Raw genomic sequence first — 72,089 nt, forward strand, 5'->3', positions numbered from 1 at the left:
TTTGCAGTTGAAATACATGTAGGTATCCTGTCGTCGTCTTCCCAAGACGGATGGTTTCCAGATAATAACTTCAGTATAAGTAAAAAGGAAGCCATTAAATTATTAACATAATCTTTATAATCATAAAAGGAAGCTTGGGATTGTTTTGGGGCGGTTATATATATTAGTCCCTAAGGTTTATGAATAAGGACCATCGCTTTATGAAATCTTTGAAAATTGGAGTTATCTTTCTCTGTCCAGAATAGAAGTTGAATCGACTTAAAATAATGCTATATATACAATATACAATGCAAAATTCACTTTACTACCAACTGATAAATTGAAGCAGTCTTTAATAGCCATTCAGTGATTACAAGCACTTTGATTATCATTCTAGCTAGGGTTATCCCCTTTCACAAATGGAAAAATTTCTCAAGTTTGTCTCAACTAAATTTAGTGAAATGTGTATACAATGCTTATTACCGGTACCTCTAAACTCGGTTTAAGTTCAATTTTTAGCAGCTTCACTTTTACAGTTCTTGATTTATGTACCTTTATAACGTTATATGCTAGCGGAGGCATCATCACCATGACTGTATGACATTTACACTTTAATACTTTATGATGTATTAAAATGAGTAGTTGAATAATTACTGTTGCAAACTCCATTAAAAATTTGATTTGAGATCATTTTTATACAACCGCAAAAAAAAACATTGGTATCACGTTGGCATCATCGTCTTCATCCAAAGACATTCGGTTTTCGCACTCTAACTTCAGTAAAAGTAAAATAGAAATATATGAAATTTAGACACAAGATTTATGACCATGAAAGGAAGGGTGGGATTGATTTGGGGTATTTTGGTCTCAACAGTTTAGGAATAAGGGGCCAAATTAGCATTGTTCTTGGTTTTTGCTCTATAACTTAAGTATTGGTAAACAAAAGGTCTATGGCCACATAAGGAGGGTTGGGATAGATTTTGGTAATTTTAATTCCAACAGTGTAGGATTTAGGGGCCAAAAACAGGCCCCAAATAAGCATTTTTCTTGGTTTTTGAACAATAACTTTAGTATAAGTTAATAGAAATCTATAAAGGTTTATGACCACAAAAGGAAGGTTTGGATTAATTTTGGAGTTTTGGTCCTAAGGAATAAGGGGCCAAAATTAAACTTTGTTTGATTTCATCAAAAAAATGAATTATGGTATTGTGCTTCTTTGATATGCCAAATCTAACCATGTCCAAATTCTTAATTTTAGGTCCTGTTTTCTAATTGGTCTACATTAAAGTCCAAAGGGTCCAAAATTAAAATAAGCTTGATTTTAATAAAAATTGAATTCTTGGGGTTCTTTGATATGGTGAGTCTTAACATGTACTTAGATTTTTGATTATGGGCCCAGTTTTCAAGTTGGTCCAAATCGGGGTCAAAAATTATTATACTAAGTATTGTGCAATAGCAAGAAATTTTCAATTGCGCAGTATTCTGCAATAGCAAGAAATCTTCAATTGCACAGTATTGTTCAATAGCAAGAAATGTTCAATTGCACAGTATTGCACACTAGCAAGAAATCTCCAATTGCACAGTATTGTGCAATATCAAGAAATTTTTAATTGCACAGTATTGCACAATAGCAAGAAATATCTAATTGCACAATATTGCGCAATAGCAAAAAATTTTCAATTGCACAGTATTGCCAATAGCCAGAAATATTCAATTGCACAGGATTGTCCCGTTTTCAAATTGGTCTACATTAAGATCCAAAGGGCCAAAAATTGAACTTTGTTTCATTTCAACAAAAATTGAATTCTTAGGATTCATACGCATTGATCTCAGCAATTTCTTCACTGTCGTTCCCTCAATAACTGCATTAAACAGTTTCTAATCATTATTCATTCAAAACCATTTTATTATACCAATGCCTCACACACAACATATTATAGTATACTGTTGTCTATCAGTCCATCATCCACACTTCAGACAATAACTAGAAAACACTTCCCCCTACTCTCAAGAAACTTTGTTGAAATGTTTATATCTATTGACATTAGCTCCACATCGATTTTATAAATTTTAGAATTTTCATTTCCATGTTATGAAGAGAGATTTTATCCTTAAAAAAGAGAGAATTTTCCATTTTTGAACAATAACACAAAAATGCATCCATCACCTTTAATTAAACTTTGGGGAATTGTTTACACTATTGACCTAAGGTCCCTTTTGATTGTAATAAATTTCAGATTATACATTTCTGTGTTATGCCTTCAACAATGACAAAAGCTCATACAGCACAGTCAGCTATAAAAGACCTTAAAATGACAAATATAAAACAAATGAAATGAGAAAAAATGACAAATATAAAACAAATGAAATGAGAAAACAAATAGACTAATAATTGTACAAAACAAAATAGTTCAACCTCTAAGCAAGCTTTAAAGGAATCAAGACATATCATGCGCTTAGAGTGCAGCTATTTATTAACAAACTCCATATTCAAACACTCAAACAACTAATTCATAGAGAGGGGTGGAAGTTGAAGCCCCCTTTTTTATCAGTCAATGCATTCGAATGAAGACATGTACACATCAACTCAATTTGTTAATACACATTTCCAGTCTAGCTTTCAATACATTTGTCGGTACCACGATTTCCCGAGAACTACGAGAACAACATAATATCCCGAAAACAAGATTATATATCCCGAGAACAAGATTTTTAATTGTGTTATAGGTGTTTTTATTGTGTTTTTACTACTTTTTACGATAATAAAGAATACTAATAAGACATAATACTCGTTTTTATTCAATAACCAGATGCTTCGCAGGGCGTAGCTTTATATAACTTAATATAATAATTTTAGATCCTGATTTGGACCAACTTGAAAACTGGGCCCATAATCAAAAATCTAAGTACATGTTTAGATTCAGCATATCAAAGAGGCCCAAGAATTTATTTTTTGTTAAAATCAAACTTAGTTTAATTTTGGACTCTTTGGACCTTAATGTAGGCCAATTTGAAAACGGGACCAAAAATGAAGAATCTACATACACAGTTAGATTTGGCATATCAAAGAACCCCATTTATTCAATTTTTGATGAAATCAAAAAAGTTTAATTTTGGACCCCGATTTGGGCCAACTTGAAAACTGGGCCAATAATAAAAAATCTAAGTTCATTTTTAGATTCAGCATATCAAAGAACCCCAAGGATTCAATTTTTGTAAAAATCAAACTAAGTTTAATTTTGGACCCTTTGGACCTTAATGTAGACCAATTTGAAAACGGGACCAAAAGTTAAGAATCTACATACACAGTTAGATTCGGCATATCAAAGAACCCCAATTATTCAATTTTGATGAAATCAAACAAAGTTTAATTTTGGACCCTTTGGGCCCCTATTTCCTAAACTGTTGGGACCGAAACTCCCAAAATCAATACCAACTTTCCTTTTATGGTCATTAACCTTGTGTTTAAATTTCATAGATTTCTATTTACTTATACTAACGTTATGGTGCGAAAACCATGAAAAATGCTTATTTGGGTCCCTTTTTGGCCCCTAATTCCTAAACTGTTGGGACCTAAACTCCCAAAATCAATACCAACCTTCCTTTTGTGGTCATAAACATTGTGTTTAAATTTCATTGATTTCTATTTACTTAAACTAAAGTTATTGTGCGAAAACCCAGAATAATGCTTATTTGGGCCCTTTTTTGGCCCCTAATTCCTAAAATGTTGGGACCAAAACTCCCAAAATCAATACCAACCTTCCTTTTATGGTCATAAACCTTGTGTTAAAATTTCATAGATTTCTATTCACTTTTACTAAAGTTAGAGTGCGAAAACTAAAAGTATTCGGACGACGACGACAACGACGACGACGACGCAGACGACGACGCCGTGATAGCAATATACGACGAATTTTTTTTCAAAATTTGCGGTCGTATAAAATTGCAATTTCAAGTCAAAAATTCGATTTCTATGTCTTGTATGCAAAATCCTTGTTGAACACAATATGGCGGACATTCTAAAGGTAGACAACTTTAGAAAATCAAAGTATTAGAAGATCTTAGAAGAACTGACAGAAAAGAAAAGTATCAAATGTACTGAAGGAATAGATTTTATTAAAAAAAATGTTAAACATTCATATAAAAACTGATTGTTGTTAATTAATTATATGTCTCTATTGTTAATAAATTTTATTTATATCGTTATTGTTATTGTTAATAAAATGAAATAAATTATGATTCGTCAAAGTTTTTACTAAAATAACATGTTTTCAAAATCTTAGTAATTATATTGTTTTCTTATGATATAATTAAATGCTGTAATTCCTGTACAATTTTCTCCAAATATCTCCTTTTAAACTAAAGCTTGGTGTGGTTTTAATACAAAATACAAAAATTTCAATTTTCTCAAATTTTGTTCAAAGAAATATGAAGACAACGGCTTGGTATTATTTTAGTAACATTTTGCATATAAAAAGTGATTTACGATTTTGGTGCTTATTCTTCCAAAATGTCAGAGGAAATGAAATATCCGTTTATAAAATGTACTGAATGTACTGATGATTGTGTCATTGATGCATCTACCTTACAAAATATAACGTCCGCCATATTGTTTTCAACAAGGAATTTGCATATAAGTAACAAGACATAAAAATCTATTTTCTGAAGATTGCGTGTACTTTTATTAATTATGAACGCCATAAACCTTAATTATTGTATGCTGTTACACTTATTTAAGCAAAAAAACACATATAACACCATAAAAAATCTTGTTCTCGGGATATATAATCTTGTTTTCGGGATATTATGTTGTTCTCGTAGTTCTCGGGAAATCGTGGTACCCTACATTTGTAACGACCTTTAACCCCACTGACAATTTGCGTTTGTGTCCATACTTGTATAGTTTATAAGATGTCTCATATAATTTTCTTCAGATGATATCTTATAAATTAAATAAGTTATATTATATACTGTATGAGATATCTTATGAACTATTTAAGATATCTTATAAACTATGTGATATATCTTATAAAGTATATAAGATATCTTATATATTAAAATATTTATAAGATATATTACAATCTAATTAAAATATTGATCTCTGATTACGTCGTTATCACTGTGCTTAAACGGCCGTGGGTAACTTACCCACAGCCCAAGATGGAGCCGCCTGGCATCGGTTAGGAAGTTTGCTCCTATATAATGACAATACCATGAATACAAAAGAAATGTTCAGTAATTAAAAAGTTATATAAATCTTTTAGGGAAACTCTGCAATGTAAAACGTGGTTTGTTACTATAAAATAAACGATTACAGCACGATTTTCCAAAACACTTATGATGTCCGTAACTTCAAAACAACTTGTCCGTAAATTTTTTCCTTATACAAATAGGGATGTCCGTAACTTTAGCATGATGTCAGTAGCTTTCAACGAATTTTTATTCGTCGATGTAATTATAAAAAAAAAAAAGATAAATAACAGAAATACTGAACTCATAGGAAAATTCAAACGGGAAGTCCTTTATGCCCGCGTCACACTATCCCGATTTTTACGCCGATGGCAAAACGATTATGGAAATTTTCAAAATCGGGACTGATCGTATCCATATCGGGCTATTAGTAGTTCCCATCTTTAACCATCGTAGAACATTCGGCCACTTTTTCTAGCCTTCGGGGACAACTTCGGGAAGGGTTCTAAATTTTTTAACATGTTAAAAAATCCCCGAAGGTGCGTCCGATGTTGAGGGTTCGTATTGAGTTCGTATCACCATCCTCACCATCGTAATGTCACCGGAAATGCATCTTTGAACATCGTATTGCATTCGTGTTTCCATCGTTTCCATCGGGCAGTTTTGACCTTACGATGTATACACGAATGAATCACGAAGCTACCCGAAGGTCTTACGATGGCAACACGACTACGTGAAGACCTCGTAATCCCGTCGTGTTGTCATCGAATAAAAGTACGAAGGCGACAAGATGGAACTACGACGGCAATAAATCCAGCTAAATGTAGGTTAATATTCGCGCTTAAAGGCATTTAAAGTGCCTTGCGCGATATGCACTGGTCAGTCTAATACGACAGTTAAGAAAGACGTTCACAAAACATGGAGCTCATATCATATGATTTTATGAGATCATGAAAGGCGACAGCGTTGTTTCTATTAATTCAAATGGAACAAGAAGAGCAGCTATTACAGGCTCAGGGCTTACTTTTACAAGTCAAATATTATTTTTTGTCAATTTTTCATATCAAATAACATAATGAAAATCACAAACGTACACCAATACTGCAGTTACACGTATATAGGGAAACCAACTTTTTCTTCATTATTCAGATTTTTTTATGTATCGTCTGAGTTGTTGTCACACGAATGTTTACTCCATAACAATTTTGTTTTTCTATATGTCATATTTTGCTGCATTTGTTGTTTTCTCCTCATCCTTTCTTTTGTCATCCCCTCGTATGTAACATATTGGGGACAAATATGGACACTATATTTGTATATGACACAGCGACAGAAACGGGTAAATTGAATATGCATATTTAAAGGCCGTACATTGACTTATAATGGTTTACTTTTTTTTAAATTGTTATTGGCACTCACACCACATCTTCCTATATCTATTGATACATAAACTATTTTTTTTAGAAATCAACCAAAGCATTCAGTAACTGGAAATAACTTTAATATTGTCTTTAGAACCAGCAGGTAAAAAATTGAGCAACCAATTTCCTGTGTTTTATGCTATTTCAAGGAGAAAAAACAAGTCCATCTGCATGACCTTGACCTTTGGCCTTGAACGTAAAAAATTTCAAAGAAGGAACAATATACCAAATGTGGTTAAAATCTGTTGAAGCATATTGGTTTTAGAATGTCCACAAGGGTGATATTGCCTTGTATTACAACTGCCACTGTGAAACCTTGACCTTTGAACTTTAAAGTCAATAGCGCTTGAGATATTCTTAACGAGTAACTCCATACCAAGTTTTGAGTATTTTGGTTCTAGAGTGTCCAAATTAATCTTATCTACACGCAACTTACATGTAGTACGCGAGCGGATAATAAACTAAGTTTTTGTAAGAATTAGACAAAAAGATCGATTTCCCGCCATGCATGGCAGACTTGTACAGAAACGATATGTTGTCGAAATTCTGTTCGTATCATAAAAAGTTCAAAACAGGTAGAACGCATTTTAGACATCGTATGGCCATCGCGCCATCATCGTTATCCATCGTTTGGCCTTCGTAATCCATCGTGTAGCCTTCGTGATCCATCGTGTAGGCTTCGGCTGAGATATGAAGCTTAAATACCCGTCTTCGGTTAACCTTCGCATGTCCATCTTTTGCTATCGTATATAATTTCGGCACCATCGTATAGACTTCGTTATTCATCGTACTTGCTTCGGTCACTTTTTTGTATTTTAACGAGATTGGGACCAACTTCGTACGAACTTACAATTTTCGCATTCGCGTGTCCATCGTATATAAAAATCGGGACAGTGTGACACGGGCATTATGGAATGGCAAAGCCAAAAGCTCAATTTAACACACCAAACGAATGGAAAACAACAGTCATATTCCTGCCTTGGTACAGGCATTAAAAAGTAATATTACAAAAATACTGAACTCTGAAGAAAATTCAAAAAGGAAAGTCCCTTATCAAATGGAAAAATCCAAAGCTCAACCGAATGGATAACAACTGTCGTTTTCCTGACATGGTACAGACATTTTCTTATGTAGAAAATTAAACGGCAAAATTAACGTATCTTACCGGCATTCTACTGGCTTTATAGATTGTTAACTGCTTAAGTTTTAGATGACGAGTCATGACATGCAGGTTATAACTCTCACCATTTCCAACTGTAGAAATTACATTAATTGTGAACATATGAACATCACCTTAGGAGAACAAGTTCCGAGGTCGATCCTTAGCAGAAATACATAGATGAATCAGTCTAAACCTCTAACGAAGATATGTGATTTGATACCCGATCTTATTGAATCCCTGAGGTCAATGAAACTTTTAGAAGATTTTAAATCTACTTTTGTCGTTACATGTATGATAAACTGACACCTGTTCAACACTATAGCCTTTCATCTACGCCTAGATATTTGCATTTTTCTTCTTCTCACAATCAACAACACACCACACTAGATATAGTGAAGAGACCATACTTTTCAGTTTGGCTAACAATTCAGAAATTATTTAAAGGAAAGGATATCATTGTTTTCCAAGGCATCATCAGTGAACAAGAATGTTAGATAATTTTTGCCATACCGTAAGATCCCGTTTTATCCCGGGAATAATTTTTAAAAATTAAATGGAAATTCGTGACACTCTGGCTTGCTTTTTTCTCTTGTTTAGTTTGAAGCATATCGTTATTGTATAAATCTATGTAATAGTTAAGGAGTTTGATAGTGTTAATTGTCCTTTAAGTGTTGAAATTGTTAATCTTACAATTTTGAAAAAAAGTTACCCACATCCGAAAATAAAGTTACGGACAGTCTGATTATTTTTGACTTATAAGTTACGGACATCTTATAAATTATGCATTTTTTAAAAGTTGGCCTTGCGCTACAGTGAAGTCAAAATTAACAAATTTGTAGTGATGGTAAGTGGTTTCTTTATTCAAAACTCCTATCAATATTTACATTGATAATGAAAAACGTTGCAAAAAGTAGATTTCGTATCAATTATAATCTCAACGAGTTTATAGTCCGCCATCTTGGGCTGTGGGTAACTCAAGTTACCCACGGCCGTTTAAGCACAGTGGTTATACTACATATGAGTATAACGTAATCAGAGATCAATATTTTAATTAGATTGGATATCTTATAAACTTTAGGAGATATCTTATAAAATATATAAGATATTTCATAATCTATATAAGATATCTTATAAAGTATATAAGATTTCTTATCTGGAGCTTAGTATGGCGTTCATTATCACTGATGTCTAGTGTATATTTGTTTAGGGTCCAGCTGTAGGACGCCTCCTGGTGCGGGAATTTTTCGTTGCATTGAAGACCTGTTGTTGACCTTCTGCTGTTATCTGCTCTATGGTCGGGTTGTTGTCTCTTTGGCACATTCCCCATTTCCATTCTGAATTTTAAGATATCTTATAAAGTTTATCACCTGAGACCTATTATGATCTATTATGTCTTGTCGAAGAGTACCCAGATAGCGACCTTGTTCAATTCTTAGTCTGTTAGAGAAATTACGCAATCGAGTGAAATTTCTCCTCTGCCAAGATGATTGTTAAAAAGTAAGATATCTTTCAAGACCAAAATGAGTCTTAAAAGTGCTATAGTTTCTCCACTGTAATTTACAGTGCTAATACAAAAACGTTTTAATTAAAATTTGGAATCTAAAGTTGATTGCAAAGGCTAGACTGTCAACCCCATTAATTTTTTTTTGCAAATAGTTTAATTCAAATTATGAAATAAAAGCTTTGTATCTTTCAGTAATGGAAAGGATGCAACCAAATTTCCAATCCGATGCCACTATCTGATCATAGATTTTGTGATATCAAAATGTAAAGGAAATCTCCCAAATTCTGAAAGAGTGGCAAAGTTTGTTGCTCTTTTTCCCACACCTAGTAATAATTTACAAAATGTCATATGTAATCTGTCTGAAAAGGATTAGGATAGGCTTGATCAACTGTAGAAGTTTGAGAATCGTTTTTTTTATGGTATTAAAAAAGCCCCAAATTTCCGAACTGTACAAAAGAATGGGTTTAATTGTATGATCAAATACGTGGAGGCTGTTTTTGTATTCTATATTTGGATTCAGTGACAAGAAGTCCTTTCGTAGCTTGTAGTATGCTTCCAATGCCTTATTGTTCAATGCCTTATTGTTCAATGCCTTATTGTCCAATGCCTTATTGTTCAATGCCTTATTGTCCAATGCCTTATTGTCCAATGCCTTATTGTCCAATGCCTTATTGTTCACTTCCTTCTGAGCAAACGAAAAAGATCCTGATGCCCTAAATGTTATACCTAAATATAAATTACAATGTTGAACACAATCTATCAACATGTTATTAAAATAAAAATTATGTTTTATATGCCTGTCTGCCTTGTTAAATACCATTACCTTAGTTGTTATTAGAATAATTTTCAAACACCAATCTTTACAATAAGTATTTAGTTGATCAAGTCTACACTGAAGCCCCTTTTCCGAGGAAGATAAAATGTCAATGACAATATCGTCAGCATATAATAGACAATGCACTGGCTTTGAGTTAACCAAGACTGGATCAGGTGACTTTTCTAGATAATCAGGGAGGTCATTTATGAAATTTTAAACAAATTTGGACTCAATTATCTCCCCGGCTGTTTCACTCCCACCTTAGTTGGAAAAAGGTCTGTCACTGTATTCTTTAATCGAATACACGATTTACTCTGAGAATACAATATACTCTTAATTATGTTAGAAAAATTTGTACCCAGCCCGATGTTTGATAACTTGAGTTTTATACCTGGGTGAATGTCGGTGTCAAAGGCTTCTGGAAATCAACAAAACAGGCAAACACTCTACCTTCTTCAGTATGACAGTACTAATCAACATTGGTCTTAACTTATGAACATATGGTCAGATGGTGGTGCTTTTTTGTGAAACCAATTTGGCTCTCTTTAATGATCTGATATTTATCTAAAAATTTGCAAAGACGGGTTTCAAGAATTTTATTAAAAAGCTTCCCTAAAGCATCAGTTATAGTTATTCCTCTATGCTTTTATGATAGACATTGAATCACAGTTAAAGCTATTAGAAAATAATATAGACTTCAAAGCTGAAACAGATGCTCCAATATCTTGTTCAGAAGTAAATAAGGTAATCAGAGGACTAAAACTTCAAAAGTCTGCTGGACCAGATAGAATTATAACTGAAATAAGTAAAACCTCAAATCAAGTAATAATTAAGTCAATTGTTAAAATATTTAATTTAATTCTAAAAACGGGTATATACCCAAAATCATGGAAGGACTCATATATAATTGCACTTCATAAGAAGGGAGACAAATCTGATCCCAATAATTACAGAGGTATATCTTTAATCAGTAATCTTCCTAAAATATTCAATGCTGTACTCAATAATAGATTAATCACAGTTGTGGATAAACAGCTGAATAACTGCTGACAGTATTTTCATATTAAAATCTTTAATTAATAAATATATACACAAAAATAACAAAAAAATATATGCATGCTTCATTGACTTAAGAAAGGCATTTGACTCTGTATGGAGGACAGCCCTTCTGTATAAATTATGCAAAATGGGAGTAGGAAAGTCTTTTTACAGAGTAATAAAACAACAATATTTAAATACAAAATCCTCTTTAAAACATAAAGATCACATTTCTGACTATTTTGACATTACTAGAGGTGTGAAACAAGGGGATTCATTAAGTCCTACTTTGTTCAATATTTTTATAAATGATATCACTAAAGGTTTGGAAGATGACAACTCAAGTCCATTGGAGCTTATAAATAGTAAACTAGGCTCCCTCCTGTTTGCTGATGATCTGCTTTTACTATCAGAATCTAAGGAGGGTCTCCAAAATAGTCTAAATAAAGTTTCCATGTTTTGTGAAAACTGGCAGCTTTCTCTAAACATAAATAAAACAAAAAGTATGGTCTTTTCAACAACAAAGCAAAAGCCTGAAACATCTATACTTGTATATAAAAACAAAAAAATAGAGAATGTTTCAGAATATCCTTACTTGGGTCTGCTGATTAAATCAAATGGTAATCTCAGTCATAGTACAGCTGAATTAACAAAAAAGGCAAAAAAGGTTTTGTTCTCTATTAAAACATATACTAATTCTATTGGCAGCCTTCCTATCAGAGTGTCAAATAACTTATTTGACACCTTAGTGAGACCTATATTGACTTATAATTCTGAAATAACATATTTGGACTCATATATAACATATTTCAAAGCTAAAAAAAGAGCTTTGGTTTCTGGAAAAATTGTGGACCCATTTAATTTTATTGACAAGACTCCAATAGAAAACTTGCATCTTGGTTATTGCAAGTTTACCCTTGGCACTAACAAGAGTGCCTCAAATTTTGGTACAAGGAACGAATTGGGAAGACTGCCTATTGAATGTCATATAAAAACCCAAACTATTATGTATTTAGCAAGGCTTTTCACCTCAAATTTGAATCCCTTATTACATGAATCTTTTCAACTAACCAAAACTTTGGATTCTAGTGGCACCTATTCATGGTTCACTTTTGCAAAAGATATTCTTTCTGAATCTAACATTGATATAGATAGACTAAAAACCTGTGATAATTTAAAACAATTAAAAAATATTAAAAGCTATATTAAACCCCAAATAAACTCATACTACAACAACCTGTTGATAAATAAGTTGACATCTATTGATGATAAAAGTAAATTAAATTTTTATAAAGCACTTGAGCCAAATCTATTGATCAAACCTTACCTCTCTAACCCAAACTTTGAATTTAGAAAATTAATTACAAAACTTAGAATCAGTGACCATTCATTATTAATTGAAAAAGGGAGGCATTTTAAAATTCCTCGCGAAGAGAGACTTTGCAAAAAATGTAAAGTACTAGATGATGAGAAACATTTCCTAATAAATTGTTCTCATAATTCAAATATTAGATTAACATATTTTGATTGCATTAATAGAGAAAGTAATTTATTTGCTAATCTCACTGACAATGACAAAGTTATATATATACTTAACCCATCAACACCAACACAAGTGAATAAACTAGGATCCTTTATAAAAAAGTCAATGGAACTGAGGACAGGGGACCCTTTAATATTTACCTGAATTTGTGTATATATATTGAGTTACTTAGTTATTGTCTTTATTTGTTTTTGATGTTGTTATATGTCACAAACTGTAAAGTTTATATGGCAATAAAACTTTGAATTGAAAAAAAAAAAATAATTATTAGGATCAGATACATCATTTCCTTTATAAATTGGGAATATGTAACCAGTAGTCCATTCAGTTTCCGATCCATTTTTTCTGTCCAGTCCAATCATATTCAGAAACTTATTACACTTGGAGCATAGCCTAGGGAGAGTTGTGCGGCAACATAACCAAGTTCAAATACAATTTAATTATTCTTCTTTGTTAATTACTTTCTAACAAACTATCTTCATTATTTTCTACCCGATTTTCATAAGCTGCTTGTACTATTTATTTTCCGGTTAAATTATATCCCTTTTCAAAATGAATTTTATTTTTCTATTTTGCAAGCAACTCATCTTTAAACGAATGAGTTTCTTAATGAAATTGAACTAAATGTGACACAAAATGTCGTTTTTTTCCACACATTATCCTGCATTTCTATAATTTGGATTGATACTTTAAAAAACAATCATCGTTAACATACGATACAGTTTAATCCCGTATTTACATTTTGATAAAAATTTCCATATAGACAATTTTTTACCTGATTAAATCAAATATGAAATAAAAACGTTATTGAGGTTTCTTGGAGCAGAAGAAACAACACTTCTATCTTGTAAAAGACAAGACGGGAACGAGCCTTACAAATAAAACAAGACATTTCATCGATTTCTTTTAAAATGAGCTTCCGTTTATATAAGTTTGTCATGTTTTGAGGTGGGAGACAAGAGAAATGGGTAGGAGAAAGGAGAAGAGGGGCGGGGGGAGGAAAAAAGGGGGCGGGAAAAAGAGGAAAAGGGGCGGGAGAAGGGAGAAACGTACCCCCTGTCCGCCCCCTCAGGTATAGGGGGAGGGTTGAAATCTAAAAAAAAACATGTTTTACCCACTGCATTTTTGCGCCTGTCCTAAGTCAGGAACCTCTAGCCTTTGTTAGTCTTGTATGATTTTTTTTTTTTTAATATTTCGGAATCAGTACAGTAAAGTATGACGTTCATTATCACTGAACTAGTATACATTTTTGTTTAGTTGCCAGCTGAGGTACGCCACCGGGTGCAGGATTTCTGGCTGTCAGATTGAAGTCCCGTTGGCCTTCGGCTGTTATTTGCTCTTTGGTCGGGTTGGTGTCTCTTTGATACTTTCCGCCCACTTCGATTCTCAATTATATTTTGAGTTTGGGAGGGGGCAAAAAAATTAACAAGCCAAACCATAAACGTGAAAAGCAAAATAATACAAAAACAATAAACAAAAATACTGTTGTAAATAAATTATGTAGGAGATTATCAGAGGCTAAATATAATACCAAAATTCATAGGGACTTTAGAATTTTTGGCCGAAAACAGGAAACAAATGCCGTCATAATGTTAGATGGGAGTGGAGTTGGGAAATAAATGTAAATGATCATTAAAAAAAAAGTTTAATGACAAAATTAATTATCAGCACCGTTCAACCATCTTGACTGATTTCCATAAGTGGGGTCAACATGGGACATAATTTATTAAATACCTTGTGACTGTTCCAACATAAGTCATTGCAAGGTGCGGGGGGGGGGGGGGGGGGGGACACGACGTATACAAAAAAATCATACACATGAGAAACAATAGAGAAACAAAACGTTAAAATTTCTACGCTTATTTATCGTTTCACTGACACGCATCGTAACGCATATCTTAATCAGAATTATATTTACTTCTTTTCATATAACAAATTTGTTTTTCGTTCTTTCGATGTGTTATATGAATAAATAATATTACAATTAATTATATACTCGCGCGGAAAGGAAAATTGCCCTTAGCAACGAGACGCCAAATCAGCTGATTTAAATTCTATCCCATAATTCCATTGCCTAGCTTTGTTATGTACGACTTGATCGTGTTACGACTGAGCAGCCACGATCATGACGAATTTGGGAACTGATTCAACACAATGAATTGATAAACAATCACCTCTGTATCAAAGCTATGGCGAGTGCTTCAAGTTCTTCAAAAGGGGAATTTCATGTTGGGGGGAAATACCGTTTAGTGAGAAAAATAGGAAGTGGATCATTTGGAGACATTTACCTTGCTATAAATATCGCAAATGGAGAGGTACGTATGGCGTTTCTTTGTTTGATAATAACAATGACATTTATTCGTGTTTATATATGAATACGAATTAAATTATTTATTCAACTATTTCAGGAAGTTGCAGTTAAACTGGAATCTCAAAAGGCCAGACACCCACAGTTAATTTATGAAAGTAAATTATACAAAATCTTACAAGGCGGGGTCGGAATACCCCATATACGGTGAGTGTACCCCAAATACATTTATTGATAACAGTTGTTGCTGATGTCTTGGCTGATGATCTTATATACATTTAGCCAACAATAACATTGGTTGTCATAAATGAAATAAAATTTCGAACATGTCATTAAATAGATACATTGTCACAAATAAATGTACATTGTTGTTATTTGCAATTAACCTGTTTTACGTTATCCTCATTGACTTGAACAGACAAAGACCCCTTCACACTAGCATTTTTTTTATCGATCTAAATAAAACCAGTTAGCATAATTAAGAAATAATTCATGGGGGCTTGAATATATCGTTATTTTACCACGGGTTGGCCCTTTATGACAAATATTTTACCCTGAGCGATAGCGAGGGGTAAAATATCGGCATACAATGTAAAGGGACAACCCGTGGTAAAATCTAGATATATTCAAGCCCCCATCAATTATTTCGATTCTAATAGGACAAATATGGCAATTTTTTGGGATCGAAGCGCTCTAGGTGGAGGCCATTATTTGCCGTTCCCATAAATTAACGCACTTTTAGATTGGCGTAAAAGAACGGAGAAACAAAATAAGTGACATGCTCAAACTATTCACAAAACTTATTAAGATAGATTTGGATGAATTTTAATGTGACTTAGTTATATGTCTTCTATGTATATAAAAAAAATGGGCTTAAACCGCATTTTAGGATCGTTTGTTTACGTTTCCTTGTTGTGATGATTTTCGGTATCAAAAGCGTGTATTTTCCCGTAAAATGCTTAAATTATAACGTCATAATGCTTTCACGTCGGGTACTTCATTCATAAAACAACATATGACGTGGGAGTACGATCGGAACAGCCAATGCAATATATTCATATTTTACCACAGGTGTGTACTCAAAGCGTTTGAAGGACGTCATGTTAGAATTCACATTATCTTTAATCATAACGATCTCCTCTATCGGTCTAATCTGAACCACTGCCTTCACACTACAATTAAAAACGCAATCGATCTAACCTTTTTGCCCGTAAAACTGTAAACACTGTGTATGAATAGAAATGATTTATCAAATTCATGTGTTGATACACCGGATACACACACTTGGGGAAAAAAATTGAATAAAGTTATTATTTCTCTTGAAATAAAAGTTAAAATTTTGATACTGGTGTTATTACAGTTTTCCGTTTTAATTTTGAAAAAAATTAACCGTAGCAACGAAGTTACAACACGACGCCGGAAATATTGCGGTTCCTACAAAGAAAAAGAAGACACAGATTTCGCAAATCTATGCTACGGCGAAGACAACATCTTTTCAGTTTGTTTTAAAGGTCCTTTAACAGAAAAATATGGGTTAAACAACGAACCTCTGAGATAGTTTTGCCGCTACACATGCGCATACGTTATTTTCGATTCAATCGTACTAATTTAAACCGATCTATGCGTTCACATCTAAAGTAAGATCGGTTTACTTTAGATCGATTCAAACTAAACTACCTCTTTTGGTGTTTTAGTTTAGACCGATTGAAGATCCATTAAATGCGTTCACATTAGCCCTTACACCGATCTAAAGAGAACCGGTCTAGTTTAAACCGATAAAAATGTCCTAGTGTGAACAAGGTCTTAGTTGTCCAGTTAACGAATTTACTAATTGATTAAATGAATCAAGATTCTTAGTGATTATAAAGAATGGAAAATAATTTGGGTAATTTGTAGCAAATTAATTATTAGGTGTTGTTTCAATTAACATGCAGGAATCTGATGTACAGTAGTTGTCGTTTAATTTGTTTATGTAATATATACGTGTTTCTCGTTTCTCGTTTTGTTTATATAGATTAGACCGTTGGTTTTCCCGTTTGAATGGTTTTACACTAGTAATTTTGGGGCCCTTTATAGCTTGTTGTTCGGTGTGAGCCAAGGCTCCGTGTTGAAGGCCGTACTTTAACCTATAATGGTTTAATTTTTAAATTGTTATTTGGATGGAGAGTTGTCTCATTGGCACTCACACCACATCTTCCTATATCTATGGTGTCAAAAGTTTATGACGCTCTATATATCTGGACACCTGTATACTAAACTTAAATGATATTATTAGTTTTATGGTTGACACTGACCCCCTACAGACCATAGAGGATAAGTAAAATCCATAGGGGGTGAGGCTGAAGGTTTAATCCCCTATGGATTTTATTCAACTTCGGTGGTCTGTAGGGGGTCAGTTTTGAACCATAAATAACAAAGGAGTAGGGGCATTAAGGCCTAGTTTTGGCCGAAGAACATAAAATGTTTGATAACCATTTCATATTGGCATATAATGTTTAGAAATGCATTGGGTCAAGAAAATAAATGAAAAACATAAAAATTTGTATCAGATGACGTCACAATTACATCATAATATGTATAATAGGCTATTATTTGAACTTGGATTTATTTTTAATTTTGGAATTTGCTTGTTTTCTTGTTATTGAAAATTGCATGTTTATTCTGTATTGAAATGTTCTGTGCTGCGCACAACAATTTCTATTACAAAGAAAACAGTTTATTTTCAATAGAATGTACTGTGCCGCGCACAACACTATCTAACCAAAATACATTTTATGGAAAGTGTTATTAACCGCTCAAAAGGTTATAATACCAAATAAACATGGAATTTATTTTAAAATTTAAACACATGAAATTATGCAAATTCCATAATTAAAAATAATTCCAAGTTTAAATAATAACCTGTTGTATGTACTGTTTTCACAAAAACCATGAAAAAATACAGAATTTATGCAGTTTTCTATCTTTATTTCCGTTGTGGAAACATCCTACGCAGCCTAGAAACAACAGAATAGTTCAACAGAAGCTTTATTATAACTTTTGGCATAATCTCACCAAATATAAAATTGTTTCCTGGGTGCGTACATGTACATACTTTTAAATCTAAAATATACTTAAAATTTGCATGATTTGATGAAAAAACAAGAAAATTACAAAATTTAACAAATTTGAAAATTAAGTCATGACTTGTTGCCATGGTACAAATGTAACTTGTTCAATGTCAAATTTGTTTTGTTTTTCTTAGAACCTTATACCGTAGTCAAGTTTTCAGTTATTTAAGAGTATGTATGATAACTTTTAAATTTGCAGTGATTTTTGGGCCAAAAAAGGGCCTTATTACTCCTTTATCACACACAGGATTTTTTTGGCATTGATTTGTAGAAAAATAATATTCAAAGATGACAATATTAATAGATAATGTCACCATTAACAATAGAAGTGACATCATGAACCCCCTATGAAATTTACTAACCCCCTACAGCTGTAACAGGTCCGTAGGGGTCACCACATGACTGCATTAAACCAATCACAACATGATATTTGACACACAGTGCAATAAACATGTACATTGTACATGTTGTATATAGGATAGGTTTTATGTCTACAAGGCTGTAACTAGAAATTTATTTAAGTGAGATTTTATAAAGATTGAACCGAATAAATGTTGATAATCAATGTTTTTTAGCTTATTTTGACAAAATTGAACCTGTACGTACTTACCTCCCAAAGTTGTTTTATGTTCTCTTTCTTTAGTTTGCCTCTACCAAATGTTATGAAACTATTACATAATACAGATCGAATTTGAAATTGGGTGGCATCACTTTTACCATTCTTTCGTTGTGTCCCTTTATAACTTCATATTATATTTGTTATGCATCAGAGACCTATCATTTGTCAAATATTTAATCATGTTAATTATAATCCAAATTAGGAACAGTCACATGATTATACATGTATCTAGCTTGAATATGTGTCCATTTTTGCCCCAACTGTTCAGGATTGGACCTCTGTGGTCGTACCAACGGCAAGCTGCACTTAGGGAAGCAGTTTATTTTCACACTATGACCAGTTTTAAGGCAGAGGTGAATCCAGCCATTTTTCAAAAGGGGGGGGGGGGGGGGGGGGGTTAAGCATATGTCCAGATACAAATGCATTGTTGGTCCAAAAATAGGGGAAGGGGGTTTCAGAACATGTGTATCTACATGTACTTTTGTTCACTGGAAATTGAATAATTTCAGATGGTGGGGACAAGAGAGAGAATACAATGTTCTTGTTATGGACTTGTTAGGACCAAGTATAGAAGATCTCTTTAATTTCTGCTCAAGAAAATTTACCATGAAAACAGTATTAATGCTTGCTGATCAGGTAATTATGCAAATTTTAGATATAAAATTTTAACTGGTATGTTTATTTCATGTCTGGCCTTTTTTGGAAACAAATATTTTTTGCGAGAAGACCAAGTTTTGGCATGATTTTATTTACCTGGCAAAAGACACTAAATTGATAGTTTACAAATGCCTGCTTTAAAGTAATCAATAGTTAAGTGTACTACATTTAGTTGAAACTGTATTATGATTTGAGTTTTATTAAATTTTTCATTTGAAATTCTGTAGAACAAAAATTAAATTGGAGTGGCTGTACCACAAAATGCAGATCAATATTGATTTTAGGTTGTGTTACTTAAAATGTTTAAATGTTTTAAGAGTTATGCCCCTTGTAAATGGAAAAGTTGCTGAATTTTTGTTATTGTTCTCTAATTTAAGTTTGCCTCAACGAAATGTTATGAAACTTATACACAATATTATTTACCGCAACACTCAGATCAAGCACACAATTGGGTAGTGTCACTTTTACTGTTCTTCAGTTTTGTCCCTTTATAACTTTATATGATAATGCTATGCAGGTGCTGGGGCATCATCTGTGTCCATTCATGATTCATGTGAATGGACACATTTCACAATTACTTTTTCTCTCCTAAACAAATGAAAAGATAATGATGACTTTTGAATGAAAGTCTCAACTTACACTACAAAACACATTACAAAATACATAAGGTAAGGTAAGAAAAACAGCCAGACAGATGGCTTTATATAAAAAGGAAAATTCATTCATCTAAATTTTTACAGTTCTTAGTAGCCTGCTTGCCCCCCTCCCCCAAAATCTGCCTCTGAAGACAAAACAGGGCATACACTGTAACTTTCAGTAGCAGTGATAAAAAAATCATTTAACTGGCTCCTTGTACATGTATATATAATGCATACTACACTCGACTGGTCAGAAAATCCATCAATATTGTACCCACATGATTTTGTTTTTCATATTTTAGATGATAAACAGAATAGAATATGTTCATAATAAAAACTTCATACACCGTGATATAAAGCCAGATAATTTTCTGATGGGTATTGGGCGTCACTGCAATAAGGTGAGTTGTGTACAGAAAAAGTGATGTTGATGATCTATTTCAAATTAAAATAGAAATGAAGGACATCAATTTTAACCGTTTTTTTTTAATGGGGTGACAAGTCAATGAAGGATGATTTTTCATTTCCTATTGTTAATAATCCGTTTTTAGATGGTGACGTTCCCTTGTCACCATCTTACGGTGTTTATATATTTCAACTTGTATGATTCGCTCGTGTATGTAACAATGTTTTAGATTTTAATGAGAGAAATTTATATATTACTGAAAAATTATTACACCAGGGTTTTCGATATCACAAACTAGTCAAAATATTTACTAAATTTTATCATCTGTATAAAGACATCATTCGTAAATATAGCTCAACATGCAGACTTCTTATACGTTCAGGTATTTCACATTCAATATTTTATAGAATATTCTCTATTAAGCACAAAGGTGTCAGTATTCACCTCAGAAACTTACAAAACCTTTGAATAGACTTATTAAGAAGGGATATAATTACGATACTGAGGTCAAGTCATTAAAGATTGCATATTTTGGCGTTAATATTGAGTCACTGATAAGGTTTTTTGCGTCGGAACTAAACACATTTATTCTAAAAACAGTTGTTGGCATGACACGGGTTATGTCTTATATATGTTATGATGGTATGATACTAAACCCCTAACAGGAAGGATTGTGCCTGATGTTCATATGATGAAATCATAATCTTTCAGTAAATTTAATTGAAGTCTGGAGCTGGCATGTCAGTTAACTGCTAGTAGTCTATTGTTATTTATGTATTATTGTCATTTTGTTTATTTTCTTTGGTTACATCTTCTGACATCAGACTCGGACTTCTCTTGAACTGAATTTTAATTTGAGTATTGTTATGCGTTTACTTTTCTACATTGGTTAGAGGTATAGGGGGAGGGTTGAGATCTCATAAACATGTTTAACCCCGCCGCATTTTTGCGTCTGTCCCAAGTCAGGAGCCTTTGGCCTTTGTTAGTCTTGTATTATTTTGATTTTAGTTTCTTGTGTACAATTTGGAAATTAGTATGGCGTTCATTATCACTGAACTAGTATATATTTGTTTAGGGGCCAGCTGAAGGACGCCTCCGGGTGCGGGAATTTCTCGCTACATTGAAGACCTGTTGGTGACCTGCTTTTGTTTTTTTATTTGGTCGGGTTATTGTCTCTTTGACACATTCCCATTTCCATTCTCAATTTTATTGTTTCACCAAGATTTGATTGATCAGTATCATTAGAATATACAAATATAATTTTTGATGAAAAAGGGTGGGACAATAGTCCCAGAAAAAGGTTACAATGCTGTACAAATAGAACTCAGGAATTCTGTTCTAACAAATAGTGTACCCTAAATGTGTTTGGAAAGATATGCAAATTGATGTTCCTATTTATCAATGTGTATGCCCCCGTCGTAGGGGAGGTGGCATTTAGTTTTCCTCTTGTCTGTCTGTGCTTCTGTTTGTAAGTCTGTACATACATCCGAAAGTTGGTTTCTATTTAGTTTGCCTCAACCAAATGTTATAAATCTTATAAATAATGCTTATTACCACCAAGCACAGATCAAGTTTGAATTTTGGTGGCTTCACTATAATTGTTCTAGAGTTATGTCCCTTTACATTTAGAAAAAATGCTGAATTTTTTGTTTCTGTTCTCTACATTTATTTTACCTCAATAAAATTTAATGAAACTACAACACAATGCTTAAAATATTAATGCAGATATATATTGGTAAAAAAGGTAACTGTTTTTATGAAGTAAAGTTTAATTCTTTCAATTAATTTTAGGTTTTCTTAGTGGATTATGGTTTAGCCAAAAAGTACCGAGATAGTCGAACAAGACAACACATTCCCTACAGAGAGGACAAAAATTTAACAGGCACAGCAAGATATGCTAGTATAAACGCTCATTTAGGTATAGAACAAAGTCGACGTGACGATATGGAATCACTGGGGTATGTCCTGATGTACTTCAACCGAGGATCTCTCCCCTGGCAAGGTCTGAAGGTAAATAAGGTATAAAATCAACTCTAATACTGTCCTCAATTTCTATTCAGTGGTTAAGTTCATGATAAAAGCAATCAATAATTGAATTATTCTTTTTGTTCAAGATAACATTAATATGATCTTGACAGTGTTAAAAAGTACAATAAAAAAAAATACAGAACTCTTGAGGAAAATTCAAAACAAAAAATAGCAACTGAAGAGAAATTGAGGATGATAAATGGTATGTATATTAATTTACATGATAAGCTTATTTGAATAAGGAGATGTGGCATGACTTTCAAATAATTCAAAACTTGACTTTGTATAATTGAAAAAAATGCTATATTCATGTCACAATTAGCTATGCTAAGGTGGATCATCAGGAAATGTCTGCAAGTAAAATAAAACAATGAGTTTCTCATTCACATTGTGTATTTTAAACAACAACAAAATTAAATAACAAAATATACAGTTATATACGGTAGCATTTTGTGTGAGAGCCAATCAATTATGTTTTATACATGTATGTACTGTAGTTGAATCAAGCTTGAGTTGCACATAATGATTGTTTCGCGATGTTAACAAGTAATTCACAGACCTGTTATTTAAAATATTCACAGGGTGTTCATGTAATATAAATGATAAAAAATGCTGTCAAGAACAAAACTTTGTTTTCATAAATATTGAATACTTAACTGAACAGTACGTCAGTTGGTCTATGGAGAAAATATTAGCCTAATATGACTGACAAAGTATGCATATATAATCAGTCCTTCTGACTTCATACATTTTGTCAGAGAGTCAGCTGAATTAAGACTGTATATAATGAAAATTAATTAATTTCCTTTGGTGAAAATGCAGTGCATATACAATAGAAATGTATAGAATCACAGTAAAAATAACAGTCAAGTATCAATATTCTACAGTAAACACGTATCGCATAACGAAAAAGCTATAGTGGAATTTAATTCAATATCAACAAAAGTAATACAACATTATTGATAATGTTAAAAAGTACATTTTTCTGCAAATGAAATTTAACTGCTGCTTTTAAATCTCTTGCACACTCTGTTTGTGACCTACTCTTTATATTTATCTATTTTTGTATCAACATTCCACCTGGATGCTGTAGGTGTGACAGTCAGAAACCCATTTGCATCTCTTACCTATATCATGAACTAATAAAAACAGTCCATATTATATATTGTTTCGTATTTTATTAAAAAATCTTGATTTTTTTTGTACATGTAATTTGTTTATTTTTGAAATAAAGACAGAAAATAAACAAGCAGGATTACACACATGTTCTGTCTTAAAGATATCATGAATTTGTCATCTGTTTATTTGTCATTCTACATCAGTAGTTCATTCATGTAGCTGATACAATAGACCACTTTCGAGTTCATCCGTCACCGGAAAAAACTCGTCAATTATACGCGCCTTTATCATCGTCATTTGTGCGTTTAGGGGCATCGTCACTTCCTTCCAATGTTGAGCGAGTGGTTGGAAAACTATAATTCTATATTGTACGAATTATTCGGCAAATTGAATTCTCAAAATTGACAATCAACACTGCTGTCATTAGGGAAATGTCAGTAAGTACCTACAGAGCAACCATTATTTCTAGTTTATCCTGCACAAAGACGATCACTAAGACGCTTGATGAACGTAAATAGTGCAGGGATACAGGCGAGCCCCTCTATCTGGTAAATGACGTCATAAAGGCGTGTATAATTGACGAGTTTTTGCCGGTGACGGATGAACTCGAAAGTGGTCTATTGAAATGGTATTTCAGGATTCACACATTACATACACTGCCACTGGCTTTATTGAGTTTATCATATCTAGTTACCTAGTTTGAGTTTTTTCCCTTTGCCCAGAAAATACATTGTATATATTTCTATCTCATTAAACGAAAAGACCTCATTTTGTGTGTCGCTTCTCTTCCTTCCCCAATAAATTAATCATCATGCCTCTGTGTCCTATATAGGTACCATGTATAGTCGCATTTGTCATCCATTATTATGATTATTCAGTTTGTGTTATTTCTGAAGAAAAACGCGTCCAGATATTTTTCCGTCATTAGACGAAATTATAAGTCGGACTAAACTTCCGTTTTTCGTTTTTCTGTACTTTGAACATACAAGGGCTATGAATAAAGTGTATTTGCTATCTGCTATCATTTCCATTTTACTATCCACGGCGGTCACTGAGTTAAATAAATAGAAAAGGTCTATATAATATGTCAATGACCGCCATGGATCGATTCGGAAACTGAGAATTGATATTAAAAAGCAAATACACTTTACTTTTATAGTAATGAATGTTTTTAATCATATTATACTAAACTTATGTTATAGTGGTGGATCCAGGGGGGGGGGGGGGGGGGTTCCGAGGGTTGAGGGCTCTTTACTATTGAAGGCGGTCACTGATATATATATAAATGATATATCAATGAATTTGAACCTTTATAGTGATTATTGTATACAATTATGTTCATAGTATACAGGAAAAACAGAAGGAACATAAAAATCGGTATTTGGAAAAAAGGAGTACAAAACAAATGTTCCCAGTCCCAGAATACCTTTGACTGGTGATACCTCTCCTGAAATTCTCCAGTTATACATTTTTTACAGTTTACATACGCTCTATTTTCCCTGCGATTTCGTGGTTGTGTTCTAGTTAAATTAAATTGTAATAAAATATAATTCAAAATATTTCAAATGCTGAATCTATACCTGTATTTACTTTAAATATAACTTTTTAGGCCCAGTTTTCAAGTTGGTCCAAATCATGGTCAAAATTAAACATTGTTTGATTTACATAAATTGAATTTATGTGGTTCCTTGAAATGCTGAATTTATCGAATCTAGTTACCTAGTTTGAGTTTTTCATATCTAGATATTGGATTGTGGGCTCCTTTATCAAATTGGTCCACATTGTGGTCTTAATTTAAACTTTTGTTTGATTTCATCAAAAATTTTAATTCTTGGAGTTCTTTGATATGCTGATTCTGAAAATGTGATTTTGGATATTAGACTATAAAAGGTAAATGTCCAATTTCAAATGTTTTAGTTCCTTGACAACATTCATTTTGTGTCACAAACGGGTGCTGTGTCAAATATTCAATTACAATCCAAATTCAGAGCAGTCATATGAATAAGCTTACTATGTAAATATAGTGTCCATACTTGCTCAACTGTTCAGGGTTTGACCTCTGAAGGAAAATTGGAAAATCCACTTTACTGTCACTCTGACAGCCTCTTGTTGGTTATTATCTTGATAAAGATAAACAGTAAATGGCAATAATGTTCAGTAAAGTGAAATCTACAAATAAGACTACATGACCAAAATGGTCAATTGACCCCTTAAGGAGTTATTGCTCTTTATAGTCAATTTCTAACATTTTTTTGTAAATTTTTGTTATCTTTTACAAAAATCTTCTCCTTTTAAACAACTAAGACAAATTTAACCAAACTTAGCCACAATCATCAATAGTGTATCAAATACTAAAAATGTGTATGATGACTTCCAACCAACATGGCTGACGTGGTTAAAAATAGAAGATGCAGTTTTTGTCTAATATCTCTGAAATAAAAAGCAAAAGTATAATTAAAATTGAGAATGGAAATGGGGAATGTGTCAAAGAGACAACAACCCGACCAAATAAAAAAACAACAGCAGAAGGTCACGAACAGGTTTTCAATGTAGTGAGAAATTCCCGCACCTGGAGGCGTCCTTCATATAATGTATGCATTATTTCATGCATCGATTGTAAAAATATCTAGTGAGTTACATGTTGTAGAATATGATGGTTTTATTGTTTTCTAGGCAGCCACAAAGAAACAGAAATATGAAAAAATCAGTGAGAAGAAAATGTCAACACCAGTTGAAGTGCTATGTAAGGTTAGTGACATTTGAAATTCCATAGCAATGGAGGTGTTATACGAATCAGACTTGAGTTGATTCCAAATTTCTATGTAATCACAAAAGAAACAAACACCTTGGACCCCTTTCTAAAATTTGAGAAAGAAAAACCTGATTTATGTTTTAAAGGTCCTTTAACACAGCAAATTTTAGTGTTGCATTCAGAGTATGCACATAAGGCCTAGATTAAAATATTGTTTGTTTGCCCTTTTCCGACCCTATGTTTTGAAACAGGGAAGGTAGGTAGGTAAAATATTTTATTTTTTTCACCAAAAAAATAATTTGGCTCAGTATATTATTTGTCATGGGTAGGCAGGTAGGTATAATATTTAATTTTATAGATACAAAATCTGCATAATGTCATTCTTGTCCGTTTTGTTCTAGCAAATAAGTTTTCTGGGACTATTAGTTTTGAAAAAAAAATATCACGTAGAATGTGAAGATAATGTATATGCACTACTATTTTGTTTTCAAATATCAAAATATAGAGCTGTGCCACATATCTTCAACGTTTATATGCCTGGAACTTTGAAGAGTTTGAACTTGCACTTATATTCTGTACCACGTACGTAGATCTACCTTGTTCGCTTTACTAAAGGTTTTCTGTAAGAGATAGCTTTGTACTGGTAAGATATGTCCGGACAGACATACATTACAAGTAAAAAAAGTCCCTAGAGTTAAAAATTCCGTGTTTGCCTTTCTTTCCACTTAAAATGCTACAAGACTTAAAACTCAATTGTCACGTATTTTACATCGCATTTATAAATGATCTGTATGGAAAACTTGGCGATTTTACTGCCAGATATTCTACACTTTACAGTGTTTTGTCATCTTTGGTTCATTTCAGATATAAATAATAAAGCGGCATCGTTAACATAATCATCCTGATCTGCGGAACACAAAAGGCCATCCCTACAAAGAATTCAACGTCCGTTTACAAATTAGTTTGTACACACGTTGATAATTTTGTATCAAACGAACTTTTTTGTAAATGAACCCTGCTCTTTAAGTTCAAATGAAGTATAAAGGTACAGAGTAACGTACGTAATATCATGATTTCAGGAAGCATTCAACATTGATTTCAAACAAGTGCTTTGAAACTTCAAATGCAAGTGTTCATGTCAAACACTCAGGGGATACCAAACGGACTTGACCTTATACGTTAAAGATAAAACCAGAGGATTCCGGTAAAAAAGTTTTGAGCGGGAAATACAAATTTAAGATTTTTGGTAGGAACGAAAAAATTAAATAAAATAAAATCTTGCTGGTAAATACAAATAAAAGATTTTCAGGCGGAACGAATTGATAGGGTGGGTCGGTAAAGGGCAAGCAAACAATATTTTAATTTAAGCCTCATACATGTTATATAGTCAAACCTCATTGTGTGGAAGTGGAGGGACCTGACAAAAGTATTTGACACATCCGAGGTAGAATGTATTATAATAAATTTGGATTGAATGAAATACAGTATGATATAAGTGTAAACAAGAAATTTGATCAGTATGATCAGTCTGCCTTTTTGTCAAGCCTGCAAGGGATAGTGATCCAGCACTGCAGCGGCATTAACTAACTTTTTAAAAGCTTTATTTTTTTTAAGGTGGAAAACCTGGATGCTTCATACTTTGTATATAGATGCCTGATGTTATGAAGTTTCCATCTGTCACATGTCCATTGTCCTTGACCTTATTTTCATGGTCCAGTGACTACTTAAAAAAAAGTTATTAGTAATATTAATTTCTTTCTTATAAGTAATAGGATACCTATATTTGATAGGTTCGTACCTTGCAAGGTCCTCATGCCTGTCAGACAGTTTCATGGTGTCATTTGACCTTGACCTCATTTTCATGGTTCAGTGGTTATAGTTAAAGTTTTGTCTTTTGGTCTGTTTTTATACGACTGCAAAAAAAATTGTTCTCATATTGGTATCACATTGTCTGAAGACACTTAGTTTCTGGGCAATAGCAATGGATCTCAATGAAATTTTAACACACGGTTTGAAACCGCCAACAGTTTAGGAATAAGGGGCCCAAAAGATGTCAAAATAAGTATTTGTCTAGTTTCCAGACAATAACGTGTGTGTAAGTGTATGGATCTTTTTGAAATTGTACCACAAGGTTCCATACCAAAAAAGAAAGTTTGGGATTGATTTTTGGGGTTATGACCCAAACTGATTGGGAATTAAGGGTCAAAAAGGAGCCAAAAACAATACATTCTACTACTTTGTTTAATCTGGTCCCTTTTTAAATTGGTCCACATGAGGTCCAAAGGGTCCAAAATTAAACGTTGATGTCTGATTTATATCTATTAAGATAACCTCCCTTTAGTTTTTTTTTTATAAATATCTGATATAAAATTGTTAAGTTATTGTTTGTTTATAGTCTTGAAAACAGATTTACTAAGTGTTATGGAACAGCGCAGTGTATTGCACAACAGCAAGAAATCTTTAATTGAATATAAATTCAATTCATGTAACCAATTTCAAGTTCTTTCACTGCATTTATTCAGAAACCTACATGTATAATAAGTCAAATATTTAATTACAATCCAAATTCAGACCTGTATGATATCAAGCTTGAATATTGTGTCCATTTTTGCCCCAACTGTTCAGGGTTGGACCTCTGTGGGCATATCCAGCTGCGCTCAGTAATGCAATTTATTATTTTTATTCCCTTTATTTTTACTATCAATTTTACATAAAATTGTGCCAAATTTGTGGTACAAAAAGATAATTATTCACTACACAGCATATTTTAAATTGCAAAAAGGAAAAATAAATGCATAACTGACTTCCTATAACAATGAACCTTGTCCAATATAATAAAATTTTTTGCATTCTTGATATTACAATTTTAACATTTTAAATTGAATAAGTAGAAATATGTAAGATTGATTTCATTTGTTCTCACAAACTAAAGATATCTATATTTTATTTATAGGGTTTCCCAGCAGAATTTGCCATGTATTTGAATTATTGTCGAGGTTTGAGATTTGAAGAAGCCCCAGATTATATGTATTTAAGACAGTTATTTCGTATTTTGTTCCGGACACTAAATTATCAGTATGACTATGTGTTTGATTGGACTATGCTCAAACAAAAAGCAGCTGCTGCTGGGACTGGGATTGCAGCCACATCACAGAATGCCACTGCAGGTAAAGGTAAAAATCAACATTTCATTCTGCATGCATTAAGTGTTAATCACATGAACTGATTTGTTAAATATCATAATATTTCTATGCTGTAGGGCTTCACATATGATATAAATACTTGTCTATAACCCTGTTTACATCAGCATTTAATTAAACAATTTAATTTGAATCGATCTCAATAAAACTAGTTAGCGTTCACATTATTTCTAATCAAAGCGATTTCATATCAGTCTAATCTGAACTCTTGAGTTCACACTACAATTAAAAACGCAATCAATCTGATTTTTTTGTCCGTAAAAATGTAAACATTGCATATAAATAGAACCAATTTATCAAATTCATGTGTTGATGCACTGATACGCTCACATGAAAAAAACAATTGGATAAAGCTATTGCTTCTCTCGAATCACAATCACAGTTAATATTTTGATAATGTTGGTATTGCAGTTTTCTTTAATTTTGAAATAGCAAGTAAGTTACAACATGATGAAATACTGTTGTTCCTCAGAAAAGAAAAAAAAATCAGCATAAAAAAGAAGACCACAGATTTATGCTACTTCATACTTTATTTAAATAGAATTGCAAATAGAAATGGGGAATGTGTCAAAGAGACAACAACCAGACCATAGTGCAGACAAGAGCGGAAGTCCACCAATGTTTCATCAATGCATCGAGAAATTCCTGCACCCAAAGGAGTCCTTCAGCTTGCCACTAAAAAATTTCAAGTCTTTCAAAATTAGAGTTATATTTCTTTGTAAAGAATGGTAGTTGAATCAACTACAACCAATGCTTTATAAAATGCAATATTCAATTTTACTTCCTACTGATATATTAAAGCCATCTTTACAATTCAGTGCTTACAAGCATTATGTAAAAAATTAGATCTCAATCAAAATTCAGACAGTATCAAGCTTGAATATTTTGTCCAAACATGCACTGTGCTAAGTGAAGTTTTTTATTGTTCTTAATTTAGAATTTTAATTTGTTTCAGGGAGATGAAGAAATGGTTTGTGATAAAATGGGATCAAGATGCCAAAATGTGCTACCACACAATCACAGTGTGACACTGCCATTTTATATATCAATCAATACACCAAAAATGTTTTATGAAATCAACATTTAGATAACAGATCTCTTGTCAAGAGGAGTATTCTTTTGTTATCAAAAACTCCACCTTTTATTTTTACTATGTGTTCCAATCTTTTGTCATTGTCCTAGTAAGTGTGAAGGATGTGTATTGGTAAAGCTTAATTTTTAGTGATTAATATTTGTTTGTGTGAATGCAGAGATTTTGATCACAAAGTATTAATGTGTATTTTGTATTCATTCATTTGTATAGAGATTGTGATTTGTAAAATGTGTAGTTGTTCTTTACATACATGTACATGCACACGTATAGTCACTTGTTAACAATCTGGACAGTGTTTTGTTTGTAGGAATGAAATTGACAATTGTTTTTTTCATCTCATCAGGAATTGAAATTAGTAGGTAATTCTTAGGGTAAACAGATTTATTTTTATCTAAATCATCTAGTAATGTTCTCAGAATTTAACTTTTTATATTTAGCTTAATCAGTAGAACTTTTTTGTCCTCATATTTACATGTATACGACCACAAAAAAATCTGATGTCATATATTGGTATGACTTCGTTGTCCTCTAAAGACAGTTGGTTTTAGAACAATAACTTTAGTATAAGTAAATAGAAATCTATGAAATTCAAACACAAGGTTTATGACCACAAAAAAAGGTTGGGATTGATTTTGGGAGTTTTGGTCCCAACAGTTTAGGAATAAGGGATCAAAAGGGTCCAAAATTAAACTTTGTTTGATTTCATAAAATTTGAATTATTAGGGTTCTTTGAGACCCCAAATCTAACTTTTTAGTATTGTGATTCTCACATTTTTAGCTCATCTGGCCCGAAGGGCCAAGTGAGCTTTTCTCATCACTTGGCGTCCGTCGTCGTAGTCGTCGTCGTCGTTAACTTTTACAAAAATCTTCTCAAAAACTACTGGGCCAAATTAAATCAAACTTGGACACAATCATCATTGGGGTATCTAATTTAAAAAATGTGTGGCATGACCCGCCAAACCAACCAAGATGGCCGCCATGGCTAAAAATAGAACATAGGGGTAAAATGCAGTTTTTGGCTTATAACTCAAAAACCAAACCTTTTAGAGCGAATATGATGGAGTAAAATTGTTTATCAGGTCAAGAGCAAATCTGACATGGGGGTTAAATTGTTAATCAGGTCAAGATCTATCTGCCCTGAAATTTTCAGATGAATCGGACAAAACGTTGTTGGGTTGCTGCTCCTGAATTGGTAATTTTAGGGACATTTTGTCCGTTTTCGCTTATTATCTTGAATATTATTGTAGATAGAGATAAACTGTAAACAGCAATAATGTTCAGCAAAGTAAGATCTACAAATAAGTCAACATAACCAAAATGGTCAGTTGACTCCTTTAGGAGTTATTGCCCTTTATAGTCAATTTTTAACCATTTTTCGTTAATCTTAGTAATCTTTTACAAAAATCTTCTCCTCTACAACTCCCAGGCCAAATTAATCCATACAATCATCATAGGGGTATCTAGTTTAAAAAATGTGTGGCGTGACCCGTCAAACCAACCAAGATGGACGCCATGGCTAAAAATAGAACATAAGGGTAAAATGCAGTTTTTGGCTTATAACTCATAAACCAAACGTTTTAGAGCGAATATGATGGAGTAAAATTGTTTATCAGGTCAAGATCTATTTGCCCTGAAATTTTCAGATGAATTGGACGACCCGTTGTTGGGTTGCCGCCCCTGAATTGGTAATTTTAGGGAAATTTTGCTGTTTTTGGTTATTATCTTGAATATTATTATAGATAGAGATAAACTATAAATACCAATAATGTTCAGCAAAGTAAGATCTACAAATAAGTCAACATAACCAAAATGGTCAGTTGACCCCTTTAAGAGTTATTGCCCTTTATATTGATATTTTTACCATTTTTCGTTTATCTTAGTAATCTTTTACAAAAATCTCCTCTGAAACTACCAGGCCAAATTAATCCAAACTTGACCACAATCATCTTTGGGGTATTTAGTTTAAAAAATGTGTGGCGTGACCCGGTCAACCAACCAAGATGGCTGCCATGGCTAAAAATAGAACATAGGGGTAAAATGCAGTTTTGGGCTTATAACTCAAAAACCAAAGCATTTTGAGCAAATCACACAAGGTTTAACTGTATATCAGATCAATTTCTATCTTCCCTAAATTTTTCAGATGAAACAGAGAACCCGTTGTTGGGTTGCTGCCCCTGAATTGGTAATTGTAGGGAAATTTTGATGTTTTTGGTTATTATCTTGAATATTATTATAGATAGAGATAAACTGTAAACAGCAATAATGTTCAGTAAAGTAAGATCTACAAATAAGTCAACATAACCAAAATGGTCAGTTGACCCCTTTAGGAGTTATTGCCCTTTATAGTAAACTTTTAACAATTTTCATGAAATTTGTAAATTTTAACTAATATTTTCCACTGAAACTACTGGGCCAAGTTCAATATAGATAGAAATAATTGTAAGCAGCAAGAATGTTCAGTAAAATAAGATATACAAACACTTCACCATCACAAAAACACAATTTTGTCATGAATCCATCTGTGTCCTTTGTTTGATATTCACATAGACCAAGATGAGCGACACTCTTTAGAGTCTCTAGTTTTAAAAGTGAAAGATTACGTTTTGAATATTTTCTTTGTAAAATTGTGAAATTGGGCACTTACCAGTATCAGAACGGAGAGAATTGTTATCATTTATCAGTTTGGGAAACTTAGTTTTGTAAAGAAATGATATTGTGTGTGTTTATTTTTTTTATGCAGATGAGTGGGATTTCCTATATGTGATTAAGAACAAAAGAGTTTACACAAGGTTTCTTTGTTTATTATGATTATCAATTATCACCCACTAATAAAATGATGAAAAACTGTATCAAATAAATAAGGAATAAACTAATTTGTTGAAAACAGTAGCATATTTAATAATCATCTCGGATTAGTTATTTTTCACACATAATCTTCTGAAACATTTGATTGCACAAATTAATGTTAATGTGTTCAAAAATTAAAAAAATTATAAGGACATTCAGTACATTAAAAACAAGTCTTCAAAATGACTTGAAAGTTTAAAAAAATACTAGAGTAAATCTTAAAGCTGTGAAGTTGATCAAAAAGTGAAATAGTCAGCATTAATAATTTTAACTTTATATTAGGTTAGCCAACAGTAATTTGAAACTTTCCGAATAGTACTATATGAATGATTGATGATGCCGTTTAATCCTGTCTTTATGATCACACATTCCTAAAAATTAGTATAAAGCTTCGTTAACTGTATCATGCATTTACACATTTGTTTATTGATGAAGTTACTGTTTACCTTATACTTATAGCAAGGGCATCTTGTTCAATTTGTCCTTTCATACTTTTTTCACAAATAATTGACTTGTTTGCTTGAGTTTTCCCACAAAGAGATGCAGACAATATTGCTTGTAATTGTGATTTTGTTGGATTGCAAGTTCAAATTTGAAATTATCTCATCAGTACTCTGCTTTTATTTTTTTATTCAGCCTGATTGATTATGAGTTTATTTGTTGTATATAGTTTGACATGATAATACATTCATTTATTGTTGCTTCACTTATGCATATTTTATAGCACATTACACAACAGTGGTTCTTTTTTCATGTTCATGCATAAAAGTCAGTTTGTCAACGTCAAGGAATGTAATGTCAGTTACTTCTTGAATTATATGGAAACTTTTTAAATAATCTTATATTTGGTCAAAATTGTTTCTGGACCTGATAATTAACAACATCATTCATGCGGAGCTTCTGGTTTTAAAAGCAGCCTTTTTTGTCAAATAATTCTCCTGATCATTTTGACAATGAGATGGGGAGATTGCAACTTTTCTCAACCATTTTTATCAAAATTGATAATATTAAATTGGACATTTTTGAGTTATTTCTTTTGTGGAGTTAGTTATTAAGGAGATACATGATATCCTTTTCAAAAATGATTTTTTTTAAAGTATCTGAACAAAAGGTGGTAATGTTAACATAAGTTATTAATGTATAAGAAAATTATTAGTCCAGAAATCCAGAAATATTATGGCCTGTGTTTGTACATGCTAGTCACATTTTAAAGATTTTAGAAGCATGATTTCTTGCATTAAATGTTTGGTTTGTTTTATAAGAAATTGCACTTTGAGTTACAGGCTGTTATGTTGAAAATGTATAGATATTGAGAATATATTATGAGCAATGTATCATATTTGTGACATGAGAATTCAGTCAGTTTTTATATGACTGCAAAAACAATTTGTGTTCGTATATTGGTATTACGTTGTCGTTGTAATTTTCTAAGACATTTGGTTTACAGATAATAACTTCAGTAAAGGTAAATAGAAATCTATGAAATTTAAACACAAGTTTAATAACCACAAAAATAAGGTTGGGATTGATTTTGGAGGTTATAGTTTTAACAATTTGCAAATTTCTAGCAGATTCACCAGCGGAAAAATAATATTCACTGCGCAACTGTGTGCTTGTAAATGTATAATTTTGATAAAAAATTGTTTTGATTTACAATTGGTTTTGGTAAATAATTTCCATTACATACATTCCTCTCGAAATATGGAATAAAACAATAATTGTCTTTTGTTTTGTCAAATATGCGGTTTTGTTGACTTTTGAAAAACTGATATTCCCTTCAGCCGTTGGCTTCAGGGAATATCAGTTTTAAAAAAGTCAATAAAACCACACATATACCTCATCAAAAGACAGTAATTATATATTCTCCTTTGACTACAGATATTCTGTGTCAGAAACCTTGTATGTGTCAAATATTTAATTAAAATCCAAATTCAGACCTGTATCAAGTGTGAATATTTACCAAACTGTTCAGTGTTGACCCTCTGCAGTCGTATCAAGCTGCACTCAGTGAAGCAATTATTAAGTTTCTTATATATGTGATTTAATATGACTGCCATGACAGTTTTTATTCACATTTTTGTAAATTGAATAAATCAGGCTTTGTATTTTATAAAATCTAATGTTGTCTTAAAGGGAACAAAAAGACTTTTACCATTTATTTAAAAAAAAATCACTAATTTATTATATCCTCTGTTTTGTTTGCCATTTTATGAACTGTAAAGTTCAGAATAAAATGATTTTTAATGATTGATTTTTAATTGTCTTTATAATGCCATATTGACCTGCATCTTATTCTCTATTGGTAGTAAGCTACAGGGTTGAAAATTAACAGTAATCTTTCACTGAGAAACTGCAATTATTAAACTAGAAATAAATGTCTGTACATCCTAAATTTGATTTCTGTTCTCAAACTTGATTGCAGCAACCACATGGTATGAAACTTATATAAAATGCTTATTACTACAAAATACAGATCAAGATTTAATGATGCAGGGCATCATGTATGTTCCATGCACTTAATCCCAATTAATTTATAAATAGGATATATAGTAGATACAAACATTGAATAGTAGGGGGCCCTTGATAGGATCTAGAAACCCCGTTATGAATGTTAGCCCAGCTGATATTTTGTTTTAATTTGTCAAATAAGATTTAAGAAATGAAATAGAATAGACAACCATATGTTGGTAGTGTATAAAGGTCCATTAGAACAGCAGCTACATCCTAGTTGTTATCTAATGCTGCCTGCCAATCTTCTAGCATAAGTAGCTGGGATGAAAAATATTTCAAAAAAATCACCTAAGTTGAATTTCAAAGAACTTTTTATAAACTTCAGAAAAAAATGGTGGAACTCTGACAAGCCTATAATTGGCTTTGTTAATTGCAAGTTGGTTGGTTTTTATTTTTTGCAGGGGTGTTACTTATAGTCCGGCGGCTACAAGCATATTTCAGAAGAATTGTGCACATCCTGTTACAAGCATGAAACTTGGCATAAACCTCCCTCAACTATAACTCTTTTAATTCAGATAGGGAGGCATTTAAAAAAATATCTCACTTCCGGTAAAAGAAAAAATGGCGGACATCATCTCCTACTTCGACTTAAAGTATGTTTATAAGCGTACTACTAAACATAACTGCATCAAATTTGGCACAAACCTTTCATTTGTGTCTGTTTTTGGTATCATATTAAGCACACCTTTATAAAAATTCCATACTTCCGGTAAAATAAAAAATGGCAGACAAAAAAAAAATTGGTGAATTTTGGAAAAATTTTCTATATTGTTTTGTAAAAAAGAGTTTGCAGTAAGTATACGATAGTTCGTTTCATTCCCCGACATCAAATTCACCCGATTTTTGTAGAATGATATGAATTATAGATTCATTATAGTCGACAAGTGATTGATCAGACAGACTATAAATATAAGCACTTAATTGTGTTGTTTGTTTATAAATCCTAGTTGTGAATGTGTTCATAGTTAAACTTTTATTATTATAATAAAATATTGTTTACACTAGAGATGTCCAACAAATCATTTAAGCTCATTGATACATTTGATTAACAAGTACCAACATCTTCTAAAATAGGGGGACATGACCAAAATGTGGACTGGTTTAAATGCATATTTTGATAGTCTCGACACACTCCATGTCCTGCCTCCGCAAAGCAGAATGACACGAGTGCTGGATGTAAAACATTATCCGAAAACCTTGAACTATTTAATGAGATTAACTCCTTGCCATCTTGGTTGGTTAGACTTAAATAAACTAAATGATGAGAGTGGTATTCAGAACACACTGATAAAGAGCAATGCTAAATGGCATAAAAAGTGTCGTCTAAAATTCAATACTACGGAACTCAAAAGGGCTCAAAAGAGACAACATAGATTTATATCTGATGATGGGCAAGCATCATTATTAGAGGTCGGTCATTTACAAACGTATCAACCGTATCCTATACGTTGACGTATCCGCATCCGCAGATATATCGAAAAATATTATGTGATCCCGAGCTTATTAATAAGACCATGCTTCATTAAAAAATAAAACAATCAAACATACACTTTCAATATTTATGAAAGTGGTGTTTTATAAAAAAAAAAAAGGGGGGGGGGGGGGGGTTCTATCAACTACTTTTACATGCCGTTAAAAAGGAGCCAATGTAGGGCAGGTACACGAATATCGTACACAATCCTTAATAACCTAGTTAAAAAAAACATTTCAAGATCTTACAATGAATAAACACAAAAAAATCAATTGTACTACTTAAATACATGAAGAGGGAACTTGAATATTGATCAATATTGTTCATTTGCTATGTTTTCATAAGAGGTGATAGCAATACGAGTTGTCATATGTCATATAAATACATGTACATTTGATAAAACAGTACTGAGTATCACTCTATTTGTCAAATAACAATTTGGTTCAACGTGAGCACAAGTTCATACACCGTGAAACGTGCAGGGTTGACTTGTTATTCCAAAATACCATTTAAGTCTAGTTTAATACTTAAAATATATATTTTCCAAAAGTATTCCTATTTGTTAATCCTAATTCATGATTTTAAATTAATGTTTTTCAGGACAGTAATAGCAATTGAATCAAATGAAGAAAATGAGACTTAAAATCATAGAAACTTAAAGGGGCACTAGCTGTCAAATTCATTGTAACCGATTTGACTCAAATTCTCATATTTGGTTTATAACAATGTAAAACATTTATCCAAACTATCAAAAGTCTAAAATAAACAGTTTACAGAGCATGGGGTAGATAATATATAGGTTCGTTTCGTGTGTATTTTAGTCCAGACGCCATCTAATTAACTATCGATTTGACCTCAGATGACCATATAAGCGATGTAAACAAAAATAAAGATACGAATAGATTAAAACAACACGTGCAATTGCATTTTTATAGGTCTGTTTGATTTTATTTTATAGATTAAAAATAGATGTTTCTAATTGTTTTTAACCATATAAGAATGATTTTATGTGCATCGAATTAGTAATCAAATGATTTACCGTAGTTTCACTTTCATTGTTGACATTCTTTTTTATTTAAATAACCAGTACACGTACAATGCATGCGTTGTCAATCTCTAGCTAGGGGTTAACTTGAAGTTCACATGAATACCGGTTAGAATGATGATGACGTTTTCACTTGCAAGCGAATCAGTCAAAAATTATGTTTAATCGCTTATTTCAACAAAATTAAAGGAAATTGATTGCTAAAAGCAAATTATTATTTCATTATTCCAATTTGATTAATGATTGATCTAAAAAAAATCATACTTTATTTTTTTATATATATCGTAGCTAGTGCCCCTTTAAAGAAAAGTGACAGTTGTAATAAAGCTTTGTATTAAAACTAGTATATTTTTGTTCAGGGACCAGCTGTAAAAAGGACGCCTTCGGGTGCAGAAATGTCTTGCTACATTGAAGACCTGTTGGTGACCTTCTGCTGTTGTTTTTTCTATGGTTGGGTTGTTGTCTCTTTGACACATTCCCCATTTCCATACTCAATTTTATTATATTTAGACTATCAAAATAAAATCAATGATTAGTAAAGAAGGCATGACATTTCAGTGTGTGCACTCTTGTTAAGTTATTTTAGTTGCTTGAAGTTGAAATTTAGGTAAACCAGAAAATGTTTTTTAAACAGATGTTGGGTTGAGTGCCATTTTCAGTTTTAGGCATACAGTTGTTTTTGATCGGGTATTTATTTTTGTAAACTAAGAGGACAGATTATTCATTTTCTGCACTATTGAAGCAAGATTTTTCATTTTCATTAAAGCAAAGGACTGATTATTCATTTTCACAACTATATTTATGATATTCGAAAAAACATACAATTTTGAAATGATTTGTTTATTATAAATGTTACATGTATAGTCAAGTGATTATATACCATTTAACTAGAATTAATCATCATCCTCTGCAGAAATGAATCTTTGTTTTAAGGGTTTTGGAGCCACTGAAGGTCGAAGAAGCTATATTGAAAATATAATAAGATCTCATCTTTTAATACATCAATTTTGCGAAAACGTAAAATGACCAAAGTTTTTCTATAGAAATCCTGGTTGAAATTTATATAAAAAAAAGGGATTGAATGAATAAGTTTTAAGAAAATAAGGGAAAAAAATATCTTGGGGAAAACGTTAGGTCTGCGAACTCCCAACGCGTTATTTGAAATTTTTATTGGTAAATTGTATTAACTGATTAATAAACCGAGTTGTCGAAATATTGTTGAGCTTTAGAAACTTTTTAAGGTCTTTCCCCTACGTGAGGAAAGACCTTATTGTTTTTCTAATTAAGATCTTTCCCCTACGTGAGGAAAGACCTTATTGTTTTTCTAATTAAGGTCTTTCCCCTACGTGAGGAAAGACCTTATTGTTTTTCTAATTAAGGTCTTTCCCCTACGTGAGGAAAGACCTTATTGTTTTTCTAATGTTTTTAAGGTCTTTCCCCTACGTGAGGAAAGACCTTATTGTTTTTAAGGTCTTTCCTCTCCGCGAGGAAAGACCTTATTGTTAAGGTCTTTCCCCTACGTGAGGAAAGAACTTATTGTTAAGGTCTTTCCCCTACGTGAGGAAAGACCTTATTGTTTTTAAGGTCTTTCCTCTCCGTGAGGAAAGACCTTATTGTTTTTCGCATGTTTTTTTTTTTTTTTTTCATCCAGCATTTGTTTGACATGGCCTCCCCTCGTTTCTATTGGAGTTATCAAAACCAAATATGGACCATCGGTAGACCTCATTATGAAGTATTACCAGATGAGGCTGTGTAGGATTTCATCATCCCCTTTAGAAGTTATCTCCCTTTTATTGATTTTTTTTCAACATGGCCCCCCCTCGTTGTTTTTAAAGATATCATGATCTTATTTGGACAATAGGTACATCTCATCATGATGTATTACCATATGAGGCTACATAGAATTTCATCATCCCCTTTGAGAGTTATTTCCCCTTGAAACAATTTCTTTCCTTTGCTCATTTCTCAAAAAATGTTAGAGATAGAATCGATTTGAAAACGGCAACATGTACAGGAACAGATGGCAATGTTAATGAACATATACAATCATTTTGTTATTAACCCTTATAAGGAGTTATTCCCCTTGAAAAATTGTATACAATTTTAGAAAAAATCTATTTCAAGAACTGGAAGTCGTAGAGACTTGGGACCTTCACCAATAATCTTTAATTCATGTGACCTTCAATATGCACCAAGGTCAAAGGTCACAGAGTGCAAAAAAAAATTACGCTGCAATTTCAAGCTTACATATTAGGAAAACGATAAGACTTTGCTGCCTACATACAGCATATAAAATGTTCCTCTCGACGAACTCTACATTTTATATAATAAGCCCAAAAATGTCCGACCGTCTGTTCAAAAGTTACAACGGGATGATTCTTAAAAGTATAGTGTCTTGTGTATATCTTTTTAAAGGTAACAGATATCAACCTACAATAAACTACAAAGATGATCAGTAATTCAAGACCTTCAATTTGAGGTCAATGTCAGGTCATGATGAAATTTCACCTTGACCTTCACATTATACTATGACCTTGACCTTGTGATATTTGAAAGGTCAAGTGGTCCTGAGTTGAATGGTGATAGTCTGATGTCTCTACGACTTCCGGTTCTCAAGTTTGGTATTGCATCATATATTTGATTATTAATTGTGACCTTGGTGAACTTTGAAATTGTCCCAATTCTATTTCTATAATGTTGTCCTTCAACTGTAGATCATTTACCATTTAACAGATTTGAGATATCTATTGTCGTTTTAGAGTTAATGCAGTTTGAAGTTTTGTGAGCGGAAGCATGTATTTCTGAATCATCAAGAGCTTACCGCTTAAAATGTTTTAGAAATTGAAGAGGTTGACATAGTTATATGTTTGACCAAATACCAAAAACATTCCATGGAAAAAAATACCAAAAAATCAATTTGAAATTTTCAAGTTTTGCATTGACTTTGTAAGTTTCATAACTTCTATTTATATAGTTGATATTGCATCATTATTTGCACTTTGTCAAATGGGGTCATCTGACATATCAAATTGAAGGTCTTAATAAACTCTACTTAAAATTGAAAATTTTAAACCCCCTTTTCATCCCAGGGGGACGGGTGGGGTCATTTAGTGCAAACATTCAAATTTCTCAGATGGTAAGGTTGTCGCATATCAAATGAAAGAACATAAAGCGTACATTTCAAATTTCAAATTGACGTCCCCCAAAAATTGGTTGGATGGGGTCATTGAGTGCAAAAAATATTTTTTTTTTACGATAGGGTTGTTGTATATCAAATGAAAGGTCATGATGTGTACATTTGAATTATCAAATTCCCGACCTCCAAAAATTAGTTGGACGGGGTTATTGAGTGCAAAAATCAAACTTTCTAGGACATGGCGTTGTCGCATATCAAATTAAATCTCATCTACCCTGTGTTACATATATCATACTTCCGATCTCAAAAATGTCGGCGGATGAGGTCATTAAGTGTAAAAAGCGAAAAGTTTCAGAAGGTATGCTTGTCGTATATCAAACGAAAGGTCATACAAAGTACATTACAAAAACATCACTTTTACAGGAAAGAAGGTCTTTCCTCTCCGTGAGGAAAGACCTTATTGTTTTTCGCATGTTTTTTTTTTTTTTTTTTCATCCAGCATTTGTTTGACATGGCCTCCCCTCGTTTCTATTGGAGTTATCAAAACCAAATATGGACCATCGGTAGACCTCATTATGAAGTATTACCAGATGAGGCTGTGTAGGATTTCATCATCCCCTTTAGAAGTTATCTCCCTTTTATTGATTTTTTTCAACATGGCCCCCCCTCGTTGTTTTTAAAGATATCATGATCTTATTTGGACAATAGGTACATCTCATCATGATGTATTACCATATGAGGCTACATAGAATTTCATCATCCCCTTTGAGAGTTATTTCCCCTTGAAACAATTTCTTTCCTTTGCTCATTTCTCAAAAAATGTTAGAGATAGAATCGATTTGAAAACGGCAACATGTACAGGAACAGATGGCAATGTTAATGAACATATACAATCATTTTGTTATTAACCCTTATAAGGAGTTATTCCCCTTGAAAAATTGTATACAATTTTAGAAAAAATCTATTTCAAGAACTGGAAGTCGTAGAGACTTGGGACCTTCACCAATAATCTTTAATTCATGTGACCTTCAATATGCACCAAGGTCAAAGGTCACAGAGTGCAAAAAAAAATTACGCTGCAATTTCAAGCTTACATATTAGGAAAACGATAAGACTTTGCTGCCTACATACAGCATATAAAATGTTCCTCTCGACGAACTCTACATTTTATATAATAAGCCCAAAAATGTCCGACCGTCTGTTCAAAAGTTACAACGGGATGATTCTTAAAAGTATAGTGTCTTGTGTATATCTTTTTAAAGGTAACAGATATCAACCTACAATAAACTACAAAGATGATCAGTAATTCAAGACCTTCAATTTGAGGTCAATGTCAGGTCATGATGAAATTTCACCTTGACCTTCACATTATACTATGACCTTGACCTTGTGATATTTGAAAGGTCAAGTGGTCCTGAGTTGAATGGTGATAGTCTGATGTCTCTACGACTTCCGGTTCTCAAGTTTGGTATTGCATCATATATTTGATTATTAATTGTGACCTTGGTGAACTTTGAAATTGTCCCAATTCTATTTCTATAATGTTGTCCTTCAACTGTAGATCATTTACCATTTAACAGATTTGAGATATCTATTGTCGTTTTAGAGTTAATGCAGTTTGAAGTTTTGTGAGCGGAAGCATGTATTTCTGAATCATCAAGAGCTTACCGCTTAAAATGTTTTAGAAATTGAAGAGGTTGACATAGTTATATGTTTGACCAAATACCAAAAACATTCCATGGAAAAAAATACCAAAAAATCAATTTGAAATTTTCAAGTTTTGCATTGACTTTGTAAGTTTCATAACTTCTATTTATATAGTTGATATTGCATCATTATTTGCACTTTGTCAAATGGGGTCATCTGACATATCAAATTGAAGGTCTTAATAAACTCTACTTAAAATTGAAAATTTTAAACCCCCTTTTCATCCCAGGGGGACGGGTGGGGTCATTTAGTGCAAACATTCAAATTTCTCAGATGGTAAGGTTGTCGCATATCAAATGAAAGAACATAAAGCGTACATTTCAAATTTCAAATTGACGTCCCCCAAAAATTGGTTGGATGGGGTCATTGAGTGCAAAAAATATTTTTTTTTTACGATAGGGTTGTTGTATATCAAATGAAAGGTCATGATGTGTACATTTGAAATATCAAATTCCCGACCTCCAAAAATTAGTTGGACGGGGTTATTGAGTGCAAAAATCAAACTTTCTAGGACATGGCGTTGTCGCATATCAAATTAAATCTCATCTACCCTGTGTTACATATATCATACTTCCGATCTCAAAAATGTCGGCGGATGAGGTCATTAAGTGTAAAAAGCGAAAAGTTTCAGAAGGTATGCTTGTCGTATATCAAACGAAAGGTCATACAAAGTACATTACAAAAACATCACTTTTACAGGAAAGACCTTTCAATTGTTTTACAAACAATTGAGATACTAGTTCTAATGTTTTTAAGGTCTTTCCCCTACGTGAGGAAAGACCTTATTGTTAAGGTCTTTCCTCTCCGCGAGGAAAGACCTTATTGTTAAGGTCTTTCCTCTCCGATAGGAAAGACCTTATTGTTTTTCGCATGTTTTTTAAGGTCTTTCCTCTCCGTGAGGAAAGACCTTATTGTTTTTAAGGTCTTTCCTCTCCGTGAGGAAAGACCTTATTGTTTTTCGCATGTTTTTTTAAGGTCTTTCCCCTACGTGAGGAAAGACCTTATTGTTTTTCTAATGTTTTTTTTTAAGGTCTTTCCTCTCCGTGAGGAAAGACCTTATTGTTTTTCGCATGTTTTTTTTTTTTTTTTTTTTTTTTTTTTTTTTTTTTTTTCATCCAGCATTTGTTTGACATGGCCTCCCCTCGTTTCTATTGAAGTTATCAAAACCAAATATGGACCATCGGTAGACCTCATTATGAAGTATTACCAGATGAGGCTGTGTAGGATTTCATCATCCCCTTTAGAAGTTATCTCCCTTTTATTGATTTTTTTCAACATGGCCCCCCCTCGTTGTTTTTAAAGATATCATGATCTTATTTGGACAATAGGTACATCTCATCATGATGTATTACCATATGAGGCTGCATAGAATTTCATCATCCCCTTTGAGAGTTATTTGCCCTTGAAACAATTTCTTTCCTTTGATCATTTCTCAAAAAAATGTTAGAGATAGAATCGATTTGAAAACGGCAACATGTACAGGAACAGATGGCAATGTTAATGAACATATACAATCATTTTGTTATTAACCCTTATAAGGAGTTATTCCCCTTGAAAAATTGTATACAATTTTAGAAAAAATCCATTTCAAGAACTGGAAGTCGTAGAGACTTGGGACCTTCACCAATAATCTTTAATTCATGTGACCTTCAATATGCACTAAAGGTCAAAGGTCACAGAGTGCAAAAAAAAATTACGCTGCAATTTCAAGCTTACATATTAGGAAAACGATAAGACTTTGCTGCCTACATACAGCGTATAAAATGTTCCTCTCGACGAACTCTACATTTTATATAATAAGCCCAAAAATGTCCGACCGTCTGTTCAAAAGTTACAACAGGATGATTATTAAAAGTATAGTATTTTGTGTATATCTTTTTAAAGGTAACAGATATCAACCTACTATAAACTGAAAAGATGATCAGTAATTCAAGACCTTCAATTTGAGGTCAATGTCAGGTCATGATGAAATTTCACCTTGACCTTCACATTATACTATGACCTTGACCTTGTGATATTTAAAAGGTCAAGTGGTCCTGAGTTGAATGGTGATAGTCCCATGTCTTTACGACTTCCGGTTCTCAAGTTTTGTATTGCATCATATATTTGATGATTAATTGTGACCTTAGTGAACTTTAAAATTGTCTTAATTCTTTTTCTATAATGTTGTCCTTTAACTGTAGATCATTTATCATTTAACAGATTTGAGATATCTATTGTCGTTTTAGAGATAATGCAGTTTTAAGTTTTGCGAGCGGAGGCATGTATTTCTGAATCATCAAGAGCTTACCACTTAAAATGTTTAAGAAATTGAAGAGGTTGACATAGTTATATGTTTGACCAAATACCAAAAACATTCCATGGAAAAAAACACCAAAAATTCAATTTGAAATTTTCATGTTTTGCATTGACTTTGTAAGTTTCATAATTTCTATTTATATAGTTGATATTGCATCATTATTTGCACTTTGTCAAATGGGGTCATCTGATATATCAAATTGAAGGTCTTAATAAACTCTACTGAAAAATGAAAATTTGAAACCCCCTTTTCATCCAAGGGAGACGGGTGGGGTCATTTAGTGCAAACATTTTAATTTCTCAGATGGTAAGGTTGTCGCATATCAAATGAAAGAACATAAAGCGAACATTTCAAATTTCAAATTGACGTCTCCCAAAAATGAGGTGGATGGGGTCATTGAGTGCAAAAAATAAATGTTCTTTTAAGGTAGGGTTGTTGTATATCAAATGAAAGGTCATGATGTGTACATTTCAAATAGCAAATTCCTGACCTCCAAAAATTAGTAAGATAGGGTTATTGAGTGCAAAAATCAAACTTTCTAGAATATGGCGTTGTTGCATATCAAATGAAAGCTCATCTACTCTATGTTGCATATATAATAATTCCGATCTCAAAAATGTAGGCGGATGAGGTCATTAAGTGATAAAAGTAAAAAGTTTCAGAAGGTATGCTTGTCGTATATCAAACGAAAGGTCGTACAAAGTACATTATGAAAGCATCACTTTTACAGGAAAGACCTTTCAATTGTTTTACTAACAATTGAGATACTAGTTTTTTTTCTTTTTCTTTTTTTTCTTCCAACATTTGTTTGACAAGGCCTCATCCCCTTTCTGTTGAAGTTATCAAGACCAAATATGAATCATTGATAGACCTCATCATGAACTTTTACCAGATGAACTTTTGTAGGATTTCATCATCCCCTTTAGAAGTTATCTCCCTTTTATTGTTTTTTTTCAACATGGCCCCCCTTAAATGTTTTAAAAGATATCATGACCTTATTTGGACAAAAGTTAGATCTCATCATGATGTGTTACCATATGAGGCTGCTAAGGATTTCATCATTCCCTATGAGAGTTACGTCCCCTTGAAGCAATTTCTTTCTTTTACATTTTTCTCAAAAAGTATTCAAGATAGAATCGATTTGAAAACGGCAACATGTACAAGACCAAATGGCAATGATAATAAACATATACAATCATTTTGTTGTTAACCCTTATAAGGAGTTATTTCCCTTGAAAAAATATACACAATTTTTGAAAAATTGTATCTCGAGAACCGGAAGTCGTAAAGACTTGGGACCTACACCAATAATCTTAAGTTCATGTGACCTTTAATTTGCACCCAAGGTCAAAGGTCACCAAGTGCAAAAAAAAATTACGCTGCAATTTCAAGCTTGCATATTAAGAAAACGATAAGAGTTTGCTGCATACTTACAGTGTATAAAATGTTCCTCTCGACGAGCTCTACATTTTATACACTGAGCTCAAAAGATTCCGACTGTCTGTTCAAAAGTTACGACGGGATGATTCTTAAAAGTATAGTATTGTGTGTATATCTTTTTAAAGGTAACAGATATCAACCTACTATAAACTGCAAAGATGATCAGTAGTTCAAGACCTTCAATTTGAGGTCAATGTCAGGTCATGATGAAATTTCACCTTGACCTTCACATTATACTATGACCTTGACCTTGTGACATTTGAAAGGTCAAGTGGTCCTGAGTTGAATGGTGATAGTCCCATGTCTCTACGACTTCCGGTTCTCAAGTTTTGTATTGCATCATATAATTGATGATTAATTGTGACCTTGGTGAACTTTGAAATTGTCCACATTCTTTTTCTATAATGTTGTCCTTCAACTGTAGATCATTTATCATTTAACAGATTTGAGATATCTATTGTCGTTTTAGAGATAATGCAGTTTGAAGTTTTGCGAGCGGAGGCATGTATTTCTGAATCATCAAGAGCTTACCACGAAAAATGTTTTAGAAATTGAAGAGGTTGACATAGTTATGTGTTTGACCAAATACCAAAAACATTCCATGGAAAAAAACACCAAAATATCAATTTGAAATTTTCATGTTTTGCATTGACTTTGTAAGTTTCATAACTTCTATTTATATAGTTGATATTGCATCATTATTTGCACTTTGTCAAATGGGGTCATCTGATATATCAAATTGAAGGTCTTAATAAACTCTACTTAAAAAATGAAAATTTTGAACCCCCTTTTCATCCCAGGGGGAAGGGTGGGGTCATTTAGTGCAAACATTCAAATTTCTCAGATGGTAAGGTTGTCGCATATCAAATGAAAGAACATAAAGCGTACATTTCAAATTTCAAATTGACGTCCCCCAAAAATTGGTTGGATGGGGTCATTGAGTGCAAAAAATAAATTTTCTTTTACGATAGGGTTGTTGTATATCAAATGAAAGGTCATGATGTATACATTTGAAATATCAAATTCCCAACCTCCAAAAATTGGTTGGATGAGGTTATTAAGTGCAAAAATCAAACTTTTTAAAACATGGCGTTGTCGCATATCAAATGAAAGCTCATCTACCCTGTGTTACATATATCATACTTCCGATCTATAAAATGTAGGCGGATGAGGTCATTAAGTGTAAAAAGCGAAAAGTTATAGAAGGTATGCTTGTCGTATATCGAACGAAAGGTCGTACAAAGAACATTACGAAAACATCACTTTTACAGGAAAGACCTTTCAATTGTTTTACAAACAATTGAGATACTAGTTTTTAAGGTCTTTCCCCTACGTGAGGAAAGACCTTATTGTTTTTCTAATGTTTTTTTTTCTTTTTCTTTTTTTTTTAAGAAACAGTTTTTTTTACATGCCTTCCTTTTGTTTCTGTTGAAGTTATAAAGACCAAATATGGACCATAGCTAGACCTTACCAAGATGTATTACCAAATGACCTTGTTAAGGATTTCATCATCCCCTTTAGGAGTTAGCTCCCTTTTATTGATTTTTTTCAACATGGCCCTCCCTCGTTGGTTTTAAAGTAATCATGACCTAAATTAGGCATAATGTAAATCCCATCCAGATGTATTACCATGTGAGGCTGAATAGGATTCCATGGTCCCCTATGAGAGTTATATCCCCTTGAAACAATTTCTTTCCTTTCCACTTTTCTCAAAAAGTATAAGAGATAGAATCGATTTGAAAACGGCAACATGTACAAGAACAGATGGCAATGTTAATTAACATGTACAATCATTTTGTTATCAACCCGTATAAGGAGTTATTCCCCTTTAAAAATTGTAATTAATTTTAGAAAAAAATGTATTTCGAGATTCAGAAGTCGTAGAGACTTGGGACCTTCACCAATAATCTTTAATTCATGTGACCTTTAATATAAACCCAAGGTTAAAGGTCACTGAGTGCAAAAAAAAATTACGCTGCAATTTCAAGCTTACATATTAGGAAAACGATAAGACTTTGCTGCATACATACAGCGTATAAAATGTTCCTCTCGACGAGCCCTACATTTCATATGTTAAGTCCATAAATGTCCGACCGTCTGTTCAAAAGTTACAACGGGATGATTCTTTAAAGTATAGTATTTAGTCTATATCTTTTTAGAGGTAACAGATATCAACCTACTATAAACTGCAAAGATGATCAGTAATTCAAGACCTTCAATTTGAGGTCAATGTCAGGTCATGATGAAATTTCACCTTGACCTTCACAGTATACTATGACCTTGACCTGTGATATTTGAAAGGTCAAGTGGTCCTGAGTTGAATGGTGGTAGTCCCATGTCTTTACAACTTCCGGTTCTCAAGTTTGGTATTGCATCATATATTTGATGATTAATTGTGACCTTGGTGAACTTTGAAATTGTCCCAATTCTTTTTCTATAATGTTGTCCTTTCACTGTAGATCATTTATCATTTAACAGATTTGAGATATCTATTGTTGTTTTAGAGATAATGCAGTTTTAAATTTTGCTAGCAGCGGCATGTATTTCTGAATCAACAACAGCTTACCACTTAAAATGTTTAAGAAATTGAAGAGGTTAACATAGTTATATGTTTGACCAAATACCGAAAACATTCCACTTAAAAAAACACCAAAAATTCAATTTGAAATTTTCAAGTTTTGCATTGACTTTGTATGTTTCATAACTTCTATTTATATAGTTGATATTGCATCATTATTTGCACTTTGTCAAATGGGGTCATCTGATTTATCAAATTGAAGGTCTTAATAAACTCTACTTAAAAATGAAAATTTTAACCCCCCTTTTCATCCAAGGGGGACGGGTGGGGTCATTTAGTGCAAACATTCAAATTTCTCAGATGGTAAGGTTGTCGCATATCAAATTAAAGAACATGAAGCGACCATTTCAAATTTCAAATTGACGTCCCCTAAAAATTGGTTGGATGGGGTCATTAAGTGCAAACAATAAATTTTATTTTCCGATAGGGTTGTTGTATATCAAATGAAAGGTCATGGTGTGTACATTTGAAATATCAAATTCCCAGTCTCCACAAACTGATTGGATGGGGTTATTAAGTGCAAAAATCAAACTTTTTAGAACATGGCGTTGTCGCATATCAAATGAAAGCTCATCTACCCTGTGTTACATATATCATACTTCCGATCTCAAAAATGTAGGCGGATGAAGTCATTAAGCGAAAAAGCGACAAGTTTCAGAAGGTATGCTTGTAGTATATCAAACGAAAGGTCATACAAAGAACATAACGAAAACATCACTTTTACAGGAAAGACCTTTCAATTGTTTTGCAAACAATTGAGATACTAGTTTTTAAGGTCTTTCCTCTCCGTGAGGAAAGACCTTATTGTTTTTCTAATGTTTTTTAAGGTCTTTCCCCTACGTGAGGAAAGACCTTATTGTTTTTCTAATGTTTTTTTTTCTTTTTCTTTTTCTTTTTTTTCTTCCAACATTTGTTTGACAAGGCCTCCTCCCCTTTCTGTTGAAGTTATCAAGACCAAATATGGACCATCGATAGACCTCATCATGAACTTTTACAAGATGAACTTTTGTAGGATTTCATCATCCCCTTTAGAAGTTATCTCCCTTTTATTGATTTTTTTCAACATGGCCCCCCTTAAATGTTTTAAAAGATATCATGACCTTATTTGGACAATAGCTAGATCTTATCATGATATGTTACCATATGAGGCTGCTAAGGATTTCATCATTCCTTATGAGAGTTATGTCCCCTTGAAGCAATTTCTTTCTTTTACATTTTTAGCAAAAAGTATTCAAGACAGAATCGATTTGAAAACGGTAACATGTACAAGAACAGATGGCAATGTTATTGAACATATACAATCATTTTGTTATTAACCCTTATAAGGAGTTATTCCCCTTGAAAAATTGTGAACAGTTTTAGAATTTTTTTATTTTCAGAACCGGAAGTCGTAGAGACTTGGGACCTGCACCAATAATCTGTAATTCATGTGACCTTGAATATGCACCCAAGGTCAAAGGTCACTGAGTGCAAAAAAAAATTACGCTGCAATTTCAAGCTTACATATTAGGAAAACGATAAGACTTTGCTGCATACATACAGCGTATAAAATGTTCCTCTCGACGAGCTCTACATTTTATATTATTAACCGAAAAATGTCCGACTGTCTGTTCAAAAGTTACAACGGGATGATTCTTAAAAATCTAGTATTTTGTGTATATCTTTTTTAAGGTAACAGATATCAACCTACTATATACTGCAAAGATGATCAGTAATTCAAGACCTTCAATTTGAGGTCAATTTTACGTCATGATGCAATTTCACCTTGACCTTCACATTATACTATGACCTTGACATTGTGATCTCTGAAAGGTCAAGTGGTCCTGAGTTGAATGGTGATAGTCCCATGTCTCTATGACTTCCGGTTCTCAAGTTTGGTATTGCATCATATATTTGATGATTAATTGTGACCTTGGTGAACTTTGAAATTGTCCCAATTCTTTTTCTATAATGTTGTCCTTCAACTGTAGATCATTTATCATTTAACAGATTTGAGATATCTATTGTCGTTATAGAGATACTGCAGTTTAAAGTTTTGCGAGCGGAGGCATGTATTTCTGAATCAACAAGAGCTTACCACTTAAAATGTTTAAGAAATTGAAGAGGTTGACATAGTTATATGTTTGACCAAATACCAAAAACATTCCATGGAAAAATACACCAAAAAATCATTTTGAAATTTTCAAGTTTTGCATTGACTTTGTAAGTTTCATAACTTCTATTTATATAGTTGATATTGCATCATTATTTGTACTTTGTCAAATGGGGTCATCTGATATATCAAATTGAAGGTCTAAATAAACTCTACCTAAAAATGAAAATTTTGAACCCCCTTTTCATCCCAGTGGGCAGGGTGGGTTCATTTAGTGCAAACATTCAAATTTCTCAGATGGTAAGGTTGTCGCATATCAAATGAAAGAACATAAAGCGTACATTTCAAATTTCAAATTGACGTCTCCCAAAAATGGGTTGGATGGGGTCATTGAGTGCAAAATATAAATTTTCTTTAAAGATAGGGTTGTTGTATATCAAATGAAAGGTCATGATGTGTACATTTAAAATATCAAATTCCCGACCTCAAAAAATTAGTTGGATAGGGTTATTAAGTGCAAAAATCAAACTTTCTAGAAAATGGCGTTGTCGCATATCAAATGAAAGCTCATCTACTCTGTATTACATATATCATACTTCCGATCTCAAAACTGTAAGCGGATGAGGTCATTAAGTGTTAAAAGCGAAAAGTTTGAAAAGGTATGCTTGTCGTATATCAAACGAAAGGTCGTACAAAGTACATAACGAAAACATCACTTTTACAGGAAAGACCTTTCAATTGTTTTACAAACAATTGAGATACTAGTTTTTCTTTTTTTTCTTCCAGCATTTGTTTGGCTCGCCCTCCTACCGCTTCTATTGGAGTTATCAATACCAAAATTAAACCATCAATAGACCTCAACATGAACTTTTACCAGATGAACTTTTGTAGGATTTCACCTTCCCCTTAAGAAGTTATCTCCCTTTTGTTGATTTTTTTCAACATGGTCCCCCCAAAATGTGTTAAAAGATATCACGACTTTATTTGGACAAAAGGTAGATCTCATCATAATGTATTACCATATGAGGCTGCATAGGATTTCATCATCTACTTTGAGAGTTATATCCCCTTGAATCAATTTCTTTTATTTGCATTTTTTTCAAAAAGTATTAGAGATAGAATTTAATTGAAAATGACAGCATGTATTAGAACAGATGGCAATGTTTATAAACATAAACAATTTATTTGTTATTAACCCTTATAAGGAGTTATTTCCCTTTAGAAATTAAAAATATATTTTCAAAAATTTATATTCGAGAACCGGAAGTCATAGAGACTTGTAACCTTCACCAATAATCTTAAATTCATATGACCTTTAATATGCACCCAAGGTCAAAGGTCACCGAGTGCAAACAAAAATTACGCTGCAATTTCAAGCTTACATATTAGGAAAACGATAAGACTTTGCTGCATACATACAGCGTATGAAATGTTCTTCTCGACAAGCTCTACATTTTATACAATAAGCCCAAAAATGTCCGACCGTCTGTTCAAAAGTTACAACGGGATGATTCTTAAAAGTATAGTATTGTGTGAATATCTTTTTAAAGGTAACAGATATCAACCTACTATAAACTGCAAAGATGATCAGTAGTTCGAGACCTTCAATTTGAGGTCAATGTCAGGTCATGATGAAATTTCACCTTGACCTTCACAGTATACTATGACCTTGACCTTGTGATAGTTGAAAGGTTAAGTGGTCCTGAGTTGAATGGTGCTAGTCCCATGTTTCTACGACTTCCGGTTCTTAAGTTTAGTATTGCATCATATATTTGATGATAAATTGTGACCTTTATGAACTTTGAAATTGTCCCAATTCTTTTCTATAATGTTGTTGTTCAACTGTATATCGTTTATCATTTAACATATTTGAAATATCTATAGTCCTTTTAGAGATAATGCAGTTTGAAGTTTTGCGAGCGGAGGCATGTATTTCTGAATCATCAAGAGTTTACCACTTAAAATGTCTTAGAAATTAAAGAGGTTGACATAGTTATATGTTTGACCAAATACCAAAAACATTCCATGGAAAAAAACACCAAAAAATCAATTTGAAATTTTCAAGTTTTGCATTGACTTTGTAAGTTTCATAACTTCTATTTATATAGTTGATATTGCATCATTATTTGCACTTTGTCAAATGGGGTCATCTGATATATCAAATTGAAGGTCTCAATAAACTCTACTTAAAAATGAAAATTTTAAACCTCCTTTTCATCCCAGGGGGACGGGTGGGGTCATTTAGTGCAAACATTCAAATTTCTCAGATGGTAATGTTGTTGCATATCAAATGAAAGAACATAAAGCGTACATTTCAAATTTCAAATTGACGTCTCCAAAAAATTGGTTGGATGGGGTCATTGAGTGCAAAAAATAAATTTTCTTTTAAGGTAGGGTTGTTGTATATCAAATGAAAGGTCATGATGTGTACATTTGATATATCAAATTCCCGACCTCCAAAAATTAGTTGGATAGGGTTATTAAGTGCAAAAATCAAACTTTTTAGAACATGGTGTTGTCGCATATCAAAAGAAAGCTCATCTACTCTGTTCCATGTATCATAATTCCGATCTCAAAAATGTAGGCGGATGAGGTCATTAAGTGTAAAAAGCGAAAAGTTTCAGAAGGTATGCTGTCTTATATCAAACGAAAGGTCGTACAAATTACAATACGAAAACATCACTTTTACAGGAAAGACCTTTCAATTGTTTTACAAACAATTGAGATACTAGTTTTTTTTTTTTTTTTTTTTTTTCATCCAGCATTTGTTTGACATGGCCTCCCCTCGTTTCTATTGGAGTTATCAAAACCAAATATGGACCATCGGTAGACCTCATTATGAAGTATTACCAGATGAGGCTGTGTAGGATTTCATCATCCCCTTTAGAAGTTATCTCCCTTTTATTGATTTTTTTCAACATGGCCCCCCCTCGTTGATTTTAAAGATATCATGATCTTATTTGGGCAATAGGTACATCTCATCATGATGTATTACCATATGAGGCTGCATAGAATTTCATCATCCCCTTTGAGAGTTATTTCCACTTGAAACAATTTCTTTCCTTTGCTCATTTCTCAAAAAATGTTAGAGATAGAATCGATTTGAAAACGGCAACATGTACAGGAACAGATGGCAATGTTAATGAACATATACAATCATTTTGTTATTAACCCTTATAAGGAGTTATTTCCCTTGAAAAATTGTATACAATTTTAGAAAAAAACTATTTCAAGAACTGGAAGACGTAGAGACTTGGGACCTTCACCAATAATCTTTAATTCATGTGACCTTCAAAATGCACCCAAGGTCAAAGGTCACAGAGTGCAAAAAAAAATTACGCTGCAATTTCAAGCTTACATATTAGGAAAACGATAAGACTTTGCTGCCTACATACAGCGTATAAAATGTTCCTCTCGACGAACTCTACATTTTATATAATAAGCCCCAAAATGTCCGACCGTCTGTTCAAAAGTTACAACGGGATGATTATTAAAAGTATAGTATTTTGTGTATATCTTTTTAAAGGTAACAGATATCAACCTACTATAAACTGAAAAGATGATCAGTAATTCAAGACCTTCAATTTGAGGTCAATGTCAGGTCATGATGAAATTTCACCTTGACCTTCACATTATACTATGACCTTGACCTTGTGATATTTGAAAGGTCAAGTGGTCTTGAGTTGAATGGTGATAATCCGATGTCTCTACGACTTCCGGATCTCAAGTTTGGTATTGCATCATGTATTTGATGATTAATTGTGACCTTGGTGAACATTGAAATTGTCCCAATTCTTTTTCGATGATGTTGTCCTTTAACTGTAGATCATTTATCATTTAACAGATTTGAGATATCTATTGTCGTTGTAGAGATAATGCAGTTTGAAGTTTTGCGAGCGGCGGCATGTATTTCTGAATCAACAAGAGCTTACCGCTTAAAATGTTTTCGAAATTGAAGAAGTTAACATAGCTATATGTTTGACCAAATACCGAAAACATTCCATGGAAAAAACCACAAAAAAATCATTTTGAAATTTTCATGTTTTGCATTGACTTTGTAAGTTTCATAACTTCTATTTATATAGTTGATATTGCATCATTATTTGCACTTTGTCAAAAGGGGTCATCAGATATATCAAATTGAAGGTCTTAATAAACTCTACTTCAAGATGAAAATTTTAAACCCCCGTTTCATCCCAGGGACACGGGTGGGGTCATTTAGTGCAAACATTCAAATTTCTCAGATGGTAAGGTTGTCGCATATCAAATGAAAGGACATAAAGCGTACATTTCAAATTTCAAATTGGCGTCCCCCAAAAATTGGTTGGATGGGGTTATTGAGTGCACAAAATAAATTTACTTTTAAGATAGAGTTGTTGTATATCAAATAAAAGGTCATGATGTGTACATTTGAAATATCAAATTTCCGACCTCCAAAAATTAGTTGGATAGGGTTATTAAGTGCAAAAATCTAAATTTCTAGAACATGGCGTTGTCGCACATCAAATGAAAGCTCATCTACTCTATGTTACATATATCATACTTCCGATCTCAAAAATGTAGGCGGATGAGGTCATTAAGTTTAAAAAGCGAAAAATTTCAGAAGGTATGCTTGTCGTATATCAAACGTAAGGTCGTACAAAGAACATGACGAAAACATCACTTTTACAGGAAAGACCTTTCAATTGTTTTACAAACAATTGAGATACTAGTTCGCATGTTTTTTTTTTTTTTTTTTTTTTTTTTTTTTTTTCATCCAGCATTTGTTTGACATGGCCTCCCCTCGTTTCTATTGGAGTTATCAAAACCAAATATGGACCATCGGTAGACCTCATTATGAAGTATAACCAGATGAGGCTGTGTAGGATTTCATCATTCCCTTTAGAAGCTATCTCCCTTTTATTGATTTTTTTCAACATGGCCCCCCCTCGTTGTTTTTAAAGATATCATGATCTTATTTGGACAATAGGTACATCTCATCATGATGTATTACCATATGAGGCTGCATAGAATTTCATCATCCCGTTTGAGAGTTATTTCCCCTTGAAACAATTTCTTTCCTTTGCTCATTTCTCAAAAAATGTTAGAGATAGAATCGATTTGAAAACGGCAACATGTACAGGAACAGATGGCAATGTTAATGAACATATACAATCATTTTGTTATTAACCCTTATAAGGAGTTATTCCCCTTGAAAAATTGTATACAATTTTAGAAAAAATCTATTTCAAGAACTGGAAGTCGTAGAGACTTGGGACCTTCACCAATAATCTTTAATTAATGTGACCTTTAATATGCACCCAAGGTCAAAGGTCACAGAGTGCAAAAAAAAATTTACGCTGCAATTTCAAGCTTACATATTAGGAAAACGATAAGACTTTGCTGCCTACATACAGCGTATAAAGTGTTCCTCTCGACGAACTCTACATTTTATATAATAAGCCCAAAAATGTCCGACCGTCTGTTCAAAAGTTACAACGGGATGATTATTAAAAGTATAGTATTTTGTGTTTATCTTTTTAAAGGTAACAGATATCAACCTACTATAAACTGAAAAGATGATCAGTAATTCAAGACCTTCAATTTGAGGTCAATGTCAGGTCATGATGAAATTTCACCTTGACCTTCACATTATACTATGACCTTGACCTTGTGATATTTGAAAGGTCAAGTGGTCTTGAGTTGAATGGTGATAGTCCGATGTCTCTACGACTTCCGGTTCTCAAGTTTGGTATTGCATCATATATTTGATGATTAATTGTGACCTTGGTGAACATTGAAATTGTCCCAATTCTTTTTCTATGATGTTGTCCTTCAACTGTTACTGTAGATCATTTATCATTTAACAGATTTGAGATATCTATTGTCGTTTTAGAGATAATGCAGTTTGAAGTTTTGCGAGCGGAGGCATGTATTTCTGAATCATCAAGAGCTTACCACTTAAAATGTTTTAGAAATTGAAGAGGTTGACATAGTTATATGTTTGACCAAATACCAGAAACATTCCATGGAAAAAAAAACCAAAAAATCAATTTGAAATTTTCAAGTTTTGCATTGACTTTGTCAGTTTCATAACTTCTATTTATATCGTTGATATTGCATCATTATTTGCACTTTGTCAAATGGGGTCATCTGATATATCAAATTGAAGGTCTTAATAAACTCTACTTAAAAAAGAAAATTTTAAACCTCCTTTTCATCCCAGGGGGACGGGTGGGGTCATTTAGTGCAAACATTCAAATTTCTCAGATGGTAAGGTTGTCGCATATCAAATGAAAGAACATAAAGCGTACATTTCAAATTTCAAATTGACGTCTCCCAAAAATGGGTTGGATGGGGTCATTGAGTGCAAAAAATAAATGTTCTTTTAAGGTAGGGTTGTTGTATATCAAATGAAAGGTCATGATGTGTACATTTGAAATATCAAATTCCCGACCTCCATAGATTAGTTGGATAGGGAAATTAAGTGCGAAAATCAAACTTTATAGAATATGGTGTTGTCGCATATCAAATGAAAGCTCATCTACTCTGTTTCCATTTATCATAATTCCGATCTCACAAATGTAGGCGGATGAGGTCATTAAGTGTAAAAAGCGAAAAGCTTCAGAAGGTATGCTTGTCGTATATCAAACGAAAGGTCGTACAAAGTACAATACGAAAACATCACTTTTACAGGAAAGACCTTTCAATTGTTTTACAAACAATTGAGATACTAGTTTTTTTTTTTTTTTTTTTCATCCAGCATTTGTTTGACATGGCCTCCCCTCGTTTCTATTGGAGTTATCAAAACCAAATATGGACCATCGGTAGACCTCATTATGAAGTATTACCAGATGAGGCTGTGTAGGATTTCATCATCCCCTTTAGAAGTTATCTCCCTTTTGTTGATTTTTTTCAACATGACCCCCCCTCGTTGTTTTTAAAGATATCATGATCTTATTTGGACAATAGGTACATCTCATCATGATGTATTACCATATGAGGCTGCATAGAATTTCATCATCCCCTTTGAGAGTTATTTCCCCTTGAAACAGTTTCTTTCCTTTGCTCATTTCTCAAAAAATGTTAGAGATAGAATCGATTTGAAAACGGCAACATGTACAGGAACAGATGGCAATGTTAATGAACATATACAATCATTTTGTTATTAACCCTTATAAGGAGTTATTCCCCTTGAAAAATTGTATACAATTTTAGAAAAAATCTATTGCAAGAACTGGAAGTCGTAGAGACTTGGGACCTTCACCAATAATCTTTAATTCATGTGACCTTCAATATGTACCCAAGGTCAAAGGTCACAGAGTGCAAAAAAAAATTACGCTGCAATTTCAAGCTTACATATTAGGAAAACGATAAGACTTTGCTGCCTACATACAGCGTATAAAATGTTCCTCTCGACGAACTCTACAATTTATATAATAAGCCCAAAAATGTCCGACCGTCTGTTCAAAAGTTACAACGGGATGATTATTAAAAGAATAGTATTTTGTGTATATCTTTTTAAAGGTAACAGATATCAACCTACTATAAACTTAAAAGATGATCAGTAGTTCAAGACCTTCAATTTGAGGTCAATGTCAGGTCATGATGAAATTTCACCTTGACCTTCACATTATACTATGACCTTGACCTTGTGATATTTAAAAGGTCAAGTGGTCCTGAGTTGAATGGTGATAGTCCCATGTCTTTACGACTTCCGGTTCTCAAGTTTTGTATTGCATCATATATTTGATGATTAATTGTGACCTTAGTGAACTTTATAATTGTCTTAATTCTTTTTCTATAATGTTGTCCTTTAACTGTAGATCATTTATCATTTAACAGATTTGAGATATCTATTGTCGTTTTAGAGATAATGCAGTTTTAAGTTTTGCGAGCGGAGGCATGTATTTCTGAATCATCAAGAGCACTTACCACTTAAAATGTTTAAGAAATTGAAGAGGTTGACATAGTTATATGTTTGACAAAATACCAAAAACATTCCATTTAAAAAAACACTAAAAAATTCAATTTGAAATTTTCATGTTTTGCATTGACTTTGTAAGTTTCATAATTTCTATTTATATAGTTGATATTGCATCATTATTTGCACTTTGTCAAATGGGGTCATCTGATATATCAAATTGAAGGTCTTAATAAACTCTACTTAAAAAGGAAAATTTGAAACCCCCTTTTCATCCAAGGGAGACGGGTGGGGTCATTTAGTGCAAACATTCAAATTTCTCAGATGGTAAGGTTGTCGCATATCAAATGAAAGAACATAAAGCGAACATTTCAAATTTCAAATTGACGTCTCCCAAAAATGAGTTGGATGGGGTCATTGAGTGCAAAAAATAAATGTTCTTTTAAGGTAGGGTTGTTGTATATCAAATGAAAGGTCATGATGTGTTCATTTCAAATAGCAAATTCCTGACCTTCAAAAATTAGTAAGATAGGGTTATTGAGTGCAAAAATCAAACTTTCTAGAATATGGCGTTGTCGCATATCAAATGAAAGCTCATCTACTCTATGTTACATATATAATTATTCCGATCTCAAAAATGTAGGCGGATGAGGTCATTAAGTGATAAAAGTAAAAAGTTTCAGAAGGTATGCTTGTCGTATATCAAACGAAAGGTCGTACAAAGTACATTATGAAAGCATCACTTTTACAGGAAAGACCTTTCAATTGTTTTACAAACAATTGAGATACTAGTTAAGGTCTTTCCTCTCCGTGAGGAAAGACCTTATTGTTAAGGTCTTTCCTCTCCGTGAGGAAAGACCTTATTGTTTTTCGCATGTTTTTTTTTTTTTTTTTTTTTTTTTTTTTTTTTTTTTTTTTCATCCAGCATTTGTTTGACATGGCCTCCCCTCGTTTCTATTGGAGTTATCAAAACCAAATATGGACCATCGGTAGACCTCATTATGAAGTATTACCAGATGAGGCTGTGTAGGATTTCATCATCCCCTTTAGAAGTTATCTCCCTTTTATTGATTTTTTTCAACATGACCCCCCCTCGTTGTTTTTAAAGATATCATGATCTTATTTTTACAATAGGTACATCTCATCATGATGTATTACCATATGAGGCTGCATAGAATTTCATCATCCCCTTTGAGAGTTATTTCCCCTTGAAACAATTTCTTTCCTTTGCTCATTTCTCAAAAAATGTTAGAGATAGAATCGATTTGAAAACGGCAACATGTACAGGAACAGATGGCAATGTTAATGAACATATACAATCATTTTGTTATTAACCCTTATAAGGAGTTATTCCCCTTGAAAAATTGTATACAATTTTAGAAAAAATCTATTGCAAGAACTGGAAGTCGTAGAGACTTGGGACCTTCACCAACAATCTTTAATTCATGTGACCTTCAATATGTACCCAAGGTCAAAGGTCACAGAGTGCAAAAAAAAATTACGCTGCAATTTCAAGCTTACATATTAGGAAAACGATAAGACTTTGCTGCCTACATACAGCGTATAAAATGTTCCTCTCGACGAACTCTACAATTTATGTAATAAGCCCAAAAATGTCCGACCGTCTGTTCAAAAGTTACAACGGGATGATTATTAAAAGTATAGTATTTTGTGTATATCTTTTTAAAGGTAACAGATATCAACCTACTATAAACTTAAAAGATGATCAGTAGTTCAAGACCTTCAATTTGAGGTCAATGTCAGGTCATGATGAAATTTCACCTTGACCTTCACATTATACTATGACCTTGACCTTGTGATATTTAAAAGGTCAAGTGGTCCTGAGTTGAATGGTGATAGTCCCATGTCTTTACGACTTCCGGTTCTCAAGTTTTGTATTGCATCATATATTTGATGATTAATTGTGACCTTAGTGAACTTTAAAATTGTCTTAATTCTTTTTCTATAATGTTGTCCTTTAACTGTAGATCATTTATCATTTAACAGATTTGAGATATCTATTGTCGTTTTAGAGATAATGCAGTTTTAAGTTTTGCGAGCGGAGGCATGTATTTCTGAATCATCAAGAGCTTACCACTTAAAATGTTTAAGAAATTGAAGAGGTTGACATAGTTATATGTTTGACAAAATACCAAAAACATTCCATGGAAAAAAAACACTAAAAAATTCAATTTGAAATTTTCATGTTTTGCATTGACTTTGTAAGTTTCATAATTTCTATTTATATAGTTGATATTGCATCATTATTTGCACTTTGTCAAATGGGGTCATCTGATATATCAAATTGAAGGTCTTAATAAACTCTACTTAAAAATGAAAATTTGAAACCCCCTTTTCATCCAAGGGAGACGGGTGGGGTCATTTAGTGCAAACATTCAAATTTCTCAGATGGTAAGGTTGTCGCATATCAAATGAAAGAACATAAAGCGAACATTTCAAATTTCAAATTGACGTCTCCCAAAAATGAGTTGGATGGGGTCATTGAGTGCAAAAAATAAATGTTCTTTTAAGGTAGGGTTGTTGTATATCAAATGAAAGGTCATTATGTGTACATTTCAAATAGCAAATTCCTGACCTTCAAAAATTAGTAAGATAGGGTTATTGAGTGCAAAAATCAAACTTTCTAGAATATGGCGTTGTCGCATATCAAATGAAAGCTCATCTACTCTATGTTACATATATAATAATTCCGATATCAAAAATGTAGGCGGATGAGGTCATTAAGTGATAAAAGTAAAAAGTTTCAGAAGGTATGCTTGTCGTATATCAAACGAAAGGTCGTACAAAGTACATTATGAAAGCATCACTTTTACAGGAAAGACCTTTCAATTGTTTTACAAACAATTGAGATACTAGTTTTTCGCATGTTTTTTTTTTTTTTTTTTTTTTTTTTTTTTTTTCATCCAGCATTTGTTTGACATGGCCTCCCCTCGTTTCTATTGGAGTTATCAAAACCAAATATGGACCATCGGTAGACCTCATTATGAAGTATTACCAGATGAGGCTGTGTAGGATTTCATCATCCCCTTTAGAAGTTATCTCCCTTTTATTGATTTTTTTCAACATGACCCCCCCTCGTTGTTTTTAAAGATATCATGATCTTATTTTTACAATAGGTACATCTCATCATGATGTATTACCATATGAGGCTGCATAGAATTTCATCATCCCCTTTGAGAGTTATTTCCCCTTGAAACAATTTCTTTCCTTTGCTCATTTCTCAAAAAATGTTAGAGATAGAATCGATTTGAAAACGGCAACATGTACAGGAACAGATGGCAATGTTAATGAACATATACAATCATTTTGTTATTAACCCTTATAAGGAGTTATTCCCCTTGAAAAATTGTATACAATTTTAGAAAAAATCTATTTCAAGAACTGGAAGTCGTAGAGACTTGGGACCTTCACCAATAATCTTTAATTAATGTGACCTTCAATATGCACCCAAGGTCAAAGGTCACAGAGTGCAAAAAAAAATTACGCTGCAATTTCAAGCTTACATATTAGGAAAACGATAAGACTTTGCTGCCTACATACAGCGTATAAAGTGTTCCTCTCGACGAACTCTACATTTTATATAATAAGCCCAAAAATGTCCGACCGTCTGTTCAAAAGTTACAACGGGATGATTATTAAAAGTATAGTATTTTTTGTATATCTTTTTAAAGGTAACAGATATCAACCTACTATAAACTGAAAAGATGATCAGTAATTCAAGACCTTTAATTTGAGGTCAATGTCAGGTCATGATGAAATTTCACCTTGACCTTCACATTATACTATGACCTTGACCTTGTGATATTTGAAAGGTCAAGTGGTCTTGAGTTGAATGGTGATAGTCCCATGTCTCTACGACTTCCGGTTCTCAAGTTTGGTATTGCATCATATATTTGATGATTAATTGTGACCTTGGTGAACATTGAAATTGTCCCAATTCTTTTTCTATGATGTTGTCCTTCAACTGTAGATCATTTATCATTTAACAGATTTGAGATATCTATTGTCGTTTTAGAGATAATGCAGTTTGAAGTTTTGCGAGCGGAGGCATGTATTTCTGAATCATCAAGAGCTTACCACTTAAAATGTTTTAGAAATTGAAGAGGTTGACATAGTTATATGTTTGACCAAATACCAGAAACATTCCATGGAAAAAAACACCAAAAAATCAATATGAAATTTTCAAGTTTTGCATTGACTTTGTCAGTTTCATAACTTCTATTTATATCGTTGATATTGCATCATTATTTGCACTTTGTCAAATGGGGTCATCTGATATATCAAATTGAAGGTCTTAATAAACTCTACTTAAAAATGAAAATTTTAAACCTCCTTTTCATCCCAGGGGGACGGGTGGGGTCATTTAGTGCAAACATTCAAATTTCTCAGATGGTAAGGTTGTCGCATATCAAATGAAAGAACATAAAGCATACATTTCAAATTTCAAATTGACGTCTCCCAAAAATGGGTTGGATGGGGTCATTGAGTGCAAAAAATAAATGTTCTTTTAAGGTAGGGTTGTTGTATATCAAATGAAAGGTCATGATGTGTGCATTTGAAATATCAAATTCCTGACCTCCATAGATTAGTTGGATAGGGAAATTAAGTGCGAAAATCAAACTTTATAGAATATGGTGTTGTCGCATATCAAATGAAAGCTCATCTACTCTGTTCCATATATCATAATTCCGATCTCACAAATGTAGGCGGATGAGGTCATTAAGTGTAAAAAGCGAAAAGCTTCAGAAGGTATGCTTGTCGTATATCAAACGAAAGGTCGTACAAAGTACATTATGAAAGCATCACTTTTACAGGAAAGACCTTTCAATTGTTTTACAAACAATTGAGATACTAGTTTTTCTCCTGTTTTTAAGGTCTTTCCCCTACGTGAGGAAAGACCTTATTGTTTTTCTAATGTTTTTTTTTTTGACGTAGAGACTTGGGACCTTCACCAATAATCTTTAATTCATGTGACCTTCAAAATGCACCCAAGGTCAAAGGTCACAGAGTGCAAAAAAAAATTACGCTGCAATTTCAAGCTTACATATTAGGAAAACGATAAGACTTTGCTGCCTACATACAGCGTATAAAATGTTCCTCTCGACGAACTCTACATTTTATATAATAAGCCCCAAAATGTCCGACCGTCTGTTCAAAAGTTACAACGGGATGATTATTAAAAGTATAGTATTTTGTGTATATCTTTTTAAAGGTAACAGATATCAACCTACTATAAACTGAAAAGATGATCAGTAATTCAAGACCTTCAATTTGAGGTCAATGTCAGGTCATGATGAAATTTCACCTTGACCTTCACATTATACTATGACCTTGACCTTGTGATATTTGAAAGGTCAAGTGGTCTTGAGTTGAATGGTGATAATCCGATGTCTCTACGACTTCCGGATCTCAAGTTTGGTATTGCATCATGTATTTGATGATTAATTGTGACCTTGGTGAACATTGAAATTGTCCCAATTCTTTTTCGATGATGTTGTCCTTTAACTGTAGATCATTTATCATTTAACAGATTTGAGATATCTATTGTCGTTGTAGAGATAATGCAGTTTGAAGTTTTGCGAGCGGCGGCATGTATTTCTGAATCAACAAGAGCTTACCGCTTAAAATGTTTTCGAAATTGAAGAAGTTAACATAGCTATATGTTTGACCAAATACCGAAAACATTCCATGGAAAAAACCACAAAAAAATCATTTTGAAATTTTCATGTTTTGCATTGACTTTGTAAGTTTCATAACTTCTATTTATATAGTTGATATTGCATCATTATTTGCACTTTGTCAAAAGGGGTCATCAGATATATCAAATTGAAGGTCTTAATAAACTCTACTTCAAGATGAAAATTTTAAACCCCCGTTTCATCCCAGGGACACGGGTGGGGTCATTTAGTGCAAACATTCAAATTTCTCAGATGGTAAGGTTGTCGCATATCAAATGAAAGGACATAAAGCGTACATTTCAAATTTCAAATTGGCGTCCCCCAAAAATTGGTTGGATGGGGTTATTGAGTGCACAAAATAAATTTACTTTTAAGATAGAGTTGTTGTATATCAAATAAAAGGTCATGATGTGTACATTTGAAATATCAAATTTCCGACCTCCAAAAATTAGTTGGATAGGGTTATTAAGTGCAAAAATCTAAATTTCTAGAACATGGCGTTGTCGCACATCAAATGAAAGCTCATCTACTCTATGTTACATATATCATACTTCCGATCTCAAAAATGTAGGCGGATGAGGTCATTAAGTTTAAAAAGCGAAAAATTTCAGAAGGTATGCTTGTCGTATATCAAACGTAAGGTCGTACAAAGAACATGACGAAAACATCACTTTTACAGGAAAGACCTTTCAATTGTTTTACAAACAATTGAGATACTAGTTCGCATGTTTTTTTTTTTTTTTTTTTTTTTTTTTTTTTTTCATCCAGCATTTGTTTGACATGGCCTCCCCTCGTTTCTATTGGAGTTATCAAAACCAAATATGGACCATCGGTAGACCTCATTATGAAGTATAACCAGATGAGGCTGTGTAGGATTTCATCATTCCCTTTAGAAGCTATCTCCCTTTTATTGATTTTTTTCAACATGGCCCCCCCTCGTTGTTTTTAAAGATATCATGATCTTATTTGGACAATAGGTACATCTCATCATGATGTATTACCATATGAGGCTGCATAGAATTTCATCATCCCGTTTGAGAGTTATTTCCCCTTGAAACAATTTCTTTCCTTTGCTCATTTCTCAAAAAATGTTAGAGATAGAATCGATTTGAAAACGGCAACATGTACAGGAACAGATGGCAATGTTAATGAACATATACAATCATTTTGTTATTAACCCTTATAAGGAGTTATTCCCCTTGAAAAATTGTATACAATTTTAGAAAAAATCTATTTCAAGAACTGGAAGTCGTAGAGACTTGGGACCTTCACCAATAATCTTTAATTAATGTGACCTTTAATATGCACCCAAGGTCAAAGGTCACAGAGTGCAAAAAAAAATTTACGCTGCAATTTCAAGCTTACATATTAGGAAAACGATAAGACTTTGCTGCCTACATACAGCGTATAAAGTGTTCCTCTCGACGAACTCTACATTTTATATAATAAGCCCAAAAATGTCCGACCGTCTGTTCAAAAGTTACAACGGGATGATTATTAAAAGTATAGTATTTTGTGTTTATCTTTTTAAAGGTAACAGATATCAACCTACTATAAACTGAAAAGATGATCAGTAATTCAAGACCTTCAATTTGAGGTCAATGTCAGGTCATGATGAAATTTCACCTTGACCTTCACATTATACTATGACCTTGACCTTGTGATATTTGAAAGGTCAAGTGGTCTTGAGTTGAATGGTGATAGTCCGATGTCTCTACGACTTCCGGTTCTCAAGTTTGGTATTGCATCATATATTTGATGATTAATTGTGACCTTGGTGAACATTGAAATTGTCCCAATTCTTTTTCTATGATGTTGTCCTTCAACTGTTACTGTAGATCATTTATCATTTAACAGATTTGAGATATCTATTGTCGTTTTAGAGATAATGCAGTTTGAAGTTTTGCGAGCGGAGGCATGTATTTCTGAATCATCAAGAGCTTACCACTTAAAATGTTTTAGAAATTGAAGAGGTTGACATAGTTATATGTTTGACCAAATACCAGAAACATTCCATGGAAAAAAAAACCAAAAAATCAATTTGAAATTTTCAAGTTTTGCATTGACTTTGTCAGTTTCATAACTTCTATTTATATCGTTGATATTGCATCATTATTTGCACTTTGTCAAATGGGGTCATCTGATATATCAAATTGAAGGTCTTAATAAACTCTACTTAAAAAAGAAAATTTTAAACCTCCTTTTCATCCCAGGGGGACGGGTGGGGTCATTTAGTGCAAACATTCAAATTTCTCAGATGGTAAGGTTGTCGCATATCAAATGAAAGAACATAAAGCGTACATTTCAAATTTCAAATTGACGTCTCCCAAAAATGGGTTGGATGGGGTCATTGAGTGCAAAAAATAAATGTTCTTTTAAGGTAGGGTTGTTGTATATCAAATGAAAGGTCATGATGTGTACATTTGAAATATCAAATTCCCGACCTCCATAGATTAGTTGGATAGGGAAATTAAGTGCGAAAATCAAACTTTATAGAATATGGTGTTGTCGCATATCAAATGAAAGCTCATCTACTCTGTTTCCATTTATCATAATTCCGATCTCACAAATGTAGGCGGATGAGGTCATTAAGTGTAAAAAGCGAAAAGCTTCAGAAGGTATGCTTGTCGTATATCAAACGAAAGGTCGTACAAAGTACAATACGAAAACATCACTTTTACAGGAAAGACCTTTCAATTGTTTTACAAACAATTGAGATACTAGTTTTTTTTTTTTTTTTTTTCATCCAGCATTTGTTTGACATGGCCTCCCCTCGTTTCTATTGGAGTTATCAAAACCAAATATGGACCATCGGTAGACCTCATTATGAAGTATTACCAGATGAGGCTGTGTAGGATTTCATCATCCCCTTTAGAAGTTATCTCCCTTTTGTTGATTTTTTTCAACATGACCCCCCCTCGTTGTTTTTAAAGATATCATGATCTTATTTGGACAATAGGTACATCTCATCATGATGTATTACCATATGAGGCTGCATAGAATTTCATCATCCCCTTTGAGAGTTATTTCCCCTTGAAACAATTTCTTTCCTTTGCTCATTTCTCAAAAAATGTTAGAGATAGAATCGATTTGAAAACGGCAACATGTACAGGAACAGATGGCAATGTTAATGAACATATACAATCATTTTGTTATTAACCCTTATAAGGAGTTATTCCCCTTGAAAAATTGTATACAATTTTAGAAAAAATCTATTGCAAGAACTGGAAGTCGTAGAGACTTGGGACCTTCACCAATAATCTTTAATTCATGTGACCTTCAATATGTACCCAAGGTCAAAGGTCACAGAGTGCAAAAAAAAATTACGCTGCAATTTCAAGCTTACATATTAGGAAAACGATAAGACTTTGCTGCCTACATACAGCGTATAAAATGTTCCTCTCGACGAACTCTACAATTTATATAATAAGCCCAAAAATGTCCGACCGTCTGTTCAAAAGTTACAACGGGATGATTATTAAAAGAATAGTATTTTGTGTATATCTTTTTAAAGGTAACAGATATCAACCTACTATAAACTTAAAAGATGATCAGTAGTTCAAGACCTTCAATTTGAGGTCAATGTCAGGTCATGATGAAATTTCACCTTGACCTTCACATTATACTATGACCTTGACCTTGTGATATTTAAAAGGTCAAGTGGTCCTGAGTTGAATGGTGATAGTCCCATGTCTTTACGACTTCCGGTTCTCAAGTTTTGTATTGCATCATATATTTGATGATTAATTGTGACCTTAGTGAACTTTATAATTGTCTTAATTCTTTTTCTATAATGTTGTCCTTTAACTGTAGATCATTTATCATTTAACAGATTTGAGATATCTATTGTCGTTTTAGAGATAATGCAGTTTTAAGTTTTGCGAGCGGAGGCATGTATTTCTGAATCATCAAGAGCACTTACCACTTAAAATGTTTAAGAAATTGAAGAGGTTGACATAGTTATATGTTTGACAAAATACCAAAAACATTCCATTTAAAAAAACACTAAAAAATTCAATTTGAAATTTTCATGTTTTGCATTGACTTTGTAAGTTTCATAATTTCTATTTATATAGTTGATATTGCATCATTATTTGCACTTTGTCAAATGGGGTCATCTGATATATCAAATTGAAGGTCTTAATAAACTCTACTTAAAAAGGAAAATTTGAAACCCCCTTTTCATCCAAGGGAGACGGGTGGGGTCATTTAGTGCAAACATTCAAATTTCTCAGATGGTAAGGTTGTCGCATATCAAATGAAAGAACATAAAGCGAACATTTCAAATTTCAAATTGACGTCTCCCAAAAATGAGTTGGATGGGGTCATTGAGTGCAAAAAATAAATGTTCTTTTAAGGTAGGGTTGTTGTATATCAAATGAAAGGTCATGATGTGTTCATTTCAAATAGCAAATTCCTGACCTTCAAAAATTAGTAAGATAGGGTTATTGAGTGCAAAAATCAAACTTTCTAGAATATGGCGTTGTCGCATATCAAATGAAAGCTCATCTACTCTATGTTACATATATAATTATTCCGATCTCAAAAATGTAGGCGGATGAGGTCATTAAGTGATAAAAGTAAAAAGTTTCAGAAGGTATGCTTGTCGTATATCAAACGAAAGGTCGTACAAAGTACATTATGAAAGCATCACTTTTACAGGAAAGACCTTTCAATTGTTTTACAAACAATTGAGATACTAGTTAAGGTCTTTCCTCTCCGTGAGGAAAGACCTTATTGTTAAGGTCTTTCCTCTCCGTGAGGAAAGACCTTATTGTTTTTCGCATGTTTTTTTTTTTTTTTTTTTTTTTTTTTTTTTTTTTTTTTTCATCCAGCATTTGTTTGACATGGCCTCCCCTCGTTTCTATTGGAGTTATCAAAACCAAATATGGACCATCGGTAGACCTCATTATGAAGTATTACCAGATGAGGCTGTGTAGGATTTCATCATCCCCTTTAGAAGTTATCTCCCTTTTATTGATTTTTTTCAACATGACCCCCCCTCGTTGTTTTTAAAGATATCATGATCTTATTTTTACAATAGGTACATCTCATCATGATGTATTACCATATGAGGCTGCATAGAATTTCATCATCCCCTTTGAGAGTTATTTCCCCTTGAAACAATTTCTTTCCTTTGCTCATTTCTCAAAAAATGTTAGAGATAGAATCGATTTGAAAACGGCAACATGTACAGGAACAGATGGCAATGTTAATGAACATATACAATCATTTTGTTATTAACCCTTATAAGGAGTTATTCCCCTTGAAAAATTGTATACAATTTTAGAAAAAATCTATTGCAAGAACTGGAAGTCGTAGAGACTTGCGACCTTCACCAACAATCTTTAATTCATGTGACCTTCAATATGCACCCAAGGTCAAAGGTCACAGAGTGCAAAAAAAAATTACGCTGCAATTTCAAGCTTACATATTAGGAAAACGATAAGACTTTGCTGCCTACATACAGCGTATAAAATGTTCCTCTCGACGAACTCTACAATTTATGTAATAAGCCCAAAAATGTCCGACCGTCTGTTCAAAAGTTACAACGGGATGATTATTAAAAGTATAGTATTTTGTGTATATCTTTTTAAAGGTAACAGATATCAACCTACTATAAACTTAAAAGATGATCAGTAGTTCAAGACCTTCAATTTGAGGTCAATGTCAGGTCATGATGAAATTTCACCTTGACCTTCACATTATACTATGACCTTGACCTTGTGATATTTAAAAGGTCAAGTGGTCCTGAGTTGAATGGTGATAGTCCCATGTCTTTACGACTTCCGGTTCTCAAGTTTTGTATTGCATCATATATTTGATGATTAATTGTGACCTTAGTGAACTTTAAAATTGTCTTAATTCTTTTTCTATAATGTTGTCCTTTAACTGTAGATCATTTATCATTTAACAGATTTGAGATATCTATTGTCGTTTTAGAGATAATGCAGTTTTAAGTTTTGCGAGCGGAGGCATGTATTTCTGAATCATCAAGAGCTTACCACTTAAAATGTTTAAGAAATTGAAGAGGTTGACATAGTTATATGTTTGACAAAATACCAAAAACATTCCATGGAAAAAAAACACTAAAAAATTCAATTTGAAATTTTCATGTTTTGCATTGACTTTGTAAGTTTCATAATTTCTATTTATATAGTTGATATTGCATCATTATTTGCACTTTGTCAAATGGGGTCATCTGATATATCAAATTGAAGGTCTTAATAAACTCTACTTAAAAATGAAAATTTGAAACCCCCTTTTCATCCAAGGGAGACGGGTGGGGTCATTTAGTGCAAACATTCAAATTTCTCAGATGGTAAGGTTGTCGCATATCAAATGAAAGAACATAAAGCGAACATTTCAAATTTCAAATTGACGTCTCCCAAAAATGAGTTGGATGGGGTCATTGAGTGCAAAAAATAAATGTTCTTTTAAGGTAGGGTTGTTGTATATCAAATGAAAGGTCATTATGTGTACATTTCAAATAGCAAATTCCTGACCTTCAAAAATTAGTAAGATAGGGTTATTGAGTGCAAAAATCAAACTTTCTAGAATATGGCGTTGTCGCATATCAAATGAAAGCTCATCTACTCTATGTTACATATATAATAATTCCGATATCAAAAATGTAGGCGGATGAGGTCATTAAGTGATAAAAGTAAAAAGTTTCAGAAGGTATGCTTGTCGTATATCAAACGAAAGGTCGTACAAAGTACATTATGAAAGCATCACTTTTACAGGAAAGACCTTTCAATTGTTTTACAAACAATT

The 72,089-nt window shown here is 32.8% G+C and overlaps 1 protein-coding gene across 4 annotated transcripts; it reads left to right on the forward strand.

The window, feature by feature from the left end:
- Positions 1-14,685: 14,685 nt before the first annotated feature.
- LOC134715452 (casein kinase I) lies at positions 14,686-35,679 on the forward strand. 4 transcript variants are annotated; one of them, XM_063577627.1, is made up of 8 exons: positions 14,686-14,969; positions 15,063-15,169; positions 19,201-19,327; positions 20,289-20,387; positions 22,184-22,411; positions 26,213-26,287; positions 29,245-29,464; positions 30,447-35,679. In XM_063577627.1, exons 1-8 carry the CDS (start codon positions 14,844-14,846, stop codon positions 30,452-30,454), a joined length of 990 nt encoding a protein of 329 aa, XP_063433697.1. In that variant the 5' UTR covers positions 14,686-14,843; the 3' UTR covers positions 30,455-35,679. The 4 variants fall into 4 exon arrangements, with proteins under 4 accessions (XP_063433697.1, XP_063433698.1, XP_063433699.1 ...); XM_063577628.1 differs by having other exon boundaries at positions 29,245-29,458; XM_063577629.1 differs by having other exon boundaries at positions 22,184-22,402.
- Positions 35,680-72,089: the final 36,410 nt, after the last annotated feature.

Source organism: Mytilus trossulus, chromosome 4, assembly GCF_036588685.1.
Source record: "Mytilus trossulus isolate FHL-02 chromosome 4, PNRI_Mtr1.1.1.hap1, whole genome shotgun sequence".
Lineage (NCBI taxonomy): Eukaryota > Metazoa > Mollusca > Bivalvia > Mytilida > Mytilidae > Mytilus > Mytilus trossulus.

Excerpts from the sequence above, each read along its gene's own strand:
- LOC134715452 (XM_063577627.1), top strand. The coding sequence starts at position 14,844 with ATGGCGAGTGCTTCAAGTTCTTCAAAAGGGGAATTTCATGTTGGGGGG. Across the intron at positions 14,970-15,062 it reads TAAATATCGCAAATGGAGAG|GAAGTTGCAGTTAAACTGGA; the intron begins GTACGTATGGCG and ends CAACTATTTCAG. Across the intron at positions 22,412-26,212 it reads AAGGTCTGAAGGTAAATAAG|GCAGCCACAAAGAAACAGAA; the intron begins GTATAAAATCAA and ends ATTGTTTTCTAG.